Raw genomic sequence first — 72,089 nt, forward strand, 5'->3', positions numbered from 1 at the left:
AGACTGATACATATATGAAAACTTGATACATGACAGAGTTTATACTAAAGATGTAATGAGAAATGTATGAAGTATTTTTTAAAAAGAGAAAATTAATTATTTTTCTTAAAAATAAGATTAGAGTTTGTCCTATCTAATAAAGACAAAATATGCAAATTGACCATAACTTCACAATAAAGATGGTGGCGTCCACAGCCAATAAGGAGAAAATATGCAAATTGATGCAAGAAGGCAAGAAGTAGAAGGTGGCTTTGGCCAGAGTGAAGACAGTGCTAGCAGCCTATTCTTACACAAATCTTCATGCCTTGGGTCTCTAGTTTTGCAATATTTATGTTAGCAGAAAGAATACTTAAATATGTAAAAGCAAAACTTTAAAAATGAAAGGGTAGAAGAATTCTATTTAATAAAGGCTAATATGCAAATTGTCCCCTGGAGTTCTACTGGGAGTTCAACCAGGGGACAGGGCTGGCCGGCCAACCTTCCACATCTCCTTCCCCTGGCTGGCCTGGCTCAATTGGCCCCAATGGAGGAGGGCAGGCTAGACCCCACCCATGCATAAATTCATGCACCGAGCCTCTAGAATCTTTATAATAGGAAAGCATTGTTTAAAACAGACATTCAAAACACAACCATAAAAAAGAAGATTGATAAATTTAAACTACCTGAAAATGAAAATTTCTATATCACCAAATATACCATGCACAAAAATATAATTCAAACTACAAAAAGGTTGAAGATATCTGCATTGTATAGACCATTAAAAAATTAGTACCTAGTACAGAATACATAAGGAGCTATAACAAATATGGAAAATAAAGATAAAATAACCCAGCTAAAAAGTGAATAAGAATGTGGGCCTACAACTTTTTTAAAAAAAAGAAAAATTCCAATTAGCATCAAGCATCTATAATTATTTAACATCTCTTGTAATCATAATTCAAAAACTTAGCCCTAGCTGATTTGGCTCAGTGGATAAGAGAGTTGGTCTGTGGACTGAAGGGCCCCGGGTTTGATTCCAGTAAAGAGCATATGCCTGGGTTATAGGCTCAATACCCAGTAGGAGATGTGCAGGAGGCAACGAATCAATGATTCTCTCTCATCATTGATGCTCTATCTCCCTCTCCCTTCCTCTCTGAAACAATAAAAGCATTTTTTAATTGCATTAAAATTATTTTTTTCAAAACCTTAAATAAGAACTGAGACTATATTTTGCACCAACAAATTGGAAGCATTTTTAAAGTATGGCAGTATATTGTGTTGATAAGAATGTGGAGTTAAGGATACTCTCACATAGTATTGGCAGGAGTGTAATTTGATAAAATAATTTGATTACATCTAGTAAATTTACAGATGCTCATGACTCATGACTTAGAAATTACATCTTAGATACATATATGAAAATAATTCTTGTACTGCAATATATTCAGAATTTCACAAAAAAATTTATTGTTGGATTTTCAAACTATCATGAATTAGAAAAAATGAAATCGCCCATCAATAATAGAATAGTTAAATATATTGTGACACATATGTTGACATAGAATACAGGATGGGACAAAAGTAGGTAAACAGTTGCTCATATGGACAAATACATGTAATTTATGAATATCATAAATAGTTTTATTGACTGTGTTTACCATACTTATAGCTGTAAACCTACTTTTGCCTCACCCTGTATATCATTGAAAATGCTGCTGATTCATCATGAATAAGTCTAATGCATGATTCAGCATGTATGTCTAACAATGTATATGTAGTAAAAAATAAAACAAATTCCAGAGGAATACATAGAGGATGTTAGGTATATTAAGTTTTAAATAAAGAAAATAATATAATTTTGTGTATACAGAAACACTATCAAATGACAAAACTCTACATAAGAATAAGAAACATTAAACTAATAGAAGAATTTAATGCAAGAAATGGGACAAAAAAAGAATCAGGGAAGACTCACTGTTATTTTAGAAATATCTGAGTCTCTGAAATATTTGAAACAAAAATGGTATTATGAAGACAACTGGTAATGATCACTAGGGCTTACACAGTGCTCTTTCTATTATTTATTTTTGACTGTATGTTAGGAATAGTACACAATAAAAAATTAACAAATTAAGATATAAAACTGGTTTTTAGGTGGGGATGCTTGTTGTTAAAAATATAGTAATAAAATAATAAAAAACAAATCCTTTCTAAAGAAAATGTGAGATTTTCATCTTAGACTAAAAATCTAAGATACCCAAAGATCTTCATTGTTATATAATTTGTATAAAAGGAAGAAGAAAACAAAACTCATCTGCCATGGTTAAAGAGTTTCTGGAAAATAGTTTTAAAATTATTAAGCACTATAAAAATCTAATAGTCATTGCCATAGCATCATTTGGTAATTCTGTCTCTTATAACTTTGTACCAATATGAGTATCATGGATGCAAATCATCTGTTCTTTATTGACTTTAACGAGCAATAGCAATGCCTTCTGGTAATGCCTTTGAGTTCCAATGCACTATTTTTTTTTTAATTCACTGACATGATACTGTAAATGCTAATAAATAATTTGACACATTCTTCTAAGTTCCATATTCTAATTGTGAAAGATAAAACATATTCAGTGATAGAAAGTGATTCATTCATTAAAAATGCTCATTAATTGGTCCAATAATAATGATTTATTGCACACCTGTGACCGAAATGTCTACTTTATTTAGCAAACAATTTCTTTTGGATAGCTTTCCTGATTGCTTTTTTAACATCTTTGTTCCTCAGACTATAGATCAAAGGATTTAACATAGGACTGACAAAGATATAAAACACAGCTACAATTTTCCCCTGCTCTACAGATGTCTCGGAAGGGGGCCTCAGGTACATACAAAACAGTGTCCCATAAAAGATAGTGACAGCTGTCAGATGTGACCCACAGGTAGAGAAGGCTTTGTGCCTCCCCTCAGCAGAGCAAATACACAAAATGGCTGCGAAAATGAAAATGTAGGAGCTACAAATCATGGTGAGAGAGCAGGTTAGGTTGGCACCAGCCACCACAAACATGGCAGTTTCTTTGACATAAGTATCTGAGCAGGCAAGGACTAACAGAGGTGGGTCAGCACAGTAAAAGTGGTTGATTTCATTGGGTCCACAGAAGGAGAGACGAAGCATGAGGATGGTCTGGACCAGACCATTTGCAAAGCCATAAGTGTAAGGAATCACAACGAGGGAGATGCAGACACCTCTGGACATTCTGCTACCATATAGCAAGGGTTTGCAGATGGCCATGTAGCGGTCATACGCCATCACGGTGAGCATATAATAATCTGTGATCACCAAGGCAATGAAGAAGTGGAATTGTATGAAGCAACCAGTGACGGAAATGGTTTTGCTCTTGGATAAGAAATTAACTAGCATCTCAGGAGCGACATCGGTGGCATAGCAGAGGTCGACAAAGGAGAGGTGGCTGAGGAAGAAGTACATTGGAGTGTGAAGTCTTGAGTCAGCCCTGATTAGCAAGATCATGCTCACGTTGCCAGTCACCGTGATCAGGTAGATGGCCAGGAACACCACAAAAAGGACAGGCTGCAGCTCTGCTGTCTGTCTGTCAGACCCAGGAGAATAAACTCAGTCACCACCGTGTCGTTCTTCCTGGACATGGTGATTGGTTGGCTGCAAGTGAGATCTACATAAAGGAAATAGAGATTCATGTCTTTTGTCATTCATCATGTCATCTGATACTTCTTCCTCTTCTCTCAAACTCGTAAATACCCGTGGCATAAAAAGTAGCCCCATAAGCATGCAATTGATGTTTTCACTATCCAAATTAATACAGAGCTCTTTTATAATCAGTGTGGATAAAAAAGGGGCCACAGGCTAACCTGATAAGCACAGAGAAGACCTGCGTGGCAGTCTCGCAAACTCAAAAGATAAGGCAACCACAAAAGACTGTCTAAAATTAAAACTTTAACTAAAAGCAGTTTATGGTGGGTAGTCATGTCCTAGGCCAGAATCTTCCCTGACAAATGCTAATAAGTAAGGTCAATCTTTACCTTAACTGAGCCTATTGTCTTTTTGCTTCTAAGATAATATACCTGTGAAATGTCAGGGTAACTTGTAACTTCCCTTTTTCCATTCCTCTCAGGGCACAACGAAGGATTGAGATCATAAGTCCCTTCATTGTCATTGTTATCAAGTTAATTGTTGACTGTTAACTATTCTGTACTCTCTTAAGTAAAGAAGTATGTGCCTATCATTTTACTTTTTATCCAATCCCAGCTTTGCTTTCTCCCATCTTCCTAATGTACCACAAATGTATTTCATGTATCCCGCTTACCTCTCCTCCTTAGATTGCAATGTATAAAACAAAGTGAAAAATTGCCGTTCTCTGGAGCATTATCCTAATACTTTGAAATTCTGCTTCCTGGCAATTGTCGACAGTTTGCCTCAAATAAACTCACAAAAATTCTTTACAGGTTTGAATGATTTTTGCATTAACATAGGGCAGTATATTGTTAAATGCTTTCTGCAATTCTATTCATGTTTGAAAATCCTTTATCTTTGCTGCAAGTCTTTATCACATTTGTTTGCTTACAATCTCCTTCCTTGAACAATATTTTTCAGCATTGCTTTTCTTGGAAATTGTAATCCCATTTTTTTTCTGATATACCTGTATTTTAGTATCTAAAGTAGGGGTGTCGAACTCAATCAGAGAAGGGGCCAAAATCTAAAATCCAGCCTAAATCGCGGGCCAAATGGTTTACTGAACAGTCATAAACTGTCATTGTGATGGAAACGCAGCGGAATGCAGTGATGACAGCGCGGTGGGGCCACATTGCAAGGCCAGGCGGGACGGATTTGGCCCGCGGGCCTTGTGTTGACACATGTGATCTAAAGCATCAATATTAAAACTCATTTGTTTTTTCACAGCTGAATGAACTTAGGGAAGTGGTACTGATGTATAGCACACATTTTTATAAAATTAGAATCTGGCCCTAGCCTGTTTGGCTCAATGGATAGAGTGTCAGCTTGCGGACCAAAACGGATCCCAGGTTCAAATCCAGTCAAGGACACATACCTTGGTTGCAGGCTCCTTCCTGACCTGGGGCCCTGGTTGGGACATATGCAGAGGCAACCATTCAAAGTGTTTCTCTCACGTCCACACACTCTAAAAATCAATGGAAAAATATCCTCTGGTGAAGATTAAAAAATACAAATAAAAAGTAGAATTAGAATCTGTCTACCTGACCCTCTAAATTAAAGTTTGTTTTCAAGTTGTATCCTCACCTTGCAATGCATGTTCATTTTCTTCTAATTCCTAGTGAGGCTTGGGCAGATTATTCATTTCTCAGTGTGTATGTTTCCTCAGATATAAAATTTGGTTACTAGTAGCAACTTCCTCCATGTCAGAGAGATCAACATGGCAAAACTTTAAAAATGTCTGACATGTAGTAAGCACTTAATAATTTGTAGCTACTATAATTTTTGGTGAAAAAAAAAATCCAGATCTAGTCTAAAACAAGACTCAACATAAAAGTGTAAGCTCCTTAAGAGCAAGGAGTTTATAAACTGTAGCTACAGCCTCAGTGGCACCTAAACCAATGCTTTCCCAAATGAAGGCAATTGATTATTATTGATAGAATGAATGTTCTCTTTGGTCTAGTTATCTTCTCATTATAAATACTATTCCATTGTACATTTAAAATGCTTGGACTCTGAGAATAGTCTGATATAGTAAAATTTAATTCAAGATAATTATTAATTCATCAGAATATGTTTCAGCTCATAATTTTATTTTGTTGAATAAAATATTTTTAGATCCTCAAATATATCTTATAAAAGGTAATCTTACTGTGAAAGAAGAGTGATTTGCCAATGACAGGATAGACATAAGAAAATATGAAGAGTTTATAACAGAATTGTTATATTGGGACCAAATCCCTATGGTTCAATTATTTCAAGTAGAAAGTCATTCAGACTATAAACAGCCACTATGGTTTTATTATTTTGCTCATCTTATATCATCAGAGAATCAAAGCCCCCAAGAAAAATGAAGTGATGAGATTCATTATTTGTTTTAATATGTTTTTATTTTTAAATATATTTTTATTGATTTCAGAGAGGAAAGAAGAGGAGAAAGATAGAAACATCAATGATGAGAGAAATTTTATTTTTTGCATGTTTCTGTTCAATTTGCCCAACACCATTTATTGAATAGATTAAGTATACACCGTTGTATGTTCTTGCCTACTTTCTTATATGATTGAACACAGAAGTGTAGGTTTATTTCTGGGCTATCTATTCTGTTACATTGATCTTTGTGTCAGTTTTTATACCAGTCCTTTGCTGTTTTGTTCATTTGTTTGTTTAAACACAAATAAACACAGTATTGTTAAGGGAGAAAATAATACAGTAGCATCTTGGATTAGAAGGGATCTGGATAACTATCCAGTTCAATGCAGATATGGAACAGTGTTGAACCCCTGCTTTTTCCTACATTCATATTTAAATTCTCACATCAGTATATAAAATTCTTTTATTTTAAATGATGGGATCTGGGTGGTCCTGGAAACACGCAGTATTTGTTTACTTGTTTTCTTACTCATAAAATTAATAATTGTTCATCTTAGAAATTTGGTGTATAGATATAAAGAAAAAGTCTTAGTTTTCTTTAATTCTAATATCTTACAAGTTACCATAGTGTATACATTGTTGTACCCTTCTTTTTTACAAAAAGCTATAAAAAATTATTTGCCCTTTCCTTAACTGGAAGCTTCTTCATTTTAATGTCTGGCTACATTTAAATGGGAAAGTCCATCATGTGATTGTCACTCTTCTTTTTGATCCCAGCCAGCACACCCTTATAAAGGACACAGTTGTGTACAACCAGCCTCTGCTCCAGCTGCCATCTGCCAGTGTCCAGCCAAGCATTCAATGCAGGCTGTCCTCACTTTGCACAGCACTGTGGTAACTGAGACCCATACAAAGCAAGGAGACACTTCCAGTCTTCCCAAGCTTCCTTAGCATGGTACCTTGCCAAAGAGGGCTGCCTAAATTTAATGCATCCCTGCCTTGCTTTTTCTCATTTATAACACAAACATTACAATGAAAATCTTCTCCAGGGGCTTTATTATGCCTTCTGCACATGCTTAAAATTGGAATAGCTGAGTGAAAGTGTACAGATACTTTTTAAGACTCCTTACCACACAATGTTAAATTGATTTCCAGAGAAGCTGTAATTGTTTTCCCTGATACCCTTAATGGAAAAAGTGCCAGTCTTCCTGAACTCTCTTGAAAATAAATACACAAAAAGGGTATCTTATTTCATATTTTTATTACTAGTCTCTTGTCTAATTAATTTTAGCATTTTTGTATTTGTATCCATTTTCTAAACATAACCTTTGACATTTACTTATATCACAGTGACATAAATAATTTGATTGGTTTCTTTGATTAGGAGTAATACTTTCCAAAATATATGCCTCTTAATTTTAAGGAGTTTTATGATTAAATTTGAGTGACTCTTTAACTAAAGTTTTCCACTGCAACTAATCTCAAAAATATGTGCTGTTGGTTATTTAAGAATTTAATATTTATCTTAATGCAGATCAACATAAATTTTATTTAGTGTTTCTCAACTCACAGCTAAGCAGTATGTGTGGATATGTCAATTCTTTGGAGGGACAGTTGCTAACAAAGGGCAATCTAGTTAGGTATAAGATTCTGTGTTTAGATATCTTGGTTGAAAAATAATGTTGCATTATGGACACTAGAATGGTGCAAAAATAAATGTTTGTGTAAAAGTGTTAATCAATACACAATATTAAGGTGCCAAGGATACATGTTGTTCTCATTAGTTATGTCACAAGCACTTATCTGCTTTTCTAGCAAAAATAAATTTAAAAAATTACCTGTAAACTTTCATTCTTAGGCAGATCTCATTATGGCCTTCATTCCATACATATATCCATCAAATCTGGGGACCAAGTTATAATAATACTACTAAAATTAAAATATTTTAATATATTTTCCAAATAATTTACAATGGGTATTATTGTGTATGCTAGAGGCCCAGTGCATGAAATTTGTACATGGAAGGGGGATCCCCTCAGCTCAGCCTGCACCCTCTACAATCCAGGATCCCTCAGGGGATGCCCAACTGCTGGTTAAACTGGCAGTATCAGACATCCCTCTCACAATTTTGGACTGCTGGCTCCTAACTGCTCACTTGCCTACCAGCCTGATCACCCCTAACTTGCCCCCCACATCCTATAAGTCTGGTTGCCCCTAACTGCTCCCCTTGCCAGTTTGGTCACTCCTCACTGCCCCTCCTGCCAGCCTGATGGACTCTAACTTCCCCTTGCCCCCGACTGACCTGGTCATCCCTCGCTGACCCCCCTGCCAGGTTGGTTGCCCACTACTGCCCCTTCCTCGCTGGCCTGGTCATGGTCACTGCCTATATAGATATAGATATAGATATAGATATAGATATAGATATAGATAGATAGATAGATAGCCATATTTGATTTTCATGTATATATGTTCATATACTTCCAAGATGAAACCCTCATATACATAACTTCTGGGTTAAAAAATATTAAATACTTAGAAGCATAAAATTTGCATTCTCTAAGATAAATTTAAAAGAAAAAATAATGAAGATGGAATTTCTCTAATAGGAGTTAGCACATCTTAAGTCTACATTATTTGCAATAATTTGGCTTAAAACACATATATAGAAAAATCAAATGAATAGAAGAGGTAGGCCAGAAATAGATTTATTTAGTGTACAATGAAGATAACATATCAGTGGGTAAACAAAGGGTTGCTTAATAAATAATAGAAAGAAATGGGTTAAAACGTAACTAAAAAATTTACGAACATTATAAAATACAAGATTGTATCCAGAGTAATTTAAGATAATCCTGTAAAATATTGTCCTAAAAAATTAGTAACATGATATAGATACTTGTTTAATTAAATTGAGGATTGAGAAAATTACAAATCAAAAAATAATTGATAAAGATTTTCTAAATAAAACTGTAAATATTTTATATGAGGAGTTATCAGAAATAATATGAAAGGCACTCATCAAACTAATTATTTTCTTTATTTGTCAAATATACATTTCAAAAATTCTCCTGTCAAAATAAAATAGAATTTCTTCCTAAGAATTTCAGTTGAGACAACAAAGAAGCAAATAACCTTAAATGATGATACAGTTAAATGATTATTATCTATTACAAGTCATATGTATAAGCTGTTAAAAACTTTATGGAAGAAATTTTACCCATAGAAAAATTTAGCAAGAGCTTTGAAAATGTACAAAACATTTAATTAAGCAATTACACTTCTAGGAATCTATTCTAAAGGAACTATCAAAGAAATATGTACATAGATACTAAATAGTCTTAAAAATAATAGGATATATCAACATGTTGAAATAATACTTTGCAAGATAAATCAAATAGAAAAATACACCATAATATTAAAGAGTTCTCTTTAAGTAGGAAATTGTAAGTAAATTTTTCTTTCATGTCTTATATCTTTTGATATTTTTCACTTTGTTTTTTTTACCATCAATATGTATTATTTTTATAACTAAGATCAATATGAATTAACTATTAAGAATTATACTACATTAAAAATGGTGTCTATCAAAATATTTAGTCTGTATGAAGTACAAACAATATATTATCAAGTGAAAATCAATGTCCATACTTGTATATGGTAAATTATTTCAATTTTATTTTATTAATATTGAGAAGGAATACACAAAAAGCAAACAAATTATCTGCTGATAAATATTGCTTTTTTTCTGTCTGTATTTCCAAGTTATCTATAACAAACCTGTGTGCTTTTACAATTTAGACAATATATTCATAAAATACAGTCTAAATGTGTCTCCCATATAGCAAAATTGCCTTCTTTACATGAAACAGAAACACAATTCTACTTATATTGCACGCAAGTTACCACATTTACCTGAAATAACAGAGGGAATTTACATTAGGGTATAGCAATGACATTGTCAGTTTACTGTCCCCAACATGCCATCCAGCATTTGCAGTGTGTTGAGGAGTTTAACCACTGCACTGTGAGTTGGAAAAAGAAAGAATGGGAAATTAGTGGGTTTATCTGTGGAAGTGACTTTGGGTTGGCCATTTATTCTTTCTGTGCATAAGACTCCAAATGCTATAAAATGAAGATAATTTCCTACTAGCTCATTTGTGAAAATTAAAAGGTAGTGATATAAAAGTTAGCATTAAACTAAAATAGAGTATCACATATTATGCTTGTTAATTTATGCTCTATTTATCTCTAATGAAATTTTGAGGTAGCATTCAATAAAAGATTTAGACAATGGGAAAAGTTCATTGCAGTGTTACAATAGCCAAGATTTAAAAGCAGCCCACGTGTCCATCAATAGGTGAGTGGATAAAAATGCTGTGATACATTTATACAATGCAGTACTACTCAACTCAAATGTAAAAAAAAAAAAAAAGGAAATCTTACCCTTTCTGACAACATGGATGGACCTGGAGAGCATTATGTTAAGTGAAATAAGCCACGCAGAGAAAGACAAGTACCATCTTATTTCACTCATGTGTGGAATCTAATTAACAAAGTAAGATAACAAGCAGAATAGAGACAGACTCATAGATAGAGAGCAGGCTGGCAGTTGTTGAGGTGCAGGGGTGGTGGTGGAGGGATTGAGTGCAAAAGAGAGAAAGAACTCATGGACATAGGACAAAAGTGTGGTGATTGCCAGAGTGAAGTGGAGGTGGAGGTATGTATAGAAAAGGGTATAGAGGGGATAAAATGGTGACTGAAGGAGACTTGACTTTGGATGGTGAATACACAATATAATATTTGTATATACAATTGTATAATACATTTTATTAGTGTATAGCAATAACCTCAAAACCTATATTAATTATATCAACCAATGTTACCCTAATAAATTCAATGGAAAAAAATTTTTAAAAAAAAATTGGAACCAGGAAATCTATTACATTTAGAATCCCTCTCAATCATTTCTAGGCTCTAATAATTATTTATCACAGACGCTGGTAATTTGAAATTAACTGATGCCTAAATTTCATTTTTATGGAAGAGATTTTCTCTAGTCATTTGCTTTATGGCATGGATCACATCTTTATTCCTTAGACTGTAGATCAATGGGTTCAGCATTGGACTCAAAAAAGTATAAAAGACTGCAATTATTTTGGACTCCTCTACAGACCTTTCCGATGGAGTCCTTACGTACATGCAGAAAAGGGTTCCATAAAATATAGTGACTGTTGTCAGGTGGGAAGCACAAGTAGAGAAGGCTTTATGCCTGCCTTCGGCAGAATGGATCTTCAGGATGGCTGTAAGAATGAAGAGGTAGGAAAGAAGAATGATGAAGAGAGAGCTGGAGAGAGTAAACCCAGCAACTATCAGCATTGCCATTGTTTTGACGTAGGTGTCAGAGCAGGCCAACATTATAAGAGGAGGATCTGCACAGTAGAAATGATTGATCTCAAGAGAGCTGCAGAAGGACAAGTGAAAAGTCAGCAGTGTCTGAGAAAGTCCATTAAGAAAACCAAAAGCATAAGGGACCATGACTAGAGAGATACAAATGTCCTTGGACATTCTGGTACTGTAATGTAAAGGGCTGCAAATGGCTACATAGCGATCCAATGCCATGGAAGCCAGGATGTAAAACTCAGTGATCACCAGAGAGATGAAGAGAAAACACTGTGAGAAGCATCCAGCATAGGAGATGGTCTTCTGGTCTGAGAGGAAATTGTACAGCATATTTGGAGTAATGTTGGAGGAATAGCAAATGTCTACAAAGGAGAGGTGGCTAAGGAAGAAATACATGGGAGTTTGAAGGTGGGAATTGGCCCTGATCAGCACGATCATGCTCATATTCCCTGCCAGAGTGATTAGATATATCATCAGAAACACCCCAAACAGGATCTTCTCTAGTACTGGGTCAACTGTGAGTCCTAAGAGAATGAATTCTGTCACTAGAGTGTGGTTTTGGGAAGACATTTTCTTAAGCTTTGAAAAACTGAAATTGACAAAAAAAAAAAAAAAAAAGAAGTGAAAAATTTTGTCTGATCAAGATTCGGCATTTATCTCATCCATTTTATTATTTATCCCAGCCATTTTATCACTTACCCTTTGATCTCTTTGATTGATTTATCTAATAGGATCTTACTCTTTTCTTTTCAATAACACATCAGAATTTCTACACAAATATTTTTCTTGGTGTCTCTGTGTTTTCTGTCTCTTTCTCTCTGTAACTCAAAATGTTTTCTTTTTATTGCAGACGAGCATGCACACATTTATACCTCTGTTCTTGAAAAGGTCCATGTTTAGTATTGTTTTTCTAATTTGGGGGGAGAAAAGGCACAGGAATTAAAAACTGATAGAAAAAAGCAGCAAGTCATAGGCATCATTCAATGGAAAAATGAATGAAGTTAGATTTCTAGGGTTCCTTCAAAGTGATGTCCTGTTTTTCAGATATAATATAGAAAATAAATCTTTAGCACATCATTTTCCATTGTCATCCCTAGTTGTTTGACTTAATTTTCTTCAGGAAACGTTGAATTAGTAAATCTATTTCTTAATATGCAGGTTGTGGCAAAAGTGGGTTACAGATGTGAGTATTAAAAGCATAGAGTTTATTCTTGTATTACTCTTTGTTAATTGTATTACTTTCCAACTGAGCAACTGTAAATCTACTTTTGCCACACCCTGTATAGCTAAAAGGATACAGAATGAAGAATTGTTCTCTCTGCTTTGTGAAATCACCCATTTATTCATGTACATTACAAAGATTAATTTTTTTTCTGGTTAAGGATCTGGGGTTACAGCAGTGACCAAATTCCCCATCCTCATGTAGCATATATTGTAGGAAAAGGTACAACACATAAAGAAAAATATGTAAATAATGTCAGAAGCAAGTACTAGGAAGAAAAATAAAGATGGGATGCTTTTAGATGGCTATTCTGAGAAGATAAAAATGTGAACAGAGTGCAAATATCTGGAGAAGAATGAGGAATATTCCCAGTTTCTGCACAAATAACACACATGTGAAAATATTTGTCTAGGAAAGCTCAGCTAACAGAGTTTCACTTACTCCTGAAACCACTATCAATTCTTTGTAAAAATAAGATATGACTAGAAAAAAAATGTGCTTTAAGAATTGCAGCATACAGTTATTTTATTTAGCTTTTACATACACATCAAAAGACCTTGCATATAATAATGGAATTTTAGACACGTTATGAAATATTATATCAATTAAAAAAAACAAGTATAATTGTTGAAAATAGTTTTCTATTTTAGTGAGGTACTGATTTCCACACTGAAAAGGAAACATATTTTTAGTGAATAAACATGGAAAATGACCTACCTCTAAAAGTTGATTTATCATTTTTATAAAAACAAGATGAGAAGATTTATAATATATTTCTTGGGTATTTATATTCCCTAGAGTATTTATAAAATAATTAGAAAGAACCAATTAAAGTCATCATTTTTTTTCTCAAGGGCACAACCTTAATTTGGGGCTTTGAGATTCTAATTTCTCTTCTGAGGCCAAAGTCTCTAAATCTATGTACATTGCTTGGGACTGAGTGCATGGAAATATTTAGCACAAATAGAATAATTAGCGGTCGGGTAAAACTATGAAAGGAGGAAAATGTGCGTAGATAAGTTTTGTACTTTTTAAAATCCTTATTGTTGAAAGTATTCCATAAATTCCCCTTATCCCCCATTGACCTCTTCAAGCCCACCACCACCATCTTGAGAGGATTCTGATGAAAAGATGCTCATCAGAAGTCTTCAGTATTTCTAAACACTGAGGTGAGGTCATCTCATGAGAGTGAGGAAAAGGAAGTGAAGTTCGTGAGAAATTTGGGGAACAGAAAGAGTGTTGAGAGCAGGAGTCACATAACCAATGGCCAGGGGTGAGGACCCTTTGAAAGTTGAACATTATGGATTTATACGGAAACCAGTTTGTTCCATTGAGCTAATTTCATCAACAAGTTAGGAATTAAAGTGGGTCTGAGAGCCAGGATCATTCATAAAATTGATATTTGAGGAGGAAGGTTGAAAATGGAATAAAGACTATTTGAACATTATTTGGAGCTGCATTTTCTGGAGCATAAAGGCTCTTCAGATGTTTTCTTTGGTCTGTATCTTCCAGAGCACTGATGGTTTCAGGTCAGTAAAGAGTTCAAATATAGTCTGACTAAGATAGGAGAGGTGTCTCTGACTTTGTTAGATCTCCAAATAATGGATTACAGGTTGAGAAATCAGTCAGTGAGATAAAGCTATCACTGATTTGGGTTGTTTTATTGAGCAGGATGCAAGATTGATTTCTTTCCTGGGTTCTGTTCCAGGTGGATTCAAAGAATGAAGCCACGGAAAAAAGGTGGTAGTTAAAAAGTCCAGAAACTTTCCTGCAAGCAAATACTACCTGTAAAACCTTAATTCTAAATTCTAAGCCTAAAACTCTATCCTCTTGGCGCAGAGGGGCCACATAAGAAAGGTGTCCTCTAAGTTCCTAATCCTAAGACTCTGTCCCTTCTGGGGGGACAGAGGGTCCTCTAAAAAGGGTAACCACTCTTTCTTTGTCTTGAGGCATTAAATAGGCTAGAGACCCTCCTTTTCTACGTGGGGCCTTAGCCCTGTAATCAGCTCCCACAACCCCCATCTCTACAATTTTCCTTATTTTGTCATCTCATCTGTTTAGGTGAAAGTCACTTTTGATTTATCTTATGGTTTTCTCCCACTTGTGCCGGCTAGAGATATCCTATTGTATAGCTCTCCCAGCTGCTCAGGTCAGGGCTACTTTTGATCTATTGTCTGCCAAGAGCATCTCCTCCTGCTGAAAAAGTGCCCCCCACAATTTGAGTAATCCTATCCTATATAATCTACCTATACTAATAATATCTATATTATGCTAATTAGACCAGGTTGACCCGGCCATCTTCCAGACATCTGACTTCCTTCCAGACAAAGCCATGGTGGTAGGGGCCAAGGCAGAGGCAGTTAGGGACAATCAGGGGCAATCAGGCTGGCAGGGGAGGGCAGTTAGAGGCAATCAGGCTAGCAGGAGAGGGCAGTTAGGGGCAATCAGGTAGGCAGGCAGAGAGGTTAGGGGTGATCAGGCAGGCAGGGGGCAAAGTAGGGGCAATCAGGCCAAAGGGAGAGCAAAGTAGGGATGATCATGCTGGCAGGGGAGCAAGGTAGGGACAATTAGGCCAGCAGGCAGAGGGGTTAGGGGCGATTAGGCAGGCCGGCAGGTGAATGGTTAGGAGCCAGTTGTGAGAGATTGTGAGACATTGTGAGAGAAATGTCTGACAGCAATCAGACAACCTCCAAGAGACCCAAATTGGAGAGGGTGCAGGCCAGGCTGAAGAACCCCCCTCTATGCATGAATTTCATGCACCAGGCCTCTTTCTACTAGTAAAAATGTAGGTTATCACATTTGAAAAGATTTAAGCATTGCCACATTTTTTTTCTTAATTGAAGTAGAAAATTTTTTCTGTTCTATCCTGATTCCTTACACTAGTAAAATAATAACATTTAAAGAAGAAAATCAAGTGTTTAAATCCTATGAAAAATATGTTTGTAGTAGAATTGTACACCCCAATGTAGGATTGCAGAGTCCTCATTTTTGGGCTCTTTAATGTGAGGTTTCCTTATTTTACACAAAATGACTGAATATTTGACCCCTCTTTAAGCAGAATGCCTTCTTTCACTCTGATGAAAATTTGTCCTAAAGTATGTATGTATGTATTTAATGTATTGACTGGAATGGATCCTGGAACCCTTCAGTCTGAAGGCTGACAGTCTATCCACTGAGCCAAAGCAGTCAGGGCTGAACTTCTTTAGTGAAGTGTTTATCTTCGTCTAAACCAAGCCCTGTCCATTGTTCTTGTGCATCTAATTTAACTCCTCTTTGGAATACCAGTCATCCTCTTTTTCACACCCCTGAGAGGTGTCACTACCCTTCAGGGAGCACATAGTCTTACTGAGTCTGAAACTTCCTTTGTTCCACTTCCTGTAATCTTCCTTATGTTCCCTCCTTAATTCCAAATGTGTGAATGAAGCAAAACTGTCATTCTCTGGAACTTTTGAAATCTTGCTTCCTGGCAATGTTGTTAGTTTGGCTAAAATAAACCCATAAAAATTCTCTACAGGTTTGGATATTCTTAGTTGACAACACAATAAACATTTGATCCATTTCAGGCAACAGCTGTTCTTTCTAAAGAGAAGCAGCCTTGCCTGCAATGTAAATTCTAGGCCAGAATGTGAAAAGTCTGTGAAGGAGAATAAGTGGACCCATAATATGAACAGAAAATGAGAACTACAGAAAGAGAGAGACGAGAGAGAGGGGGGGGGGGGGTAGGGCACTGAGTTTTCCAGGTATGTTTCTATGTTGATTTGAACTATTTGTTCCTTCATGGAAAACCATCCTGAATACTCTGTTATTATATGTTAAAATCACATTTTTTGTAAAATGACAGATATAAGACACTGAAATATCATCTGTTTATTAAAATGTTTAGTTTCAAAGAAGATAATACAGCTTTTTGTTTTTAATTGTCAACAGATGACCTAACCAAGAATAAGAGAACTTTTCTAACACTGCCTTTATGAAATTGTCATTATTGGGCACTTTACATTTCAGATGCCAAAAGCAACAGTTTGTCTTCCATCATCCTGCATCTTTAATTGGAATGATTCTTAGACAGTCTTCATATGTGCTGTCACAGTTCCATGACTCCATAATAAACCACCAATAAAAGTTTTCAAATGATTACTTCATCTCTTTTAAGTGTCTGATTTTGTACTAGGATCTATTTGTCTTTCAATGGCAAAGGGATATGCTGGAATCACACCTAGTATAGTATTATATCCAATCCCAGCCAATTTAAAACATATTCTGTTGGCATGCCGGTGGTCACTTTCTGTAAAGAAAACTTGTCTCAATTATATTGTAGCCAGCAGCAAAATAAACAAAGAACTTGCCTTAGCTCTTTAAGTTTAATGTGCTTACTCAAAGACCAAACAACATGACACTTCATCTTCAGAAATTATAAAGAATACTTCTTTTGTAAGTCTCAGAAACTTCTGCTCCATGAGCCTTGTTCTTGTCCTGTGATTCCTTTTTATCTTTACTTATGCTGTAATTTGTTCCCATCATTCCCTCAGTCATCTAGATTACTTGCCCTGGTTAAAAACACTTGACCTCGGCACCTGATTGGAGGATTAAGTTCAGATTTTTCTTTCTGGTTCACTGGGGACAAGAGGCAGTCTCTTAGCCTGGTTTTAGTCCGCTGGATATATTCTGGCTCAGCCTATTCCTTATCACCAGTCTTCTGGCAGTTAAAACACCACTGTCCAATCTCAGAGTCATCAAACAGATGAGGAGATGGAATCATTCCTCACACCACTCATTCTTTCTCTGTACCACCTACTTTTTTATTTGGCTTTATAACTCTGAATATGGATATTGGATTATTTTCAATCATATCAATTCTATGAAGTAAGTGGGATTTATACAGTGTCATCATGCTACCCGATGCCTGGGGCATTTGGTCTAACTCCACTATCAGAAAAAAAAAATAGCCTCATTATAGAATGAAATGGAGCTAGAATCAATGAAGATGGACTTGCTCATTTCTACATTCCCTCAGTGTGATAAAACTCCATGTTTTGCAACTCTAAGCACAGAAGTAAAAAGAGGTTGTTTTAAAAATTTTACCTAAAGAAGCTTTGACCTCCTTGTTTCTCAGACTATAGATGAGAGGATTTAGCATGGGGATGACCACTGTGTAAAACACAGACACCACTTTGTCCTGGTCCATTGAGTAACTGGAACTGGGGCGCAGGTACATGAACAGGATTGTGCCAAAGAAGATGGTGACCACTATCAAGTGGGACGCACAGGTAGAGAAGGCTTTGTGCCTCCCCGTGGCAGAATTGATCCTCAGGATGGCAGCAAGGATGTAGAGATAGGAAATGAGAATAGTTAGAAGGCAGCTCAGTTCATTAAAACTGGCAAAAGCAAAAATGACGATCTCGTTGACAAGTGTGTCAGAACAAGAGAGCTTCAGGAGGGGTGGAGTGTCACAGAAAAAGTGGTTGATGACATTTGAACGGCAGAAAGACAGTTGGAAGGTGAAGCCAGTGTGAATGGAAGCATTTATAAAGCCTACAAGATACGTGGCCAACACCAACATGATATTAAGATGAGGGGACATAGTGACCGTGTAAAGAAGAGGCTTGCAGATGGCCACGTACCGGTCATAAGCCATCACAGCCAACAGGAAACCTTCGATACCAGCAAAAGAACCAAAAAAGAAGAATTGGGTGGCACATTCACTAAATGAAATGATTGGTTTCTCCACCCAAAAATTCACCAGCATATTAGGGGCAACGACAGAAGAATAACAGAAATCAACAAGGGACAAGTTACTGAGAAAGAAGTACATTGGAGTGTGGAGACGTGAGTCAATCCTGATTAATACGATCATTCCAAGATTCCCAAACACAGTGATAATATAGATGACCAGAAACACCGTAAAAAGAAGAGAGCATAGCTCTGGATGATTGCTGAATCCCAGGAGTACAAATTCAGTCACTGTTGAATCGTTGCTCATACCTTTGTCTCAGAATGGATACTTCATTTGCTGGGATAAAAAAGAAATCAAGAAAATCAGTTGTACAGAAAAACACCAGGAAAATCAAATAGCTCATTCTCTGCTATAAGTAAAATTGCTTCTAAGATGTCTTAAGAAAATATGTTTCAAACCTCTTTTTATTCTTATTGCACTAAGAAAAAGTTTCCTTAGGGAAACTCAGGAACCTATTTTATTTAATATTTAACGTGTGTGTGTGTGTGTGTGTGTGTGTGTGTGTGGTTTTCAATGATTGATCTTTATTAGTCTATGTCCTACCTTACCTTCTAACTTTCTCTCTTCTTCCCTTGATCCTTCTGTCTTCACCAGCTACCATCAATTCCTTTGCACTCTCATTGGCAATTTAAAATATGATACAGTTAACTGTACTTGCTGTATCCTTTCCTATTTTCTGTTAAGCCCACTCAAATCTGGTTTTGACCACATTACCCATGGAAACTGATCTTGCCTAAGTCATCAGGAATCTTTATTTTTACCAAACCCAGTGGTCAATTAGTCCTCACCTTTTTTTATCTATCAATAACATTTGATGGAGTTTATTATTACTCCTTGAAAGAGTTTCTTTTCTAATCTTCCAGAACACCAGACTGGGAGTTTTCCTCCCACTATATGGATTGCTCCTTCTCAGTCTTCTTCCACTTCTTTCCTCTGACTCTTAAGATTGGAATACTTCAGAACTCAGTCCTCATTCTCCTTTCTATCCTAATTATACTTGACCTTAATGGTTTTATTCAATATCATTGCTTTAAATATCATCTATATGTTTAGAACACCTAAATTTATATCTCCAGACTTTACCTCTTTTCCCAACTCCAGACTTAAAAGAAACTTCTTGTATATCTGAGTTAATATAGAATAGCAACTCAACAGCACCCAAAATTGAATTGAATTATTTATGTTCTCTCTTAATTTGCTCTAAACACAGCATTCATATGTCAAATCAATGACAACTCTATAGTTCCATTTGCTCAAATTATTACAAATAGATATTGGAAATATTGATCTCTTCTCTATCTAACACATACCATTTTATCAAATAAATATGTTGTCTCTATTTTCAAAATATATTAATAAGCCAATTACCTTCCACCACCTCCATTCCTACTACCAAGGCCCAAGACAACATCATCTTTCATCTAGATTATTGCAATAGCCTCTTAGCTGATCTTTCTGTTCCTAAAATCAAATAAATTCTTTTTTATAAATAACCACTTTTAAAATTTTGCAGCCATTTCATAGAGTTCTGCTTTATGCATATATATATATTACATATGTAACAAACATATAAATTGACATAGATAAAATTATATTGCCTATAATATGTATGATCCTATATGTGTGCATACACACATACATGTGTACATATACATTTGATGAAGGCTGAAAGTTATAAGCATTTTCTCAATTCGTACATATAAGAGCATGAAATTATTTTATTTAATGCCTTTAGAAGGCAATAAATATGTCAAGCATTTTGGCACTCTTTCTACACAAACTTAATTCAATTTTATTTGCACACACATTCACACACATATATATGCATATACTAAATATCTATAAAATTCTCATCTGTTACTAGTGATCCTAAATTCCTCTCTTCTAAAACAATCACATTAATTTAGTTCATAACAATAAATTCAGTGTGTCAGACATATAACAAAAGAGATGTTTATTTTCAATTACTTGAATGTTTTTTGAGTCCTCTTGGAAACTTTCTATATCTGAACACTTTGAGATAAATGAAATCATCTTACCTTTTGTCCTAAAGAAATATTCACTGGAAGTAGTGGTGCTTGTTAATTTACCTTTTTTTTTTGCTGTTGTTGTTTGTTGGGTGAATACACGTTTTCTGTTTCCTAGTGTGATGTTTATAGCTTTGATAAAATTAAATCATAAATTCAACAAAGATTAGAAAATGCCATTACTGAATTCAAGGCAGAGAGTCAGTCACCTTTATAAAAGCTATGATCAGTCTCATGAGACTTAGTCTCACAAAAGTCTAGCAATGTGCTGATCCAAAATTAAAGCTTGCATTTATTTTTCCCTGAAATAATTGAACTACATCTTCCCCAGTGACTCATGTATACCCTGGAGGGGGGGGGGGTAACTTAGGTATTTAGAGAAATGCAAAAAAAAATGATGTTATGATCCTAAGATTCACTGGAATTAATTAAGTGGTAAACAACTGAGCTTAGCTTGTCTCAAACCCTCAAATTTCACTCAAGATATGATCTCTACTTATTTATACTGGAATATGGTTCTTACTGCATTCATTAATCAATTCATTCAATAAGATATAGTGATTGTGTTTAATGGAGCAGACAATGTCTTTGGTACTTAGAGTAGCTAGCAAAACCAATCTTGTCACTTCCTCATATCTTGCATTTAGAGTTGGGAGAGAACTGCTATATTGGGTGAGATGAAAATAATGAAGTTGAAAGCCTGTCTATGGCCTATAATGTTACCTACTGTTCCTTTACAACACCTTTCTGATGTCAGTTATTTTCCTCCTGTCATTTGCTCACTCTGGTCCACATATATTTGTCTCCTTACTATTCCTTTAGCAAACCAAACATAATCTTTCCCATGGCCTTTGTATTTAATGTAGCATGCCTATAATGTCCTTTTACAGACATTCACATGATATTATCCCTATTTAGGTATCGATCAAATGTAATTTCCACAGGAAGCTCTTCTCTCACTCCACCGTTCTCTATTCTATTGCCTGCTTTATTTGTCTTCAAAATACAACTCATAGCAATATCAAACACACACACACACACACACACACACACACACACACACACACACGTGTGCATAAATACATACATACATACACATTTGGTATAGACAATAAAGTCTCCCTTATTTGAACACAAGTTTCATGAGATCAGGAACTTTGTGTTTGTGTTTTCTTACCTGCTTTATCTCCATTATTCAGTATGTTCCATTCCAGTTTTTCCATTAATAGATTTTTTAAACAATTTTATTGATGTATGCATATGTTCAAACTCATCAAATTGTATACATTAAATATGTGAAGCTTTTTGGTATATCAACAAACAGTTTTTGTTTATATTATGAGTAAATAAAGATATGAAAGGTGTTCATTTTCTTGTTCCAAGCACAAACTAAGGGAATATAACATAAAATACCATTTATAACTTAACATGGAGAAGGATATTTTAAGCCCAAGAACATGTAAATATGATGCTAAGATGCAGTCCCTCCTCATAGTACAAAAGGCATGATTATTTTATAGATGTCTGAGTATGATAGCTAAGTAAAGAACACCAATTTCTTAATCCTTTAATGTGCCCAAAGTCCTTAGATGCCAGGATGTCAATTTAATATGAAAATCTGGAATTCAGGTTAGGAATCAGGGCTGGAGATGTGGATTTAGATTCGTGACAGACTTCTTAAATCACCTAAGAAGTGGAGGCAGATGGAGAACCAATGTACCAATGAAGCAATGGAAAGGAATAAGTCAATAAGATTTTTGGGAGGGATAGAGATTAAAAAGTTAAAATACACTGATTATTACCCTCAAAATATTCCAATTAATTCACTAAATCAGTAAAATATTCCCCCATTGTTGCTGCTGTAGTCATCTATATAGATATAGATATAGATATGTGTATATATATATATATATATATATATATATATATATATATATAGAAGCCTAAGCAACTGTTACAACCAGAATGACTGGAATGACTGGAACGACCGATCATTATGATGTGCACTGACCACCAGGGGACAGATAGTCAATGAAGGAGCTGCCCCCAACCTGCAGGCCCTGATCGCCAATGGGGCCTGCAGGCCAACCTCCTGGTCCCTCCCCCAGCCAGGAGACCACAATCACCCTATATGGGCTGGGCACTGGGCTGGGATGGGGAACCAGGGGTGGGTTACAGTGGACACAGCCTCTTTCCCGGGAGGTGGGGGGGGTCAAAGGCCAGCTTCCTCCTTGGGGCCAGTGGCCAACCTCCCAGGTTCCTCCCCTTGTTCCTCCTTCAGCTGGCAGGCACAGTCATCGATCAAAGCCTGTCAGCCAACCTCATAGTTCTCCCCCCAGCTGGCAGGTCCTGGTCACCTGATCAGGGCTGGGCCCTGAGCTAGGATGGAAGATGGGGGGTGAGTGATGGTGGACATGGGTAGCAAGGGAAGGAGAAGGGAGGGAGGCCAAGGAGAAGTGGGGAAAGAGGAAGGTGGGGAGGTGGGAAACCACTCAGTGGTGGCATGTGGGTAGCAAGGAAAGGAGGCGGCAGGGATGCAGGGAGGCAGGGAACCAGGCATTGGCAGCATGTGGGCAGTGAGGGAAGAAGTAGGTGGGAAGGTGGGGAACTTGATCAGCCCTGACAATGGCCAGGCCTAGGGACCCCACTCATGCATGAATTTTGTGCACCAGGCCTCTGGTATTATTATAGCACCTGTTAAGATACGTTCTTGTGTCTTATTTGGTACTCTTGACATCCTTGTGAGTAGAATAGTGTTAGTATTTTAAGTGATTCCATGGTACATTAACCTGATTTGCCTTGCAGGATTTAAGTATTTAGTTCTCCAGCTTCCAAGTTTATTGGAAACTGACACTTCAGAGGTGAGGTTTGTCCCTGTTAAAAGGAATGCTATGCTCACATTCATCCCCTCCGTCCCAGTGGATAACGCATATCCAAAACAGATCATTGTGGAAGTACAAATACCTGGTCCTTTTTTCACAATTTTTACAATATTTATATATAAGAAAACTGATATTTAGCAAAGCTAAATATGGAAATTGTAGCTTAAATTTAAGCCAGCCACCTCTCAGTATTTGATAGTTTACCTGACAATGCCGTCATCCACTGTGTTGATTCATCATGTAGGCCCTAGGATACCCATGTAAGACACCAGATTAAGAACTATACCTTATTTTTTAAAAACCTGCTTTAGTATACACACAAAAAAAAATGTGGTTAAGCAATCAGACAAAATTAATATGAACACACATTTTCTTCTACATAACAGGATATGGTCACATGGCTTTACCATGTGGGCTTCTCTAAGATTTTCTTCAGGGCCCCTTTTACATCCTCGTTTTTCAAACTGTAGAGGAGGGGATTCAGCATAGGGATCACTACAGTATAAAACACAGAAACAATCTTGTCCTGCTCCATTGAGTAGCTAGATGTTGGGCGCAAGTACATGAAGAGAATTGTTCCAAGGAATATGGTGACAGCCATGAGGTGGGAGGCACAAGTAGAAAAGGCTTTGTGCCTACCCTCCAGGGAGGGCATTCCCAAGACGGCAATGAGGATACACAGGTAGGAGATGAGGACAATCACAACACAGCTGATGACACTGAAACTGGAGAAAGCCATGGTCACATGCAATTGCTGTGGGTGTCAGAGCAGGGGTGGGGTGTCACAGTAGAAATGATTGATCCGATTAGAGCCACAGAAGGACAATCTGAAGGTCATTCCTGTGTGGATGGCTGCATTCCCAAAGCCTGCTAGGAATGAGGTAGCTACTAGCAAGAAGCATATACTCCCAGACATGAGAACTGGGTATAACAGAGGATTCCAAATGGCTGCATAGCGGTCGTAGGCCATCATGGCCAACAGGAAGCAATTCAGTCCCCAGGAAGGAGCCAAAAAAGTAGAACTGGGCAGAACATCCACTAAAAGAAATGGCCTTATTCTCGGCCACCAGGTTCACCGGCATCTTAGGAGTAACAGAAGAAGAATAAGAGGCATCAACAAAAGAGAGGCTGCTGAGAAAGAAGTACATGGGGGTGTGGAGATGAGGGTCAACCTTAATCAACATGATCATCTCCAAATTACCCACCATAGTTGCCATATAGATTAACAGAAACAATCCAAAGAGGACAACTTGTAGAGCTGGATTATCTGAGAGTCCTAAGAGGATAAACTCTGTCACTTCAGTTTGATTCCTGCCTTGAACCTCTTTCATATATCTGATCATTTCAGCTGCAAAAACAAAGAAGACAGAATACGGCATAAACATCTTTTTGCTGACATATACACATATGTCTAACAGAAGAGTGCAAAATGAAAAATACACTAAAAAGTGTGTTGGACTTGATATCTAGTTAAAAGACATTAAAAAAACTAAATCTGAGTTATGAGTGTGCTATCTACTTACTAATGACCTCGAGAAGAGTGACTTCATACCTATTGACTAAAATTACTTCTGGCATTAACCATTTATTGGACAATTACAGGAACTAAATTACAGTAAGAGTTTAAGCAATAGCTCCAGTGGAATTCTTCTCCACTTCCCCTCCAACTTTGTCTTCCTTCCTGGACCTCAGAATGATAGATAAAACTGCACTAGTCGAATTGTCAAAGTATCAATTTCTTTCTCACCCACAGCAAGAATTTATTATCTATTGTCCAAATTTAAAACATGGGTCCAAAGTAACCCAATACCTGTACTACCATTGGATAGAAAAGATCTACTCCAAACTGACATTTTGCATTTTAAGCTTTTAAAACATTGAGCACATGGACTTTGAAACTGTAACAGTTGGAGAAATTAACAGCATTGTAAATTTTCCTTCCAATTCAGTGAGTTACATGAACAAAACATTTTATATATTTTTATTACCTTTTTTAACTGCTGGACTTCTATTTGATCACTTTGCTTGTACCTAGTCAATGTCCAAATTCACACCAAAAAATGCAGGAAAAAGTAAATCTTCTTAGAGATGTCACTCACTATAGATTAAGCAGAAAGTACAGTTGGAATGGACTTTAGATACCATCTGTTACAGAGATAGGAAAATTGAAACCTTTCCTATCATAAGAAAGTTATTCTTCATTCAGCAGAGGTTGAGTCATTCTTTCTCTTTTCCTTAAAGATAAGTATTCCACTTTGTTATATTATGGTAAAATACACTTCAAAATATAGAATATATCTTTGCAGAACAGCTGTACTATTTTTCAACGTTATTTGCAATCACAGAGTCTCCAGACCAGACTGTGGAGTAGGCATCCTGACTTATTTTAAGTAGAGTGTATTTCCCATTCTTTAGTCTCTGGAGATTGTATCTCTCATTTCACCTTATTTTAATCTACTTGTTTGTCCTCTCTGAAACTAAGGAAAACAAATGTTTCTTTTATATTTCTCTCCTTTACCCTCAGGACACCTGGGCCCTGTGGAGAGCAACTTTTCAGTCCCATATTCCTAATAATTATTAAGCATCCTTTTTCCTGTCTCCCTTGATATTTAGTGTTCTGGTCCCTTGGAAGCATTGAAAGAATCCACAAAGACAGCAGGTTGGCTCTACCTCTGTTCTTGCCTACTTGGATCATGGAGAGGAGCTGATTAAAGAAAGTGCAGGGAAATAGTAAGAACTTGGCTTTCAGTTCTGGCTCAGTGTCTCATTGATTGTGTGATTTTTGGATATTTCACTAAACTTCATTTTGCCTTAGTTTTTTCATTTCTAATTGAAAATGCTAATGCCTAGGATAACTCTGACACAATAAATGAATGCCTGTGAGTTGTCACATCAAATGGACATGGATAGATGATAACCCATCTAATAAAAGAGTGATATGCAAATTGACCATCACTCCAACACACAAGATGGACCCCTATGTGGTCAAAGACGGCTGCTCCCAGGTGGACACAAGATGGCCACCACAAGATGGCTGGCAGGGGAGGGCAGTTAGGGGTTACTGGGCCTGCAAGGGAAGGAAGTTAGGGGAGACCAGGCCTGCAGGGGAGGGCAGTTGGGGGCAACCAGGCCTGTAGGGAAGGGTAGTTGGGAGCAACCAGGCCTGAAGGGAAGGGCAATTAGGAACAATCAGACCTGCAGAGGAGGGCACTTAAGCATTGATCAGGCTGGCATGGGAGTGGTTGGAGGTAATCAGGCAGGCAGACAGAAGTGGTTAGGGGAAACCAGGCAGGCAGGCAGGTGAGCAGTTGGGAGTGTCAAACTCTCTTGCTCTGACACCCTTCTCACAGACCTGGTTTGTGAAAAGGATGTCCAATTGCCCTTTAGGCTGATCCTGGTGGGCCTAAAAGGGCAGTTGGACATTCCTCAAGGAGTCCCAGATTGGAGAGGGTACAGGCTGGGCTGAGGGATACACACCCTGTGCACAAATTTTGTGCACTGAGCCTATAATTAATAAATAAAGTTTCTCCTACACTGACACTATTCACTACTGTCCAGAGTAAGAAATAGTTTCAGCCTATATCGAGACTTACCAAGTTTCCCATTTGTTCCACTATAACTTGCATATAAAAGACTGCCCTAACCAGTTTTGTTCAGTGATTAGAATGTCAGCCTGTGAACTGAAGGGTCATGGGTTTGCTTACAGGTCAAGAGCACATATATTTCAGTTGCAGGCTGATCCCTGGCCCCAGTTGATGTGCATGCATGGAAACCAGTCAATTTGTCTCTCTGTCTCTCCCCCTCACTTCCATTCCCTCTAAAAAAAAATCAATGGGAAAAAAATATATATCATTCAATGAGGATTAACAACCAAAAAAAAAGGACACAGAGTCTGAAACAAATTGATCAATATCTGATGATTATTTACATGTCTGCCACTTTGAGAAGACATTCTATTGTAATTAATTTATGTCTAAATACTTTTTAATCAATGCAATTTTTACTAAATGGTGGGGGAACATAAAGATGCAAAAGATGTGTCATGTTACTTTAGCTCTAGCAATTAGGTGAAATTTAAATTTATTGGCATCTTGGAGGGAAAATACAGTAGGCTTCTGTCAATACAGAATCTGAAACATAACTGGCAAACAATGAAGATTTATTTAATAATTAAATAAATAACTCTTCATCAATTGTGAATTCGTTTTACATAAAAACAAACAGTGATAAATTAAATGACATTAACCTTTGTGTAATTAGAAGAAAGGTCACATGGCATTAGGAGGTAAGGAATACAAGATGTAAGACCCAGTGATTACAGTGGTAGAATGAGACCACTGGGTAGCAAAGGAGTCATTAATCATGGACAGGATATATAGTAGGTCCTAGTCAGCTCCAGCCTGCAAAACTAGAAATCTCAAAGAGTTTTGAATCAACCTCCATTTTACATGTAAACACATTTTAAGTATAAATATGAAGTATTGTTGAATGTAATTTTATATATAACAAATTTGCCACAGATTAATTTATTAAGTAACTCAAAGAGAACAAAAACTGGGTTGGGGCTTTATAATACAAAGAGCTGTTCATCATTTCAGAAATTGATGCCATGAGCTAAAAAGTTGCAAAATTGATTGAGGTGCCTATATAACAAACGAGTATCACCCTGTATTTTTAACTGTCACATTTATGGAGATTTCCAATATACAGGCAAGCATTTGTCTTTTTCATTATGTAGTTATGCCTAACCAGTTAGATATTAAAATATATATTATATTATTATGAAGTTATTTAAATTTGTTTCTCCTCTTTCATTATATATGTAGGTAAATTAAATAATCTATGAATATCATTTCAGAAGTAGAGAGGACAATATAAAAAGCAGCGGGAAATTGCTATAAAAAGACATCATTTGGGTCTGAAAGGGTATAAACATATACACTTGCATAGTAGTCACTAGCCATAAAATTTTCTTAAATAGATTTTATAGCTGACAAAATCAAGAAGAGAGAGAGAAAATTCAGTAAATTAACAAAATGTTAACTTAGCTAATAACCTTGTAAACACAAACACCTCCTAGTTAGGAAATTTATGTGGAAGAGAAGCTCTCATTCATGATGGCCAAACATAAAAGCCTTAAGTAAAACCAGATGAAAATATGCACAAAATCTCTGTGAAGAAAAACTTTAGAGAGGTACCAAAGTAGATTTGAAGAAGTATAAAGACATACATGCTCTTTGATAGCAAGACTTAATGGCATAAAGGTGGTAATTCTGCTTAGTTAATTTATAAATTTAATACTGTTCCAATAATACTTGTGGGAGTGTTGGCCAACCTTTATGAAAAGTAAGCACCATTGGGTATCCCATATACTGCTGGCTGTCACATGTACATTTAAATATGAACCACTCCATATAGCATGGAAAGTATCATCTTCTTTGAAAGGATTTTCAGGCATCAGCAAACAAAACTTTCTAAATTACCATCAAAATCACACCATAATAGGCAGTTTAAGGCTGGATTAGGAGTCCATGTAGCCCGTATGGTGGACTCAATATTCACAACTAGAGTGGTGATAAGAATTCCCTTGTATTTCCTTCTTTTATTATTAGGGCTTAAGGAAGACAGTGAAATCTTTAGGGAATGACAGTTCATTAAATCTTTGGGTCTCCTATGAATACAGAAAGCATTTCATCATATTTCTTTTGGGGATTATTTGTGATTCTGGGGATTAAATAACTCCTGCACACAGGAGCAAAGGTGGGATGAGCAAGTAGCTCTGACAAATACCAAAGAGACTGACTGTTTGAAAACGTCTCAGAATATCTGTTCATACCACTCTTCAAGAGAAGATGAGACATTCAACCTCTCACCAACAGGCAGAAAACAGGTCAGGTCACAGGTCAGTATTTGGGACGAAAGAGAAAGTATTGTGACCAGGTAGGTTATACTGCCCAGTGGTTCTTCCAGAATGTGTTTGCTTGGCTCCAGGTCCATGCCATTTTAAAATTTCAAAAAGAGACACAGTCTGAGGGTTTGGCTTTTAGGTATATCATAATAAGTCTGAATTCAAAAAAATTCTAGATTTGGAAAGCTCAATAGAATTTTTATCTCCACCGCATTTATTTCACAGTTAAGGAAGCTGTGTCTAATACAGAAATTCATGAAGTCCAAAATATAATTAATGGAAAAAACAGGACTATGACTAGGATTCTAAACTCTTGCTTCAGTATTATTTACATTTAAATATGCAAAAGCAAGTGATATATCAAAATTTAAAATTCAGATGGTCTATACTTGCAATACTTTGCTGGGCTTGTTTTAAACATTTTAATTATTGTTAACTATAAAATATGCTTATTTACTCACTATTGTACTATTATATTTCTTAAAGTGTCAGACTGGGTTGAACTTTAGCTAATGTTATATGTAGGTAGATATATATATATGCACTAATACATATATGAAAGACAGATAATACTATCTGCTTTCTTGTCTGTCCTATGCAATAAATCAATTAAAGTAGGTATTCTCTGATTTCTGCCTTTAGGTTTAGATAAAGGATGTTATTTATTTCTTAATTACTGCATTTACTTTGTTTTCATTTGGTTTAATTTTACTCACTTCCTTTTTAGAATTCTTCAATGGATCAGCTATTCATCCAATTAAAGACAAAATAACAAATGTATGTTCCTATGTAACCTAAGAGTCAGATAATGTTTTCTCTATTCCCTAAGAGTGAGAGATCCTTGAATTGTAACTTTGAACTGAGCTATGCAACAACCTGTTGGCTAGGCAATAGAATTGTTCAAAGACATAGCTGTGACTTCACCCTCATTCTACCCTATGCCAAACCTCTAGATACTTCTAAAGGTTAGGGAAACTAAAAGACTAAGTCTATGCCCATGCATGATAGGCAAGACAGGGGAAAAGACAGGAACAAAAATAAAGAGATTTCACCTTCATTAAATCACATATAGACAGAGAGCAATAAAGTGAAGTGAAGTGAACTCCAAAGTTGACTCAGATGGAACCAGCTCTGCTACTTATTGGTTGTTCACTTTGTTAAAGTTATTTAATATCCAGTCTTACTCTTTTCAGTTGTGAGGATGATATTAAGTTATATATATATATATATATATATATATATATATATATATATATATATATATATATATATATATATATATATATATATGGCATTCAAATTTCTGACCTAACATTAAAACTCAGTAACTTCTTCTTTTTAAAAATTATTATCCTTTACCTTTTCTAATATTTTTCACCCTCTGCTCCAAATATTTCACTTTCTGTAAATGTGTGTATGAATGTGATGTCATGAGTTATACTTTGAGATCCTTGGATATTTCATTTCTTTAATTTTGGTGCCTATATGCAAAGAGAGTTTATATTTATTCATATCAATCTGCTTTGTTTCAGGAAGAAGAAAGGGACACTCAAAACTGTTCTTCTTTATTGATTAGTAAGGCAGATAAATACATAGATCAGGTTATGCATTGGTACCATATGACAAGCGACCTCAGAGCACTTGTTTTTGGAGAAGCAAAATTTACAATCCCTGAGTCACTAACATCTGCTTCATTTTGACTGGGCAGCTGGAGAGGACACACAGCCATCACCTTCACCCTATAAGTCATAGAATCTAATCACTGAGAAGATTTTTAACGATCACTCCAAACAATAAACCAAATCCAGGCACACAAAAAATGGAAAAGATGGATAAAGAAAACCACTCAGTGGTGACTGAATTTATCTTTATGGGTATCACACAGGACCCTCAGCTGCAGATTATCTTCTTTGTGGTCTTCCTCTTCATCTACCTGGTCAATGTAGTGGGGAATGTTGGTCTGATTATCCTGATCATAACAGACAATCAGCTTCACACACCCATGTACTTTTTCCTCTGCAATCTCTCCTTTGTGGACCTGGGCTACTCCTCAGCCATTGCTCCCAGGATGCTGGCTGACTTCCTAACAAAGCACAAAGTCATCTCCTTCTCCAGCTGTGCCACCCAGTTTGCTTTCTTTGTGGGTTTTGTGGATGCCGAGTGCTATGTCCTGGCTGCCATGGCCTATGATCGTTTTGTGGCCATCTGTCGACCCCTCCACTACAGCACTCTCATGTCTAAGCGAGTCTGCTTGGTTCTCATGCTGGGTTCTTATCTGGCTGGTCTGGTGAGTTTAATAGCTCACACTTCTCTCACCTTCAGTTTGAGTTATTGTGGTTCCAATATCATCAACCACTTCTTCTGTGAAATCCCACCACTCTTAGCCCTCTCTTGTTCAGATACCTACGTCAGTGAGATCTTGCTCTTTAGTCTGTGTGGCTTCATTGAATTCAGCACCATCCTCATCATCTTCATCTCCTATGCCTACATCCTCGTTGCAATCATCAAGATGCGCTCCGCTGAGGGCCGCCTGAAGGCTTTCTCCACTTGTGGATCTCACCTCACTGGCGTTACACTTTTCTACGGCACAGTCATGTTTATGTACCTGAGACCAACATCCAGCTACTCCCTGAACCAAGATAAGTGGGCCTCTGTGTTCTATACTATCATCATCCCCATGTTGAATCCCTTGATCTACAGTTTACGGAACAAGGATGTTAAAGCTGCTTTCAAAAAACTAATTGGGAAAAAAACTCAAAAATAGCAAAAAATGAAAATGTGTATTATCACAGATAAATAATAGTGATAGAGGAGTGGTGGCAGAAAAATTTAAAAATGCAAATATTTTTCCAATAAATACTACCCAAGGTACCATCTATTTGTTGAGTGAATCTTAATTTTGGAAGAATTTTATGTAGCCCTTAACTCTGTTATCTGAAGGAAAAATAAATTAATATTTTTGAAAGATACGCTGAGCAAGATTCATTACTTTTTTATTTAAATTTTATTCAAATATTGGTTAGAAATGAAGACAGGGTTTGATAGGGGAAATAAATAGCCCATGATTTTTTTTTCATGGTCATGAGGAATGACAGGTCTAAATGTTGAATATTCCTCTATTCTGGAAGGAGGTCAGAGAAAATTTAGTTAAATACTTGGGGAATGGGGCTTGTGTGAGAAATGACTAACTCAGCCCCGCATCCATCCACTCATATTTAGCAAAAACTTGGAAGTGCTAGGTACATGCCAGGTTCTGGAAGGTACAAATACAAGGCACACATTTGCCAACAAGGAGTTTGGTGTGCTTCTAGTTACTGTATTATCTCTCTGAAACTGCTACCACCAATTACCAAGACCCTCCCCCCCCTTTTTTTTTTCTATCCTGAGTCTTTCCTTCTGGCAAATGGTTGGTTTTACAAAATAATTTCTGGATCCTTTGATCTCCTCTGCCTAATATTTTGAAGTGGTTAACATGTAAGTTTCACGTATTGACATCCTTTCAGGCCTCAGGGAAGCCATAGGACTCTCGGATCCTGTGGGAGAGATAATTTTGGATCAATTGTTAAGCCTAATGTTAGCAAGGTCATAATGTTTACAGGTTTGTTTTCCTCATTCCCTCTAAAATGTTCCCATGCCTTTTTCTCCTCTTCTGCTTTTAATTAGACTGTTCTGGGCTGCAAACATTGCACAGCTCCTTCGTTGCCTGGAGGCAGGATGCCTTAGGACAGAGGGAGGTGGAGTAGGTCACCAAACAATGGGTCGGTTAGAGTTTGGAGGGAGGTAGTGGGTCAAGCTCAGGCCAAGAGTGCCCAGGCGTTACACTTGTGCCCTGAGTTCCTTGGATATGGCTGAAATAGCTTTTGTAACCTTTGGGTTGTCATTGTAACTGTCCTAACTCCCCCTTGTGGTTTCCGAGTATAATGCTGCAACTGCAGTCACTGGCCAGTTTATTAAAGGCTCATAAATTTTTATCTCTATCTCTGATGGTTGCCCCATAACTCTTTGCAGTTCCCTTGATCCACCTCCTACCCCCCAAAAAAGATGACCTGGCCTAAAAATAATCCTTTCTCATTTTTTTTTATAATTCCCTGACCTCCTTCTCCTTCCTATAAAAACCTTCCATTTTGTAAAGCCCCTCTGTTCACTCTACTACTTACTAGATAGAATACTTCCTGATTTATGAATCACTTAATAAAGCCAATTAGATCTTCAAATTAACTCGGTTGAATTTTGCTCTTTAACACCTGCAAACCAACAATATTTGTATAACAAGTACTTGTTCTAATTCAGAGGAGTGCTTTAGAATCAGGAAGAGCTTTGAATCTCATCCTTACATCTCTAATCAGTGACCTTGTTGAAAACTACAAGATTATTTCTTAATCAATTGTTGGTGGTGCCTCTGGTTAGAATTGTCTTGACAGAGATTAGGGCAAAGAATTGTCTTAATAAAAAAATTAAAAAAAGTAGAAGCAAAAAAGGGAAACCAATTCTGTTTGCTTCATGTGTAGCCTCTATCTTTGCTGTCATGGCTCATTTGCAGTGTTCTCACTGTGTAAGTACAGGGCTTTCCAGAGAAAGAAATTTACCAACATTCTCAGCGTGGATCATTTGTCCACTTGATTACTGAATGTCTTTCCTGCAACCAGCGCCCTCTGGTGGACATTTATAATGGAACATGAATATCTTCTCAATATCCTCTCCAAGCCATCTAGCCTCACACCTCTCCCAGACTTCCCTGTCACTAATTTCAAGTCTTATTCTAAGTCCCTGTTCCATCAGCCAATCTATTAGTTACAGCTCATGAAACAATGTAGAGACACACCTCAGATCACCCCTGTTTTCATACCAAAAGAAGATAACTTATTGTACCCCATGATATTCTGCTTGTACACATTTCAGACATAAATTTGTATCTCTATTGCTACTGCCAACCAGAGGTAATCAGTACTTCCCAAAGCATAGCTCAATCTGTGATTTCTAGTGAGAAAATACAGATTCCTGTTGTGTCTAGAAAACATGGATGATTTTACAAATGATAGAGCAGGGACAAAAAGGACCAACATGAAGTGTCTTCATTTGGGGGTTTGGGTTTGTTAGTTTCCTTTCCTATGCAAAACCTTTTGTTTGATGTGATTCCATTTGTTTCTTTTTCTCTTTTATTTCCTTGCCTGAAGAGATATAATTAGAAAAAATGTTGTTAAAAGAAATGCCAGAGATTTTACTACTTGTATTTTCTTCTAGGACTTTTATGGTTCAAGTCTTGCATTTAAGTCTTTAACCCACTTTGAGTTTATTCTTGTGTACGGTGTAAAAAAGTGGTCTAATTTCATTTTTTTGCACATATCTGTCTAATTTTTCCAGCACTATTTATTGGATAGACTGTCTTTACTCCCTTGAATTCTCTTGCCTCCTTGTATTGATAAAATTGACTTGATTAATCCTTACATTTCATTTTCATTGAGTTAATACTTTTAGAATCCAATCCCAAATATGCTTCCCCAAATCCCACCAATACATATTTGTGAGATCCCATAACTTTTTTAATGTATATTTCCTCTGAGGGCAAGTCTTTTATTTCTTCTCTGAAGACAAACGCATCTCTGTGTAGCCCAGTTCTTCTCTGCTGGACTGGCCTATAGTGAGTGTTATCTATTGGCCACCATGGCTTACGACTGCTATGAAGCCATTTCCAACCCCCTTCTTTATGCACAGGCCATGTCAAGGAGATTGGGCATCTGTTTGGTTATATATTCCTATACTGGAGGTTTTGTCAACGCAGTAATACTCAGCAGCAACACATTCACATTAGGTTTTTGTGGCAATGATATCATTGACTACTTTTTCTGTGATGCCCCACCTCCGGTGAAGTTGGCATATGACGTGAAAGAGAGCTACCAGAATGTGCTGTACTTTCTCCTGGCCTCCGATGTCATTACCCACACTGCGCTCACACTCACCCCCTATCTCTTCATCATCGCCGCCATCTTGGGGATCTGCTCCACCCAGACACCGCAAAGCCTTCTCACATGCTCCTCCCACCTGATCTCTGTCAGCTTATACTATGGCTCCATTCTCTACATCTACCCTCACCCAAGTTCCAGCTTTTCCCTTGAGAGGACAAAATGGTGTCTACATTTTATACTGTGCTGTTCCCCATGTTGAATCCTATGATCTGTAGTCTAAGAAATAAAGATGTGAAAGAAGCTATGAAAAAGCTCTGCAGGTTCATATTATCTGAAGTTTAAATTGACATAAAGTTCTCAAACTAGTGCTCAAGGAAAATGAACTGCTTGGGGATAAGGTTGGAGGACTGTATTAAAGAGTACCTCTTTTTATATTCAAACAAATCAAATGAAAAATGTTTTATTTTATATTAGCTTATTTTGTTTTAGTGATCAGACTGTAGTCTGTACAATAAAATATAAAATCAATTAATATAATTCTTAAAATAGCATGGTGGTTTAATGTAAAATAGAAGTGTGTATTTACATCTGGAATCCCAAAGGATTAATGCAGAGAACCTTCATTGTTATCAATAACAAGAGGCCCATGCATGAAATTCATTTACTGGGTCGGGGGGTATCCCTCAGCCCAGCCTGCACCTTTCTCCAATCTGGGACCCCTCGAGGAATGTCCAACTGCCCATTCAGTAGGATTGGACCTAAATGGGCAGTCAGACATCCCTCTCACAATCCAGGACTACTGGCTCCCAACTGCTCGCCAGCCTGCCTTCCTGATTGCCCCTAACCCAGCAAATGGAATAAGAACCTTTGGACTCAAAAGTTCTGGGTTTATGTTCCTGTTTTACTTTTATTTTATTTTTTACCTATGAACTACAATGATTTGAAGCAAGTCATTTACCCCATCTAATCCTGGCAATGATTCCATAACCAATTTTAGTATTCCCATATATAGATTAAAATATTTATAAACAGGCAACTTAAACTCTGAAGTGAAAATTTTTTAAAAAGGTTTTTTTCTCTTATAACCTTCACAATAATTTCATGAACTCTCTTTTAAGCCAACAGGCATCGCAGTTTTTCCAAATGCACCAGCCTGGTTTATTTAAAAATGTATTCAAAAGACAAAAATGCAGACTGATATTTCCACATTATCCATGATTTTATTTGTTTGATTGATTTTTATATTTTGATTTATTTTTAAGTATATTTGATAACAATGACATGAAGATAATCTGTAAAATAAAATACACCCATTATTTACTAAGTATTTTCATTTTAAAAACACTTTGCTCTGTCTGTTTTCTTTTTCCCCCCTCACCTGAGGATATGTTTATTGATTTCAAAGAGAGAGAGAGAGAGAGAGAGAGAGAGAGAGAGAGAGAGAGAGAGAGAGAGATATTGATGTAAGAGAGAAACATGGATCAGTTGTCTTCCATATGCACCCTGAACAACAGGATCAAACCTGCAACCTAAGTATGTGCCACAGTCTTTTGCCATATGGGATAATGCTCCAACCAACTGATCAACCAGAACTGGGCAGTCTGTCTATTATTTTTCTCAGTGCATTTTTAACATCTTTATTTCTTAAGCTATAGATCAAAGGATTCAACATTGGAATCACCACAGTATAGAAAACTGACACCACTTTATCCCTTTTCAGGGCATAGCTAGTACTTGGTCGGGAGTAAATGAAAAGAATTGAGCCATAGTACAAGGTGACAGCTGTCAGGTGAGAGGCACAAGTGGAGAAAGCCTTGAGGCGGCCTTGGGTGGAGCGGATCCTCAAGATGGCAGCTATGATGAAGAGGTAGGAGGCAAAGATAAGCACAGTGGGAGTAATGATGTTGGAGGCAAGTATGAAATAGAGCATAGCCTGGTAGCTCTCCTTCACATCACAGGCCAACTTTACAAGGGGCGGCAGGTCACAGAAGAAGTCATCAATGATATTGTTGCCACAGAAGTTCAGGGTAAATGTCTCACTGGTGATGATGACTGAGTTAAGAAAGCCACCAAGGTATGAAGCTGCAACAAGACCGGTGCATAACTTTGAGGACATCACCTGGGAATAAAGCAGCGGGGTGGAGATGGCCACGTAGCGGTCATAAGCCATGGCAGCCAACAGGTAACATTCACTATAGGCCAGTCCAGCTGAGAAAAAGAACTGAGCCAAACAGGCAGCAAAGGAGATGCTTTTGTCTGCAGAGATGCAGGTCATAAGGATTTTTGGATTATAGACAGAGGAATACCAGAGATCCAGGAATAAAAGATTTCCAATGAAGAAATACATGGATGTGTGGAGCCGCGAATCAGCACAAATCAGAGAAATCAGGGTGATGTTCCCTGAGAGACTGATGATATAAATGATGAGGAAGATGAAAAAGAGCACGTGCTGTAACCATAAGTCAGCTGTGAACCCTAAAAGTATGAACTCTTTAACTTTGGTGAAATTTTTCTCATCCATTGATTTCTGAGTTTCTGTGGTCCCTTTCTGTGAAAAGATGAATTAAGATATATTTAAGTTCCCCCATCATTGAGCATTTTAGAACATTGAAAAACCCAACAGATGCATATATATTATTCATTGTGAGACATTTTTATGCTGAACTGGGTTAGTTATTCTTGTTGAATAACTAAAAAAAAACACCTGTTCTATGCTAGCTTAAGAGATCAGTTAATATCAAAATAGCATAACATGTATCACCTTATTTTTCTTCTTGTTAGAGAGAGTGATTTGTGTTCCTGTCTTCTATTTGCACTTCGGGTAATTGGGAACCATGTGGAAAATATTAAAAAAAAAAAAAAAAAAAAAAAGGAGTTAAAAAGGATGTGCTGGTTTCTCTTTGGGTCTTTGAATCCTTTTGTCTTTTTCCAGAGTTTCCATGAAGAACAGTTTTATTATTCTAATATAATGTTGAGTATCCTTGGAAGTTCATTTTGCTGTGAATTTTTTAAAGTGATTATATTTTATCCAACTTTCTATTCACAAAACCAAGAACATGGATATTCATGAATAAAAAATGTATAACTTGAATAAAATAATAGATTTCCTTAGATAATAGGGATCTGAGGCTATAGCTACTTGTCTGAATTTCAAATAAACTCTGAAAGGAAGTAAAAATATTAATCAATTGATAATTGTTTGGGTTCACAATGTGCCACTGTGTTATTAAGTTTGGACTTCTGACCTCCAAAACTACGAGAAAGTAAATTTTTGTTGTTTTAAGCCGCAAAGTTTGTGGTAATGTATTTACACAGGAAGTTCTGGAACTTAACCTCTTACAGTCTTCTTGCCTTCAGAGGCAGAAATTAGTAGCTGGACTGTTGCCAGCAACGGGAAAAGCACCATCTCTGCTAGTCTATGATGCAACCACAGTATTACACACCACAGTAAAAAAAAAAAAAAAAAAAAAAAGGCTAAACTGTGATTGTCAGGGCTCTGAAATGTATTTCTGCTGTTCAATCCAAATCTTTAAAAATATCTTCTGCTTTGGGGGGAAGGAGGGGGTAAAAAACTTAATCTTGGTCGTATACTAAGCTATGGACTTAAAATTGAGCTAAAAAACTTATTTTTTAAATCTCTCTTGTCATTGAATCTAATTGATGGCAAGAACTTATAATTTTTAACTGCACAATACTGGTAAATAGTAATGGTATAGTCATAGTCAAAGTAGAAATTCTTCATACTAAGCAGAGGGGGATTGGAATGAGTGACGTTTTGGTTCCCTTGGTGTTTCATGGCTGTCAGCTGCTGAGGTCATTTTTACCAAAGCCTGTTTCCGGAAGCAGCTTAAGAGCAAGAATCAAAAGAATGGGGTTCTGGTCTGGGTTAGCTGCTCCCAATTTTCAATAAACATAATTTACAAATTCTATCTTCTTACCTACCTTTCTCAGATTAGTGGGACTTTTAAAGTCCACATTTATGAGAAAGCACTCTGAAAACTAAGAGTTAAAACTTCGTAGTACATTCTCTATGATGTCTTCATCTCTGTGTTCAGTCCTTCAGATATGCTATTTGCTTCGTCCCACAGGGATGTCACTAGAGTTGGTATGTCCTCATATAGAAACTTCCCTTCTTTATTATGAGGCCTTCCCCTGAGCTGGGAAATTGCAAGGCTTGCTTGCAAAATTACTATTGGGTTTGAACATTTGAAGAGACATTTCTTCCCTAATCTCTCTTGTTTTCTTTTACAGGTATTAAAATATAAAATAAACATACATGTCAATATATTTATCAATACTTTTACAAATATAAAAGGGTTGAAGGTGGCTTAGCATGAGTCATAAGGCATAGATAAATAGCATAAATGAAGAAACTGTAAAAAAGAAAAGCAAGACCTGGACATAAAATGAGGCAGGGATAAACCTGTTGCACACCAACTAGTCCTATCTACTGCTCTGTGCAAATCACAAACTTGACTGGAAACTTTCTAGGCACCCATATATGTAATTTGTAATGTTCAAATGAAAAGTCACCATCCAAAATAATTGGGCAACACATTACCATTCTTGATAGGAACTTTAAAATCATTTCTCCCAAATTTCTTTGTAAAGAGAATGAGGGAAATTTAAGGCATAGTATATTGAATTATAGTATTATATAAGTATACACTAGAGATTCTTTTAAGCATTGGCATTTTAAAATGAAGGAAAGGGGGACATCTGTAATACTCTCAATATTTTAAAAATAATAAAATAAAATAAAATAAAATAAAATAAAATAAAATATAGAAGGTTTTTTTGTGCTACATTTACTTGCCATTAATTTGTAGACTTAAATATGGTTACAAGCCTTATTAAATCAAGAGGTGCTCAGACATCATCTCCCCACCAAAGATCTCTCCTTCCTGTCTTCTATAATCTCCCTTCACCAGGATGTATCTTTAAAAGGCAAACATGCCAAAACCGGTTTGGTTCGGTGGATAGAGCAACAGCCTGCAGACAGAAAGGTCCCAGGTTTGATTCCCATCAAGGGCATGCACCTTGGTTGCAGGCACATCTCCAGTAGGAGGTGTGTAGGAGGCAGCTGATCAATGTACCTCTCTCATCAATGTTTCTAACTATCTCCCTTCCTCTCTGTAAAAAATCAATGAAATATATTTTTTAAATAAAAAATAAATAAATAAAAGGCAAACAGCTCTGAGAGTGATCACCCAAAAGGAATTGATCCCTTAGTGATCTCTCAGTCCTCTCCATACTTAGTGTACCTGCCATCACTATCATTCAATTTATTACATTAATCAGATGCATCTTGACTAATATATTAACTAGAGGCCTGGTGCATGAAAATTCATGCACTGGAGGAGGGTCCCCTTAGCCCATCCTTCCCACTCTCACAATACAGGATCCCTCAAGGGCAGGAGGTGAGCCAGAGATCAGGGGAAGGCAACACCCCCATTACATCTCTGCTGCTGCCACTGCCGGCAGCGCAAGCCTCAGCTGGCCCTGGTAACCTGAGACTTGGATGGCCCTTGGTGGCTGGACAGCCGACATCCAAGGCTTGCATGTGTCTTGGGCCACCCTGAGTGTATGGGTTGGCCCTGAGTGGCTGGGGGCTGAGGGAACTGGGGGACTCTTAAAACAGGCATGTGGAGTGGCCATGTGTCTGCCACTCTGGCAGGGCTGAGGAGACTGGGTGCCACCATCTCATGGCTATGGGCACCACCATCTTTGAGGATGTGGCAGTCAATTAGCATATCCCCTCCTTATTGGCTCTGGGTACCACCATCTTTATGAAGTTGTGATGGTCAATTAGTATATTCCCTCTTTATTAAATAGGGTTATAAATCTATAGTATATCGTTGAAGAAATAACTTTATCATATATATATTCACTCTTCTTAAGGAGCTCCTACCCCATGCACTGCCTAATGTAGAAAAAGAAATATGTTTAATTCATTAAAATATTCACATGTGCTATTAGGTTGACCTACTATAAAGGGCCAGTAAATTTCTTGTGAAATCACACAAAAGACAATGGTAGGTCACACACAGCTTCAGAGGGTTTAAGAGAATAAAAACACCCATCAAGTATACATCTAATTGCTTGTTTCACTGAAAGAGAAAATAAGGCCTAAAGAAAAGATATTTCAGCTTCCTTCATTAAATGTAATTATAGGGAGGGGGAAACTTTATTCTATTTCACAAACTCAAATTATTATATAGTTTCATTATATTAAGAATTGTTTTGTCTTTTGTTCATATTGTGACTTACTGACCTTTTCCCCGGGTTAATTAAACATAATATTTACTACATGAACATAAATTACTACTTCATTTGAATTTCAACTCAAGCCCAGAATTTCTCACATTACCTTAAAAGTGCCTTCTACTTCCCTGCAGAAATCCTCTTTCCAATGACAATAATACCAGGAGAAAATATAAGCCTGAACAACCCTTTGGGATATGCTGCAAACAGCAAAGTGTACCTTTGTGTGTTCTGCTGGAGCCAAGTGACAAATTATAAAGCTCAATTACCTTTCCAGATGAAGTAGAGAGAAATTACTCACCATTAATATAATTGAGCCAATTAACCTCTAAAACTTTGTGCATTTTATTCATACATTTGAGATAAAAGAGAATTCAGCAAGAAGGAATAACCAACAGAATAGATGAATACCATAGAAGATACTCAAGAATTATTTGCAGTCAATGATAATAATAATGATAATGATAAAAACATAGTTCTGAAACATATTCGACTGTCACTTAATAAAATGATCTCATTTACAAACAATGAAGTCAAGAGACAGAGTTTGGAGACTTTGAAATTGAAAAACAAAATAAAATTCATGTGGTCAGAGTAAATTTTTACCTCTACATCAGACCGTGATTATATTTATTCATTTAAAATATATCTTACTGAGCAACTTTTAGGTACCCAACATTGAATGTTGAGGGCAATACAACTGTTGGGCAAGGTAAAGTATTGAGTGAGTTTTGTAATGGTTAAGTGGCAAGCCTCTGTTTTTCTATCTATAAAATGGAAATAACTTGTCTTCACAAAGTTGTTATAAAGATTACATGACATAACACATAATAACATATTAAGAAATATCAGTGAGAGGAAAAAACAAACAGAAATAGAATAGTTCCTTGTGGAACTTATGACCTCAGAGGAAAAGTCATCAAATAATGATATAAATTTATACTTACACATTATGACTAGTGTGTGGAGTCATAACAACAGGTGTCAGGTGATTGTATACTACACTTGACATAGTGTTGGATCTTAGGGAAGATTTCTCTGAGGAGGTTATATTTGACCTGAAAACTGAAGGATAATAATAAACATTCACTAATCAAAGTGGGTGACAAAGGTGGGAGGTTATTGGGGGTGTAAAAAGAATAGTGTTGCAGGTTCTGAGGAAAAGCGTTGTGAATTCCAGGAAGTGAGGAAAGTTTAGAGATGTCAGTATCTTTTCAGTCTCTATCCTCAATACACCCTCTTTGCTTCCAGGTCCAAGAGAGAGAGAGAGTTACATCCAAGCATAACCCAGATGGGGAGTGCAGGCAATGCTCTGTGAGGACACATGGGAACCCCTGAGGAGTGGTGGAACTGTGCTAATTGTCACAAGCAGGGTGCTTAGAAATAATAGTAAGGGAGTTTTATAAAGCAGATAAACTAAGAAATAACGTCAACTAAGGCCTATAATTAGTACAACCAAAGTATAGATCATCATTTATGGAGGGAATCAAAAAGTTAGAGGGATAGAAATGCTGGTGTAGATTAGTTATGATTGTCTAAACTACTCAACCATCAGCTAAATGTGAGGTTCTCAAATCTCTTGGTCTCAGCAACCCTTTATACTCTTAAAAAGCATTGGGGAACCCCAAACAGATTTTCTGAAGATGGGTTATATCTATCAATATTTACCATTCCAGAAATAAAAACTGAGAAATTTGAAATGTTTTATTAATTCATTTAAAAGAGTAATAAGCCCATTACATGTTAACAAATAATAGATTAATAAATAGGATAAGTTTATTTCAATACCAAAAAATATATAATGAGAAGTGATAGGTTTATATTTTTGCAATTTTTAAAAATGTCTGGCTGAAACTGGTTTGGCTCAGTGGATAGAGCGTTGGCCTGCGGACTGAAAGGTCCCAGATTCAATTTTGGTCAAGGGTATGTACCTTGGTTGCGGGCACATCCCCAGTAGGGGGTGTGCAGGAGGCAGCTGATCAATGTTTCTCTCTCATTGATGTTTCTAATTCTCTATTGCTCTCCCTTCCTCTCTGTAAAAAATCAATAAAATATATATTTTTTAAAATGTCTGGCTATACAAGATCATTAAATTCTTACAAGTATTTATAAATTCAACATACTGAGCATTTTGTTTTGATTGAAGTATATTAAGAAAATTTATTCTTAAACAGATATGCAATTAGAAAAGGGAAGATTACTTAGTCTTCAGATAATTGTCATACTCTTCTTTGATAATATAACAAAACATTCATGTTTTTAAATTAATTTCAATGTGATATGTGAAGCCAGTATCTGTAATATCTTAGATTGTTATGAAAACACTGAGTATGGACTGCCTCAAGAACCAGCAAAGTTTCTTAGACTATACTCTGAGAACTACTGTTCTAAACATATCCCTTGAAAGTACCAAAGAACATTTTAATCAGGCATAAGAAAATGCATTAGTGAGATAATTGAAAATCTTTGACACTGTCCTCAGTAGTCTGGAAATGACATTAAGAGATGCTGCTACAAAATCAGGTTTCTTAATTTCAAGGAGAATAATAAAATCTTGGGGTTTCATCTAAGAGAGAGTATAAAATCATCACAAATAAATTGGGTATAGCTACTACGGTATAATAAGCCCCAGGAATGCTTGCAGTTGAGGTAGCTGAAGAATAGTAATCGTGCTGAATAGATTGTGCTAGGTCATACAGCTAGTGATGTGCAGATACAGACAAATTTCCAATGCAGGTCTTCACAACTCCAAAACATATAATGTACTAAATTACCAGAGATACTTCATGAACAAAGTAGAAAGAATCCTTGTTCTTGTGGGGTGTATAGTTCAGATTGTCACAAATACAGAGCAAAACAATTGCCTAGTGTGATTGTGAGAAGTTACATGACTTGCCCCAGACCAGGAAGAGAATTAATGACAGGTTCAATGTCATCATAAGTCTTCAAAATGCACTTTGTATTTCTCAGACACTCTAGCACTTTTTTTCTAGCTCTCTACCCCACTTTTCCGCCAGAATGGTTTGGTCTACGTCCACGAGAGCATTTCTAAATTAAGGTCCATTGTTCATTAGGAAGAATATACTAGTATATGGGTTTCAAGAGATCAAATATCTCTGCTGAAGATGTGCACAGGATATCTTTATTTTCTTTTTTGAGACTTATTCGTATTTATTTTTTAATTTATCTTTATTGTGTGAAAGTCTTATTTTTATCTTATTTCTTGGTACTTTAATATGTAACTATTAAACTTACTTCATCATTTTGAAACCTTTCCCTGAGCTAGTATAAAGTTTTCTCTGTCATTTATTTGCTCTATTATGTGTGTGCATGTGTGTGTATACACAAAGTTTACAAAACAAAACAGATCTCAAGAATACAGGTTAGCAACCAATGAGCCAATAATGCTGGAATATGGCCTTCCTACCTTAAAAACAAAACAAAACAAAACAAAACAAAACTCATTTTTAAAAAGGTTTATCCTTCTCTGCTGCCTGACCTATGACAGGCCCCAGGAACTTACTTTCAGAGCTGAACAGCAATTATAACCCAGGAAATGTTCTTATTTAAAGTTGCCTTGATTAATTAGTTCCTCTGAAACTTGTTTAGGAATGAGGCAAATAATTTCTTTCAAGTTTACTAATTGCTGGTATCTGAGTGCCTTACTCAATCTTTTTTTTAAATATATTTTATTGATTTTTGTACAGAGAGGAAGGGAGAGAGAGATAGAGAGTTAGAAACATCAATGAGAGAGAGTTATAGATTAGCTGCCTCTTGCACATCCCCTACTGGGGTTATGCCTGCAACCAAGGTACATGCCCTTGACCGGAATCGAACCCGGGGCCCTTCAGTCCCCAAGTCGACGCTCTATCCATTGAGCCAAACCGGTCCCAGCCTTACTCAATCTTAATGATGCTTAAGGCATCTTATTAGAAAGGGGATCAGTAACAATGTTGGCCTTTCAACCCAGTCTCACACTGGCAAACGTAGTTTGTTGGCGTTTTGTTGTAACAATTTCTCTGAAGAGTTAAAGGCTGATTCCTCAGGCTTCAAACACCTACAGCATTTATTTCTTTATTTTTATTTATTTATTTTTTTTTGCATTACAGAAATGTTAGAAGCAAAAACTACCTTAGAGATGATCTGGGCTGAACCCTTTCTTTGTCAAGTGAGGGAACAAAGAAGTGGAATGGAGAATTTATCTACTCAAGGTCACAGAGTTAGAGGCACCACAACCCTGGCAAGAACCTGGTTCTTCTGATACTTAGTACAATTACCCTTCATAATGTGGGTGGGCCTCAAATCAGTTGAAGGTTTGAAGAGAATAAAGGCTAATCTCCCCCAAGCAAGAGAGAATTCTGCAGCAACTACAGCATTGGCTTTGCTGCAGCTACTACAGCAGTGGCTTTTGCTGGGTCTTCAGCTCGATGACATTTGGATTTGAACTGTAACATCAACTCTCCCCTGAGTCTCCAGCCTGCCAGCTCCCCGTGCAGGTTTTCATAATCTTATGAGTCAATTCCTTAACATAAATTTCATTGTATATATATACACACATATTCTATTGATTTTGTTTCTCTGAGGACCCTGACTAATACAAACACCAATAATAATAGCAAACAAATGTGTAACTGCTATTGTTGTCATTCCCACTCTATATTGGTCACAAAAGCTCAGAGAGATTGTGTAACTTGCTCAGGTTCACACATCTACTAAATAATATAGTCGCAATATGAACCCACTGAGCCAAACCGGTTTTGGCTCATTCTAGTGCATTTAGGTTCTAAGGCTGATTTTTCTTCCTCCTCCATCTTAGACTCTAGAGTGGTGATGAAAGGGGCAGATCTGAATCTCTGTTATTGCTGCCCCTACTTTCTCACTCTGCAGCTGCTGGGATGGAAAGAAAAGGTGGAAGAGGGCAGAAAAACCCTGACTGGGATAATTGGAATCTAATGTCAACATCTTTTAATGACAGAGGCATGATTACTGGCTCTTTCTCTTGGGGATTGTCCTAAAGAAATAACCCAAAATGCAAGGTTGAATGGTGGTGGCACCTTTATCCAAGGATGTGTTTTTCATTGTGTATATGCAAAACCAAGTAACTCCTGGTTTCATTAGCTGGTAGATAACACTGGCATTCTCTTTCCTTTAATGCTAAATTATGATGAACTCGTTGTCGATGCAAGATGCAGAGTGTTATGTCTCTTCTCCAATGTAGTTCAGAGCAATCCAGGGGACAGAAACAATTTATACTGTTTCTCTCTTGCCTTCTCAGCTGCCTTTGACTGCTTCTACTTCACCCACAGGTTCTTATTCCCATTGCTCCAAGTCTTCTCTTATACTTCTCCGTAGTGTCTATTCTTCAAAGATTCCATCATTTTCTCCCAAACCTGCCAACAGTCCCACTTTATTTTAAGTCACCCATAGCATATTTGAGGCCAGGCTGCAACTTCTATTTGGGACTTTATTAGAGATTGGAGAAAATGTCAATCCCTGAAATTTAGTAATAAACAGATGTTGCAGGTAGTGAAATTAAGTATATTTTGTGGAACTTTTCTTTCCAGTTATTATGCAGCAGTATGTCTCTACTGATTATTTCTTTGTAAAAAAAAAAAAAAAAAAAAAAAAAAAAAAAAAAAAAAAAAAAATTTTTACTATAGGATGTGTTTGAAACATACAATTCTTTTCTAAATATGAATTGGCTTATGAAATCCCTCTGAATTGTGGTTGACACTATGTTCTCCTTATTTAGATTCTCTTAAGGAATTGTAGGTTGAGACTCTACAGGAAGCACCATTAGATGAAGACTAGACTGTACAAAGAACAGAACTCATTTTGGCTGAATTGAATCAAGACCTAGCCATGAGGAATTTCATGTGGTGTTGCCCCATGATAAGTCTAAGCCTTAAGCACATGTTCTACAAATGCACATTTTGTCCTGATGGGACTGTCCTGCTGTAGTCCACAAAGCAAGCCAATCATAGATTCAGGGGAATCTATGTTGTACCTCCAAGGTATCCTCAGAATTGCTCATCTAGGAAACACACTCTAAAATAAGGTTCCTAGAGTTTAAATGAATCTTCTATAAATACATTTGATGATGTCATACTTTTGGCTTTTTAATGCATAAGATAAAACATTCCCGAACCACCCCCCCTACACACACACACACACACACACACACACACACACACACACACACGCTTCAATGATGAGCCAGTCATCTGGTCAGAATTAACTGGTCTTTAATAGACTGTGACTTTTAGAGAAAGCTTCTTAATCAGGTTTGCTAAACTCATTTTGGGGGGAAAGGCAGAACTAAGAGTTTCTTAAGAGGACATTTCTAAAACAATTTAGCTATTATATTATAATGTCCTCTAGGAAAGCTGACCTGTTTCCTCAGTGAAACTATCTCCTTTTCATGTCTTTATGTCAACATCAAGAGATAAGGATAGATCAGGAAAGACAATATAGAATTAGGAAGCATTCTTGGGTCTCTCAGAGGAGCTCAGGTCAGAGCTGCCCAGCACTTACTTTGCCCAGGAGGCCTAACCATCGAGTTGAGTTATGTGTATATACTGCCCTGTGATGCTACAAATCTACGGTCCTTGCTAGGAACAGGGAGATCTGGATGAAGAGTCTAAATACAACCACAACATTTCTCTCTGTACTGAGTGGATAATGAACTTAATTTATTAACAGGGTTTAGAAGGCACTATCACATGCACAACCAACCCCCACATAGAGAAGTTTAGGTAATCCTCTGAGCATCTACCAGAAAAATTGAATTCTAAGAAAAGATAAGCTTTCCCCCTTCTATAAGAAGCTTTTTCAGGTATAAAATGCACTAGAATGAGCCAAAACCAGTTTGGCTCAGTGGATAGAGCGTCGGTCTGCAGACTGAAAGGTCCCAGGTTCAATTCCGGTCAAGGGCATGTATTAATACATTGATTGCGGGCACATCCCCAGTGAGGGGTGTGCAGGAGGCAGCTGGTCGATGTTTCTCTGTCATCGATGTTTCTAGCTCTCTATCCCTCTCCCTTCCTCTCTGTAAAAAATCAATAAAATATATTTTTAAAAAATTTTTTAAATGCACTAGAATGAGCACAAGTCTCTTCATTACTTCAACAGGCTGTGTAGACTACTCCATCTGTCAGAATGGAACACAGATCCGTCTTCAGTTCCTGAGAGATATATAGTTTTTTGTGCTAAGGTCACCCCCAAAACTGGTGTTTACAGCCAAGGATTTCATTCCACTGATAAGGTTAAGGTCTCATTTCTTTTTTTTTTTCAGATTCCTATTGATGGGAGCTAGGTGTGAGTGTAAAAACCTAAAGTACTGCATTTTAAAATTTCAGTACCAAAGAGTCACCAGGAAGAGAAAACATTAGCATAATGATAAATTAAATGGACTGTGAGTTCGAACTATAATATTAGAATATTGCATAGAAAAGATCACATACAGTGCTTAATTAATCTATACTAATTGACTAAATGAATGAATGATAGGATAGATGAACAAAGAAAGGAATGTCAACCAGCCCCCAAACACTTGCAAGTGGCCTAGAATCTTGGAAATCTACACAATTAGTCTGTCCATTTAGAATCCTCCCCTAATTTCCTTTCTAGTTAAGAATTTAGTCCCAACAAGTCTTCGTCTTAGCGACAGTCCTGTGGATGGCATCTTTGACCTCCTTGTTCCTCAAGCTGTAGATAAGTGGGTTTAACATGGGGATCACTGCTGTGTAAAATACGGACACCACTTTATTGATATCCAGGGAGAAACTTGCACTGGGTCGTACATAGATAAAGAAAAGAGTACCATACAGGATGGAGACTGCTGTCAGGTGAGAAGAGCAGGTGGAAAAGGCTTTGCGCCTCCCATCGGCAGAGTGGATCCTCAGGATGGCAGTGAGGATGTAAATGTAGGAGACCACAATAGTCAGACCACTGAAGACTCCCACAGCTCCAGCCACGACAAAAACTACCAGCTTAGTGAGCTCAGGATCCGCACATGCAAGGGAAAGCAGGGGGGACACGTCACAGAAAAAATGATTGATGACATTGGGGCCACAAAAAGGGAGACGAAATGTGTTTGTTGTATGAGTCATGGTGTTCATAAACCCGATGACATAGGGACAAACCACCAGCTGGATACAGAGTCGCTGGGACATGGCAACTGAGTACAATAGTGGGTTGCAGATAGCTACATAGCGGTCATAGGCCATGGACGCCAAGAGAAAACACTCTGCTGCCACGAAGAACCCAAAGAACCACTGCTGCAAGGCACATCCCAAGAAAGAGATGACTTTCCTCTTCACAAAGAAGTCAGTGAGCATCTTAGGGCTCACGACTGAGGAGAAGCAGATGTCCACAAAGGACAAGTGGCTGAGGAAAAAGTACATAGGTGTGTGAAGGCGGTTATCAATCCATATCAGAATAATCATACCCAAGTTTCCTGTGAGGTTGATGATGTAGAAACTCAGAAAGAGCAGGAAGAGAAAGACCTGCAATTGGGGTTTGTAATTCAAACCTGTGAAAATGAATTCGGCGATCCTCGTGTAGTTTTCATTGGCCATTGAATGGCTGTGGTTTCCACTAGAAGAAGAGAGAAGTCACAGCAGATTTGGTAAACATATCTTCAAAAATAAGACCCAGAAACTGAAAGATTGTTAGGAGTGACGTGAGTTAGTTACATGCTGCTGTTGGGAATGCAAAATGAAATATAGATCAGCCCTGCAGCTATAATATTTAAGATTCTGTAGAAGCCATCAATACAAAGGAGAAAAAAATAAAAGCCTTTAAATAAGAGCAGCTTGCTCAAGGTCCTCTCAGTTGACTGCGCATAGGTGGTTTCAGAATAGGTATCTATTAACTCCCACTTTAGTGAACATCCAATGAGTTTACCATATGGCCACACACCTGGTGAAATGACACAGGAGAGTGGAAGAGAGACAAACTGGAGAAGGAATGAGCAGCCACTCATATTTAGGCCATTTTCTTTGCATTTTGTAATTATAACCTAAGATTAAATACATTTTATCCAACTGCTCTGGCATCCAATTCCTCTCATCTCAGGAGAGTTGTTTTTGTTTTTGTTTTTCTTCTGTGAAGCAAGAATAATAATAGTAAACCAATCTTGTAAATGGTTTTGAGGATTAAATGAGACAACACATCCAAAGCATTTAACAGTTTTATTGAGCATAAAGAAGTACACAATAATTATTAGTATTTTTATCTTACATATTCTTCTTAATAAATCTGCAAGCTAAATGTCATTATCTCATATAAGAGGAAAGTGGAAGCTCAATCCACATGTATAATGCTAGTGACTGGCAGAGGTGGGCTTTGAAACACCTGTCAAAATGGTCTGTGCTCTTCCCTTTCTCGCACTAATTTTTTTTATGTCTTCACAATTCCTTTCATTTAAAAAAGATCCAAAAATCATTCCAATAAGAATACAGGGTAATGCATTCTGGTTTCCTATTTCTGTGTTGAGTTTATAGCCATTGGCCATTACTGGGAAGCCCATAAGATCATAGAGAGTGTTGAGTTTAGGTATCACCTTTATGGGAACCGTACAGGGAAGAAATTTGAAACAGAGCCTACATTCTCTCACTTCTGCATCTCCTAAGATTCTTATGTCACCTACTATAAGGGTGACTTTGATTAAGTAAGCTAATCTCTATGAACCTTGAATGCTTCATTCATTTAATGTAATTAAAACTATTATTGTTTTTGATCACTGAGAATTCTCACCCACATAAAATAAGAGAATAAATGCACAGGTGCTCAAAAAGCTATTTATACTTTACTTTTTTAAAAAAAAAATTATGAGCCCAGGAATATTAGAATCCAACATTAGACTTATGCTAGACACTTTTCCTTCAGTTTTCCAATTTGAAATTTATTATCTGACTAGGAAGACCTCCTCTGATGCCAAAAATACAATTTACATTATATCCTTGGCTTTGGGAGAATTAAAGAGAAAGATGAAATGGCCAGTCAAACTGTTTACTCGTTAAGCTTTTTCAAGAGTTTATTAACTCCGCCAGGATCAGTCATATTCCATATCTCAGTCTTCCACTTGACAGTTGCCTAAAGCTCCTCAACTCTTTTCTATCAATCTTGGTTTTTACACCTGCCCAAGCCTTCTACCCCTCTATGCAAATTTTAATTTCTCTTTTTTTTTATTTGGTGCTTAGAATAGAATACAGTTCTCTATACAGGTCAACCCACAGAGTTGGAGATACAATTGGCTCTAATGTTCAGAGCCCTTGGATAATACCAACACATCCTATGTTAGTTTTCCTTTAGCAAAGAAATTATCCAGTTGTTTTAGACAGTAATGGAGTAAATTCAGGACTATCTTTTTACCTTACCCTGTCACTAAAATATCTGTCTACGTTCATACTTAGTTTAATCTAGTTTCAGAACTTAAATTTATCTCTACATAAATGCTCTCGTCTTAGGTTTTACTCAACATCCAACAAAGATGAGGATCATGCTGATCCTGGCCATGAACCAAAAATATACTTTACTTTTAAGTTTACTTAAAATAATTTATTCTCTTCTGAACTTGTTAAAAATCAAGTATTGGGTCGGCAGCTAAGTAATTGCGGGTTTCACACACATATGGCTTCAGTTGAATTTTTAGGTTTGCAGACGTAGTACAAATGTAAAACACATTTTGTTATTTGGTAGTTGGCTATTCAGCTGTTAATCAGTGAAGAAAGTTTTTTGATCTGTTTTGTAGTTTTCGTTTGGCGTTCGTTGAAAAATGGAAAATCAAAAGGAACATTTTCGTCATATTTTGCTTTTTTATTTCCACAAGGGAAAAACGCATTGCAAGCTCATAAAAAGTTATGTGCTGTTTATGGTGACGAAGCCTTAAAAGAACGGCAGTGTCAAAATTGGTTTGCCAAATTTCGTTCTGGTGATTTTTCACTCAAAGATGAAAAACGCTCTGGTCGTCCAGTTGAAGTTGATGACGCCCTAATCAAAGCAATAATCAATTCGGACTGTCACAGTACAACACGTGAGATTGCAGAGAAGCTTCATGTATCACATACATGCATTGAAAATCACTTAAAACAACTTGGCTATGTTCAAAAACTCGATACATGGGTTCCTCACGAACTGAAAGAATCACAGTTAACGCAACGCATTAGCAGCTGCGATTTGCTAAAGAAACGTAATGAAAATGATCCATTTTTAAAACGACTGATAACTGGCGAAGAAAAATGGGTTGTTTACAACAATATCAAGCGGAAAAGATCGTGGAGCAGGCCAGGTGAACCAACTCAAACAACATCAAAAGCTGATATTCATCAAAAGAAGGTTTTGTTATCAGTTTGGTGGGATTACAAAGGAATTGTCTACTTTGAACTCTTACCACCCAACCGAACGATCAATTCTGATGTCTACATTGAACAACTAACGAAATTAAACAATGCAGTTGAAGAAAAGCGGCCCGAATTGACAAATCGAAAAGGTGTTGTATTCCATCATGACAATGCAAGGCCACACACATCTTTGGTCACTCGGCAAAAATTAATGGAGCTTGGTTGGGATGTTTTGCCACATCTACCATATAGTCCTGACCTTGCACCATCTGATTACTTTTTGTTTCGATCTTTACAAAACTCCTTGAATGGTAAAAATTTCAATAATGATGATGATGTCAAATCGTACCTGATTCAGTTTTTTGCTAATAAAAACCAGAAGTTTTTTGAACGTGGGATTATGATGCTGCCTGAAAGATGGTAAAAGGTCATTGATCAAAATGGGCAATACATTACAGAATAAAGTTATTTAGTTCCATGAAAAAAATTGTCTTTGATTTTCTTTAAAAAATCCGCAAGTACTTAGTTGCCGACCCAATAGAATGAAGAACAGCAGATGATTTAGAAGATCTCAACTTACATTCTAATAGGCTCCCTCCCTCTTCTTTCAAGATGACAAGCAGAATTAAAGTAAAAATGAGCCAACTTTCTCGGGTTCCATCCCTTCCCTTAACATGGGAATAGGGCAGAATTATCAATGGTCGTTTGATTTTATTCTTTCTCTTCTTCCAAAAAGAAAATATGGATGGCTTCAGTTTAAAATATAATCAGTCTTCATTGGTTAGATAAAAGTTCTTTGAGAAGTTGCATCATTTCTTTCTGTGTTATTGTTCATGAAAATGCTCTGTCCCCAAAGCATGCCATATCTTGGGAATGAGGCCACTAAGGGAAAGTGCAATTAAAGTTTTGCTTCATATCCTAAGTGAGTCCAATGAGATCTGTTTTCTGATCATTTAAAGTTTGTTTCTAACTGGATGTAGACTTCCTACTACCTCAAGTTATGGGTGAGCTAAGCAAGGAAACTCTATGGAACCTGTTGCAAACTAAAGTACAGAGAGGATAGTACCCCTCTCTCTTCTGCATTAATGTCTTGAAAACAAGTGCTAAGAATAAAGAAAATGGACTTTCCTCAGATGTACCACCTACTGCATGTTGCCAAAGAAATAATTTTTCAGGATTTTGTCCACAATATGTAAAGAGTTTAACTATAATAAGCTAGAACTAAAAAAGAAAAACTTGTGATAATGTATTAATTTGTCCTTAGAATTTAGCAATTACATCTGAAATGTTAGCCTATGGCAAAAGAAAATACATTGTTTATTTCCAAGAAATATGCTTCACCTCCAAATCAAACCAGAGTCAATATGAAAATTTTAATTTTGGTTCTAGCTTGGGTAAAAAAGAAAAAAAGAAAAACACACACAAGTCTTTCAGCATGAAATACAATTCCTTACTCTAGAGTAGGGGTGTCGAACTCAATCAGAGAAGGGGCCAAAATCTAAAATCCAGCCTAAATCTCGGGCCGAATGGTTTACTGAACAGTCATAAACTGTCATTGTGATGGAAACGCAGCGGAGTGCAGTGATGACAGCTCGGTGCGGGCCACATTGCAAGGCCTGGCGGGACGGATTTGGCCCGCGGGCCTTGTGTTTGACACATGTGCTCTAGAGGTTTTGTTGGTTTGGTTTGTTTACTTTTTAATTTTTTAACAAGCTGCTGTAATATTTTTTATTAAATTAATTGCAGTGGCATTGGTTAATAAGATTATATAGATTTTAAGTGTAGAATTCTATGATATGTACATCCTCTGTATATTGGTGTGCCCACCACCCAAAGTCAAATTGCCTTTGGTCACCATACATTTGACCCCCTTTACCTTTTATTACTATAACCACTGATAACCACCAGACTATTGTCTACATCTGTATTTTTTGTTTTTCTTATTTGTTCATTTATTGCTTTCAGTTTTATATCCCACATATGAATGAAATCATATGGTTCTTAATTTTTTTTCTGTCTGACTTATTTTGCTTAGCATGAGAGTCTCAAGACCTATCCGTGTTGTCACAAATGACAATATTTCATCTTTTCTTATGGCTGAGTAGTATTCCATTGTATATATGAACCATATCTTCTCTATCCAATCATCTATCAAAGGACACTTTGGTTGTTTCCATGTTTTAGCCACAAAAAATAAGCCCACATGTATGTATATGGGCTTATTTAACAAATAATTTTTAACAAAGGAGACAAAAACAATGGAGAAAAGAAAGCCTTTCGAATAAATGGTGCTGAGAAAATTGGAAAGCCACATGCAAAAGAGTGAGGCTAGACTACTATTAGTTTCCAAATACAATAGTTAACTCAAAATAGATCAAAGAATTAAATATAATCCTGAAACAATAAATTACATAGAAGAAAACATAGGTACTAAATTTATGGACCTTGGTCTTAGAGAGGATTTTATGAATTTGACCCCAAAGGTAAGGAAAATAAAGGCAAAAATAAATGAATGGTGCTATATCAAATTAAAAAGTTTCTGCACAGCTGAAACCGGTTTGGCTCAGTGGATAGAGCGTCAGCCTGCGGACTGAAAGGTCCCGGGTTCGATTCTGGTTAAGGGCATGTATCCAGTAGGGGGGTGTACAAGAGGCAGCTGATCGATGATTCTCTCTCATCGATGTTTCTAACTCTCCTTCCCTCTCTCTTCCTCTCTGTAAAAAAATCAATAAAATATATATTTTTTTAAAAAAAGTTTCTGCACCACAAAAGAAGCCATCAACAATACAAAGAGGCAATAAACTGAATTGAGAAGATTATTTGCAAACAATAGCTCTGACAGATGTATATATAAAGCACTCATACAACTTAACACCAAAGAAACAAACAGTCCAATGAAAAATGGGCAGGGCGTCAGGGACTGTGTTTCCCAGTAGTTAACCCTACCAGACCTGAGACCCTGAACCTAAAAGCATCAGCCCATTAAATTTCCCATCAATGCCAAAACCGGTTTGGCTCAGTGGATAGAGTGTTGGCCTGCAGATTAAAAGGTCCCAGGTTTGATCCTGGTCAAGGGCATGTATCTTGGTTGTGGACACATCCCCAGTAGGGGGTGTGCAGGAGGCAGCTGATCAATGATTCTAGCTCCTTCCTCTCTGTAAAAAATCAATAAAATATATTTTTTTAAATAAATAACTAAATGAATTCCCCATCAATGACATATACCTGAATTGCAGGTTCCATCCCTGGCTCTAGTCAGGGTGTGTGCAAGAGGCAACCAATCAGTGAGTCTCTCTCACAATCACCTTTCTCTCACTGTCACTCTCCACCTCCTTCCCTCCCTTTCACTCTCACTAAAAATCAGTGGAAAAAAATATCCTTGGATGAAGATTAACAAAAAACAAAAAACAAAAGAAAAAAAGGAGGGGGCAGATGTGAATAGACATTTCTTTGAAGAAGACATTCAAATGGCCAACAGATATATAAGATGCTCAACTTCACTAGCTATTGAAGAATGCTCATCAAAACTTTGATGAGACACCACCTGTCAGAATGGCTATTATCAACTAGACAAGTAATAACAAGTATAAGAAAGGTTGTGGAGAAACCTCTCATTCACTCCTGGCCTGAATGTAAATTGGTACAACCAGTATAGAGGCTTATTTAAAAAATCCTATTTGGGGTTTCTACCTGACAGTTTGGAAATATTTATTCACAAAGATATGTGCTGTAATAATTTAAAGCAAATTTTTATATAAAAGCTTGAGTTTCTATAACTTTCTCTTGATTCAATATGAAAGAACTTTTTACTGAGGTGTAATGGACATATAACATTATATTAGTTTCAGGTGTACAACAAAATAATTCCATATTTGTATATATTGCAAAATGGTTACCACAATAAGTCTAATTAACATCTATCCTTATGCATAATTACAAAATATTTTTCTTATGATAAGGACTTTTAAGATTTACTCAGCTACTTTAAGATATGCAATACAATATTATTAACTGTAGTCATTTATTTCACCCCTTAAAACTCTTTAGATGCTGTACTTTAGTTATTTATTCTTTATTATTAATATTGTTAAGAGGACTGGAAGTTGTTTGATTTTTCCCATTTTTTTTGAGTAGTGTGTTATGATTACCTTCATACTTAAAGATTATTTTATTCGGTAAAAAAGAAGGACTTTCTACCATTTGCAACAACATGAATGGAACTGGAGAGCATTATGCTAAATGAAATCAGTCAGTCAGAGAAAGATAAATATCACATGATCTCACTCATCTATGGGAAATAATGAACAACATAAACTGATGAACAAAAACATACCCAGAGACAGGAAAGCATTGATCAGACTGTCACACCTCAGAAGGAAGGTAGGGGAGGGTGGGGATAAGAGGGAGAGATCAACCAAAGGACTTGTATGCATGCATATAAAAGCCTAAGCAATGGACACAGACAACAGGGGGGTTAGGGCATAAGTGGGGGAGGGAGGGAGATAATGGGGGAGATGAGGACAAATATGTAATACCTTAATCAATAAAGAAATTAAAATGCAAAAAAGAGATTATTTTATTAACCTTACAAATGAAAATTTTCCTCTAGGGTCTGGGGACTTCTTTTTATCTATTTTTGTCTAAAACATAGTGAAAGTTTTAAATCTAAACATTTGAGGTTTTGTTACTGTTAAAAAATATTTTATAGCTTTGATAATCCCTCTGTTTTGATTGCTTTGACTTATCCCAGAAGGAAGTAAGGAAAGAAATGAAAGTGTGGTTTAGTGAATATAGCTGTTTAAAATGTGCATTCAATTTAATTATGTAATCCCTCTTGGATGCGGAGGGGTAGGCACTCAGCTCTCTCTGGATTCTGCAGTAGTCCATATTAGTTACCTTTATACATAGTGTCAGGTGCTGATACAGGGGAGAAACCCAGGCATCAGAGAAAGACAGTATCACATGATCTCACTTATATCTGGAATCTAATGAACAAAATAAACTGATGAACAAAATAGATATAAAGAAGCATGAAACAGACTGACAAATCTCAGAGGGAATGTGAGAGGGGAGAGATTAACCAAAGAATTTATATGCATATATGCATAACCCATGGACACAGACAATAGTGCCCTGAAGGCCTGGGAGGGGAGCACAGGAGTGGGGTGGAAGGGGTCAATGTGGGAAACAGGGGAACACCTATAATACTTTCAATAATAAAGATACATTTTAAATGAAAAATGTAGAAATAACAATAATTTTAATTACATAATTTTATTTATTTTTAAAGTAGCAAACAACAAAATAAATAAAATTATGTAATTAAATACAGCTAATGTTACATCTTTTTATTATCATTATGAAAGTCTTTTTATTTATTATTATGATAATAGGAGGACTTAAAAGTATTGGATGGAGTAAAGATCTCTGAATTATGTGTTTCTAGAACAGGTGTGCAATAATAAATTTTTTTACATATCATGGGAAAATCATTCCTCACCCTTTATACATTAGTTTTACAATTTGAAAGGTAAGAATTTTAGATTATATCAGAAACTTTAAATTTTTATGTGCCATGCACTTTAAAAATCCTGATGAAAGATCTAGTTCTTTCCTGTGGAACAAATATTTGTAAATGTGTGGCCCAAACACACAAAATTTGTGTATGATTTCACAGCCCTCAAAATTAATAATTAGACTTTGAAAGCTATTTTTTCAAGCCTACTGTCTTTATAATGCTTTCAGTTATTAAGGTAAATGTTCATTGTGATTGAGAAGCTGATGCTGCTATCTAGTGGCAAAGCTTAAAATCATTTTTAGGAACTATTACAGTGTTTTTTCACTAGGGTTGCTGCCTAGCCTTTATTTGAACACATTCTATATTTTCTGAAACCATATTAACAGGTGATGACTAAAGAGTAAAATGAGGAGAAAATACGTTTCATGAAGAATGTGAAGGTGTGTATGTCACAGATACTGAAAGCACATATTATAAAATGTACTTTGGCCCTCATGTTCTAAAATAATGTTAACTGACACAAGGCATGGTGAAATAAACAAAACAGACCAAAAAAAGTTTAGAGCATTAGAGATTATTTACAAACTTCAAAGTCAGTGAACTAATATGAAATGTCTTTTAAGGAAGAACTTCAAAGAGAAGATAGAGTGTAGATCTTAGAGAGTTTTATAATTGTAAAAGAATATGGCCCATATCTTCATTTCCTAGATTTGTTGGAATGTTCAAGGGGGAAAAAACCACAGAGCTATGGTTGAAAGAATATTCTGCCTGAAAAAGTTAAACTGTGAGACAAATTATGAGGTCCTGGACAACTGTTGACTCTTTGTGGCTGTCCAGGTCATCTTCCATGAAAAGGAATTTGTGCCCTATGTATGACACAAAAATTAATATTTAAAGTAATTATGTATTTTTATTAAATATTTATAACCCATTCTTCACTTAACATGCACTATGTATGTAATTCTAGTAGCAAAATACCAATTAGTTATAACTATGAGCAGAGATTATCTATCTATTCTAATAAAAGGGTAATATGCTAATTAGACTGAGATATCTTCTTGATATCCTTTCGGACAAAGCCATGATGGTGGGGCCAAGGGAAATGTGGTTAGGGGTGATCAGACCAGCAGAGGATGGAAGTTGGGGACAAGTAGGCTGGCAGGGGTGCAGTTGGAGGCAATCAGGCTGGCAGAGTGGGGCCATTGGGGGTGAGCAGGCCTGCAGAGGGGAAGCTGGGGGTGAGAAGGTCAGTAGAGGAGCAATTGAGGGTGAGGCAAGCCAGCAGGTAGAGTGGTTAGGGGCGATCAGACAGGCAGGCAGGTGAGCATTCACAAGCCAGTGGTCCCAGATTGTGAGAAGGATGTCCGACTGCCAGTTTAGGCCTGATCCCTGTGGGCAGTCGGACATCCCCAGATGAGTCCCAGATTGGAGAGGGTGCAGGCCGGGCTGAAGGACACTCCTCATGCACGAATTTTGTGCATTAGGCCACAGGTATATATAAAAGCCTAGACTAGTCAGCCAAACGACTGGTCACTATGACACACATTGACCACCAGGGGGAAGACACTCAACATAGGTGCTGCCCCCTGGTGGTTAGTGTGCTCCCACAGTGGGAGTGCTACTCAGCTGACCAAGATGAATGGGCCAGGATGAGCTGAGTGGCTCCTCAGATCCCTGCAGACCACGCCTAGGGACCCGAGGGGTACACGAACCTAGTAGGGGATATAAAAGGTCTTTGTAAAATGTCTACTCCAAACACAGAGGCAGTATTAGAGAATTCAATCATCACACACTTCCTGAATAATTCACTTTTTCATTATTATTATTATTATTATTAATATATAATTGACATGTAGCATTGTATTAATCCACAGCATACAACATAATGATTTTATATATGTATATATTGTGAAATGGTTGCCAAAACACATGTAGTTAACATCTGTTACCTCACATAGTTACAATTTTTTTCTTGTGATGAGAAATGTTAAGATCTAATCTCTTAGCAACTTATGAATATGCAATACAGTACTGTTAAATATAGTCACCAAGTTGTACATTATTACATCCCCAGAGCTTATGTATCATGTAGTGGAAGTCTTTACCTTTTGGCATAATACACTTTTTAAGTTTATGTTTAAAAGTCAAGGTCAAGTTTACAGACAATTGATGGATCTCAACAACTTGTAAAGCAAAACGGAAGTATTATTAAGTCACTGGTTATGATTATAGCATTAAGAATTTAACAAAGAACTTCTTTTCTACTCACAAAACTTGAGAATAGTTTTAAATTTTTGGAGTTCAATAATCCTCAATTTAAAGCTCTCCTATTCATTCCTGCTGAATGAGAAATCAAATTGAAAAAATATATATAACCTAAAGACATTAGATGACTAGTTAATTACACAGAATAATACAGAGTGAGTCTCAACACAAAAGTAGGACTCCCAACACCAAGACCATGTTTTTCCTTATTTCATGTAGATTAGTTGTCAATCTGTAGGACAAATGGTTTTGTAGTTTATCTGCTCATCAGAAATTTCTTCCTTTCAAACGTCCTTCTGAATGAATCCTTGACTTCCTTGTTTCTCAGGCTGTAGATGAGTGGATTTAACATGGGAATCATAGCTGTATAAAACACAGACACCACTTTATTGATGTCCAGGGAGAGGCCAGAACTCGGACATACATAGATAAAGAAGAGTGTCCCATACAGGATGGAGACAGCTGTCAGGTGAGAAGAGCAAGTGGAGAAAGCTTTGAACCTCCCATCAGCAGAGCGGATCTTCAGGATAGTGATGATGATGTATATGTAGGAGACCAAGATGATCATGCCACTGAGTACTCCTAGGGCTCCAGCCAAGATGAAAAGCAAGAATTTATTGACCTGCGTGTCTGCACATGCCAAAGAAAGAATCGGGAGGAGATCACAGAAGAAGTGATTGATGGTTTTTGGACCACAATAAGGTAGGCGAAAGGCCAATGTGGTATGGGTCATGGCACTTATAAGACCCATGGTATATGGCCCTATCACCAGCTGCACACAGACCTGCTGGGACATAATGAGTGTATACAACAAGGGTTTACAAATAGCCACGTATCGATCATATGCCATGGAAGCCAGGAGGAAACACTCAGTCACTAAAAACTGACAAAAAAACCATAACTGGGCAGCACAACCAAAGAAAGAGATTACTTTTGTCTCCGCAAAGATGTCAGTCAACATCTTGGGACTAATGATAGAAGAGGAGCACACGTCCACAAAGGATAAGTGGCTGAGAAAAAAGTACATAGGGGTGTGGAGTCGGGAGTCTATCCAAATGAGTGTGATCATCCCCAAGTTTCCCAGAAAAGTGACAAGATAAACCAAGAGAAATATCACAAAGAGTACAACCTGGTGCTGGAAATGATTGGTTAAGCCCATGAAAAAAAACTCGATCACCAAAGTCTGATTTTCATCATCCATTTCTCTGACTTAATCTGGAATAAAGAAATAGAAATTTTTTTCTTTACAATCATTTGGTAATTGAGGACTTCTCATTTTTTAATCTGAATTTAACTTCTATTTTTCTACATTTCATAAATTACATTGACAAATAATACTCATGTTCTACCCTAGTGTTTGTCATACCTTCCAACTATTTGTGTGATACTAAGTCACTGAATTTCACAGGACTCCTCAGTTTTCTTCTTGATCAAAACAGGATTTTGGAAGAGAATTATAAAATTTTAGACCTAGAAGTGATCTTTGGAGATTATCTAAGATAAACTTAGATAACCTCTAAATGTATGAGGTTATATTTCTAAAAATCCCTGACTTTGAACCAAGGTTATCTTAAAAATATTTCATAGGAAAAAAGTATTGTGTGACTTTGATTAATTAAGACTAATACTCTCACAGGTGTTAGGAATATAGCTTCCTCATCAATTTGTTTAGATTCTAGAAAAATTATCAGTTGTGTTGTCAAAAACATAATTTCTAGTGTCTAAAAATGGAACACAAAAAAAAGTTGGCTTTGGAAAATGATAAAAGTTATCAACCATATCTCCCTGTGATGCTTTTCATTATATATATAAATTGTAGAAATGGAAAACAGATTATTTGTTGCCTTGGGATTAGGAATGGTGGGAAAGAGGGTAGTGGTGTGACTATAACAGAGTAGCACAAGGGAGATCTCTGTGGAGATGAAATTATATCTTGAATGTGGTGGTGATATTACAACTCTACACACATAATAAAATTATATAGAGCTATAAACATATATCATATTGATGTCAATTTCTTATTTTCATGTTGTACAATTGTTGGGGAAAACTGAGTGAAGAGTACAAGGGACCCAGAAATTTGTATTTATTAAAAATAAAAATAAAATTGTGAGAAAAAATAGATGTGATGTGAAAAAAGAGAAACTGACAATAGTACAAAAAAGGAAAATTGAGGAATGGAGGCATACATTTTGGACCTTGAAATAACTAACTATTCCAACAGCATAATCACACAAAATATGAGCAGGGTGTTCAGCAGCAGAACTATTGACAGAAATCTAACAATATTATCTTCCAAGAAAGCTTGAAATGACTTTGGTTAACAAAAAAAAAATTAATTAAATAAAAATTTGCTGACCTGCTGTGGTCTCAGGCAATGGAGCTTAGAAAGAAACAGCTTCGATGGGGTAAAGTGTATTGTCAGAAACTATACTTTAATAGTGAAATGTTTCAAGAATTCAAAATTTTCTAAACATCAAAACTTTATATTTTATTCATGACTCATGGAAGATAGAAGCAAAACATTTTGAGTGTCACAATAAATTTAGGTTATTAAAAACATAATGAGGATGAAACTAGAGTATACTCATCCATGGTCTCAATCAACTCAAACTATTGTGTGAAACCAATCATTTCTGGCTGTCAAAATGTATACTGCTTTATTTTTCCTAATCTTACCCAATCCAAAGAGTCTAATATTTTTTTTAAAAATCATGATTATAGGTATGCATGTGACTCTGGAAATGAGCAGCAGAGAATTCAAGTCAGCTGATTGATAGGTTTATTTCCTACTTATAATAACCAATCTTGGTGAAAAAAATTAAGACCCAGATAAGTCAAATATTTTTAATAATAACATTCAATGAGCCCATAAATCTTGCAACACATTTTAGTATGTTTATGTCAAAGGCAAAATTCAACCAAAATATACATTCAAGTAAAGTCATTTAAATCAAATGACACAGACTAACTATTCTATTTATACTAACATTTCCTTCTTGGTAGGCTCAGAGATTATGTTTTCTTGGGCTTCTAAATTTATTTTTCATATTTAGCCTCCTAAAGACAATATAGGAAATCACTTCACTCACCTGTCTGAAGAAACATGCCCTGGACTTTGCCTGCTTTTGTCAAAGTGAATGACAAAATTAATATTTTATGATATTAAAATGAATTACCCTGCAAATGTAGACTTGTCATTCTTCTCAGTTTCTTCAGGTGTCTAGGAAGATAAACAATACAATAATACCATCTTGAAACCTGGGCCTTCCAACAGCACTTTAAAAAAGTGTTCATTGACTCCATTCTGAACATACAACAGGGTTTTTCTAAAGGACTGTATGTGAATTGGAGCTAAGTCCCTCAAGGAGCTGGAAGCTCAAGGGATCAATCTTAGAGAGAAAATCTTAAAGTATTTAATGAGAAAATAATTTGGGGACTTTGAGTCAAGTGTAATTGCACAAAACAAAACTGTATCCTCCTTTGAGACCACCCCCACACATACACACATACATACACATACTTTGAAATTCCAGTGTTGAGCCTTTAGTTGCTGCATAATGAGCAATGTGTAGATTTGAGAATCTAAAACAGAGCTCTGCAGCCCAGCCAGGTGTGGTTCAGCAGTTGAGCATCAACCCAGAAACCAAGATCACTGGTTCAATTACCAGTCGGGGCACATTCCCTGGTTGTGGGCTTTTTCCCTAGTGAGGGACATGGAGGAGGCAGCTAACCAATGATTCCCTCTCATCATTGATGTTTCCATCTCTCTCTCCCTCTCCCTTCCTCTCTGCAATCATTACAAATATATTTTTTAAAATAAAATAAAGTCCTGCTCCAAAGAGGAAGGATCAAAGAATTAAATATAATAATTTATATTTATTATATAAATTATTATATTTAATAATATAATTATAGGTAACTGGGTACACAAAAGTACTGAATACCCTCTGACTGGCTCATAAGCTACTGGAAAGGTTGAATCATTATAACCAGGGGGGTTGTAAATAGGGTCTGGGACAAGATGAATCTCAAATGGAAATTAAGATAAATTTAAATAAAAATAAGGTCGACTAGAAAAATAAGGGTGTCTATGAAGCAATGGAGAGCTCTAAATTCAGACAAATTCTTTGAGAGACAAAATAATCCACATTGGCTGCCTCCAAATTTCAAATAGAAAAGGGGAAAAATAACTTGGGCTCAAATTTCATAAGTATTTTAATATTATACAAAGAAGTTTTTATTTATTTCTGTAAACAAGAATGACTCAAAGTATTTTAGAAAGCAGATGACATCTATTCATATAAATGTTGCCACAGGACATTAATCTTACCACTGGAGATGCTTATTTTTCAAGGTGCTATGAGAGCACTAACTCATTTGAAATCTCATATGAGCCCAATAAGTGGATTAATAAAAAAGAACCAGATTCTCCAACCTCTGAGCACAGTCACCTTTCTAATCTTGGAAAAAGTAAAGCAGAATTCTATGATTATCTCCAGAGAGTTCCCTCCAAAACAAAGCATAAACATCTAACATTCTTTTTATAATTAGCTGCACAACATTGCATGAAAGAATGTGTGTTTCTCCTAATAATGTAGGTTCAGGTTGTTTCCTTCTATTTACTCTACAAAATATGCTGATATTAATATTTTCATGGTATAGATTGTCAAATTTAAGGCAGATAAGTCAAAGATAATGTGCATTTTAATATAAATCATCAAATTACAAATTGTGTTATAGAAATGTAGCTAGTTACACCTAGTTACACTAGATATGAATAAAATTGTAGTTTATATCCAAATGGTAACCTTACTAAGTCTTGAATGTAATCATATTCATGTTTGCCAATCTAACAGATGGGGAGAGGGAGAGAACAGCATTGCCTTATCATTTTTATTTCATTTACTCAAGCAATTGTGAAGTTGAGTTATATAACATTTTAATATATAATATAATTACATATTATATATTAATATATAATACATTTAATATATAATATAACTATATATTATATATTAAACTTAAAACCATTTGTATTTCCAATTGTATCAAATAACCATTCATTTCTTGGTTTATTTCTCAACTGTATTTCATTTTACTATTGTGTTTCATATATATACTGGAGTCCCAGTGCACAAAATTTGTGCACTTATGGCGAAGGGCCTCAGCCCAGCTTGTGCCCTCTCACAGTCTGGGAGCCTTCAGGGGAAGTCTGACTGCTGTAATGGTGGGAGAGGCTCCCACCACGGCTGCTGTGTTTGCCTGCCATGAGCCCAGCTTCTGGTTGAGCGGCACTCCATCTGTGGGAACACACTGACCACCAGGTGGCAGCTCCTGCATTGAGTGTATGCCTCCTGGTAGTCAGTGCATATCATAGCCACTGGTTGTTCCTCCATTAGGTCAATGTACATATTAGTCTTTTATTATATAGGATTCCAAACTTTCCTATTGAGACATTAACTCATTGTGAGTCACTTGTGTTACAACTGCTCTCTAACTTTCTATTGTTCAACATTTAGTAAGGTCTATGAAACATTTCTTAATGAACTTTGTTGATCTTTCCCTTATAACATTTACTTTTCTGGTCTGGAATAAAATATCTTCCCACATGTAAGAATATATAAAAGTTCTGGATTTTCTTCTGGCATAAATTACATTTTCTTTTTTATTCTGCATCATTTCACAAAGGAGAAGACTGATGTGAAAGCAATATAAATAGTACTTTAGTATACAAGTAACCTGGTAATGGGCAAAAATTTTCTAATCCTCTAAATTACCATCCATTACTGAATCGCATTATTCTATTTTTCTTTCAAACTTGCTCCAGAATACACTTTTCACCTCCTTGGTCCTCACACTATCGATGAGGGGGTTCAGCATGGGGATGACCACAGTATAAAATAGAGAAATCACTTTATTGATATCTAGGGAGGAGCCTGACTCAGGAAGAACATAGACAGAGAAAAGAGTCCCACACAAGATGCAGATGGCTATCAGGTGAGAAGAACAAGTGGAGAAAGCTTTCTGTCTCCCATTAGCAGTCCGGATTTTCAGGATGGCCGTCAGGATGAACACATAAGAGATGGTGATGATCATGCCACTGAACAACACAATAGTTCCAGCCATGATGAAAAGAACCAACCTATTGTTCTGGGTGTCGGCACATGCCAGGGAGAGAACAGGGAGAATGTCACAGAAGAAGTGGTTGACCACATTTGGACCACAGAAAGGTAAGCAAAAAGTGAAGGTCTCTTGAATAATGGCATTTAAAATCCCCATGGCATAAGGAGCTGCCACCAACTGCACACAGACCTGCTGGGACATGATGACTGGGTACAACAGAGGGTTGCAGATGGCTACAATATATACCGATCACAGACCATGGTAGCCAGGAGGAAACACTCAGTAATGGCAAATTGACCAATAAACCACATCTGTACAGCACAGCCCATGAAGGAGATGACTTTTATCGCCGGAAAGATGTCAGACAACATCTTTGGAGCATCAGAAGAAGAGCAGCTGGCATCCACAAGGGACAAGTGGCTGAGGAAAAAGTACATGGGTGTGTCGAGTCGGGAATCTGTCCAGATAAGGGCAACCATCCCCAAGTTCGCTCCCGATGTCACAAGATACACAAGCAGGAAGATCAAGAAGAGAATCATCTTCTGTGGAAAATTATCTGTTAAGCCCACAAAATGAAGTTCAGTCACTGCTGTTTGATTCTTATCATCCATTGTTGGGTAGTAATCGGGAATGAGAGGGGGGAAAAAACACCCTTTTTTATAGATCAATAATTAACAAAGGCTTTGAATTCATTAGCTGCCATTAATATCTATGTTCTTTAGATAGTATATTTAATTTTACAGCTCAATTATACTTTTTTTTTATACCAAATAGTTCAAATATGTAGAGTTATGGAGATGTGTATATAATACCCTTGCATTTGCTACTCACTTTCATCAAGTCATACTATGATATAAATAACCTGCAAAGTACAACAAGCATTCATGGAATTAGTCAAATGCCTAGGTTCCATGTATGGCTATTTTGTTAGTTATTTGTGCAACCTGGACACTCTATACTTAATGTCTATGGATTTTACTTATTTATTTAATTTATATGGATGATCTGCTATTGCCTTCCATCTCTTTAATGTCATGGTTTTAAACATTGGCATTAGTTTCCATTTCCTCTCAGTTGAGTGGAAGGGTACTGATCAGTTCTGAATTCACATGTCAGAAAAACTCTAAAAATGAATAAAATGCACAAAGCTTGCATGCATTCAACTTGACCTAGTAACTCTCCTAACTGAAATGGAAAAGTCCTACTTCACTCCTATTATCAATTACTTTTTGCTAATAAAAACTATTTGTCATTGTATGCAACACACATAGAGGGAAAGAGACCTTAATAGAGAAGAAAAGAATGTGTTAAAAATCTGACATTTCTTGCAGACTCGGAAGCAGCTACAAAGTATCAAAAGTCATGCTGGTGTTCCTGGTTTTGTTCTTTCTATTTTAATTCTGAGTGTCTCAATCCATATTCCTATACACATGAAGCCTGAAAGTCACCACGGGCATTGAAATCCCAGCACCTGCACCTCCTACTGCAGAGTTTGTGGACATCTATGGGAGGAGAGCACGTAAGACAGGAAAGATAAAAACTAATATGGTACCCTGGATTTTGGGTCTCTAGGGAGGTGCAAAGTCAGCCACTGCCTAAGGCTATCCAGCAGGAGCTACAGAAAAATCTGCAAATTCCTCTTAATTGCTCGGGTTTGGAAGTGCCCAGATGAGGCCCAGCTGTGAAGCAAGGCAGGCTGGTGCTAGTGCCTGGCCCTGGGCCTTTTATTGATAGGTTTGGGGCTCCCTGGCCCAGCTGCAGCTTGTTTGACAGAGTTTTAGCCTGAGACAGGACAGACCATTCATATGGAAAAGCCACTTGTGGGGTTGTAAATTGGGTTTGGTGGGATCTCAGGGAATCACCATGATGGAGCAAATAGAAATGGCTGCCAGTCAGCCCTGCATCAGGTAGGTCCCAGCATAGGAACAATGACCACTGTGAGCACCTCTATCTGGAAGAAAACGGCCATGAGTTCCTGCCCTGATACCAGACAGTCCAGTTTCTCTCCATATGTGTCTGGGTTCCCCAGAGCCTCTCCCAGCACTAGAGCTCAGAGGAAGTGGGAGCTTGTAAATTCAGTTTGTGGTGCCTGACTTTTAAGAGGAACAGCTGGGTCTCCAGCAGTCTGTGTCACTCAGCCCCAATCAGCACTGGTTTTTACAATCCATAGTTCTTACTGCCCATAGGGACTTCTTTCCCCAGCTCTGGAACCCTGGCCTGGGGTTCTGGTGTGGGCCTCAAACTCCTTGCTTCTCTAAGTGTCCTCTGCAGAGGCAATCTCCCTCCAGATAAAAAAAAAACAAAAAAACAAAAAACACAGCACACCTGGGTGCTGGACCAGCCCATTCTGCACCTCTGCACCTTCTACCAGTCTCAGTGTGCTCTTTTCTTTACTTCTCTTGTTATAGTACTTCCACTCAGCCAGCATTTCATTGGTTCTGGATGATGGTTGTTCTGTATTTTAGTTGTAATTTTGATGTGGTTGTGGGAGGCAGAAAGTACAGGCATTTATCTATGCCTCCATCTTGGTTCTCTTTGATTTCTAGTTCCCAGGCCATGAATTTTTATCAATTATAATTAAAATCCTTAAGATCAAAATTATAAATAGAAATGAAAAATGCCTTCAATTGGCTTATTAGTAGACTGGACATGACTGAGGAATACAATCAGTGTGCTTAAGGATATATCAATAGAAACTTCAATAAATGAAAAATATAGAGAACAAAGAGTGGAAACAAAAAGATCAGAATATCCTGTATAATAAAAGCCCAGTGAACAGTGGAATGACCAGAACGACCGGTCGACCAGATGCTGTGATGTGCACTGACCACCAGGGGACAGACACTCAACACAGGAGCTGACCCCTGGTGGTCAGTGTGCTCCTACAGTCAGAGTGCTGCCTGACTGACCAGGATGAGTGGCGCTCCCACACCCAGCCAATCCCTTCAGGCCACGCCCCCCACCAATGCATGAATCCCATGCACCAGGCCTCTAGTCTAAGCATAAAAGACAAAAGTAGACCCTGGTACTTGAGTTGTGTCTTAAAAAAAAAAATTCTGAGCCAAGACTCAAACTTGTAAGAAAAAGTTTATTCAGCAACAAAGCAAAACTATACTTGAAAGAAAGTTTCGAGTGGTGGCTCAAAATATTTCCCCATTGTGTGGGCCAGGGCTCCTTTGAAACCCTTGGATGAGGTTCACTGCTTTCTTCTTAGAGTTGACCTATTGAGGCCTGTCTGGTCTTCTCCTGACCTTGAATGAAATTCAGATAAGGCTTTTATCCAGACCTCTTGTTCTTCTCTAATGGAGGATGGAATACAGGTTTTACTACATAGCTAGCTACATGCCACCAGATAAAGGTCAGATGGAGGATCAAACCCTAGTGACTTGAAATGAAACGGTACCTTAGGAGTGAAGTCCTTATTAGCAATACTTATTTCTAGTACATGCTCTCGCATTTCTTCCCATTGCTGGGTACCCACTGCAGGACTTTGCCCTGGTGACATTCCATATTTGGCCTATTGTCCGCTCTGCTCATGCCTATCTGACTACCTACTACATAAGTACTGTGGGACAGCTGCCAATGGTGTAACAAGTGCAAAATGGAACTGTAAGAAGAAAGGGGAAAGAAAGGAAGCAAAGGAATATTTGAAACAATAATTACTGAGGAATGTTCTAACTCGCTAATTACCACCCATTACTAAATCCTATTACTGCATTTTTCTTTCAAACTTGCTCCAGAATGCACTTTTTACCTCCTTGTTCCTCACACTGTAGATTAGGGGGTTCAGCATGGGGATGACCACAGTATAAAATAGAGAAATCACTTTATTGATATCTAGGGAGGAACCTGACTCAGGAAGAACATAGACATAGAAAAGAGTCCCATACATGATGCAGATGGTTGTCAGATGAGAAGAACAAGTGGAGAAAGCTTTCTGTCTCCCATTAGCAGTCCGGATTTTCAGGATGGCCGTCAGGATGAACACATAAGAGATGGTGATGATCATGCCACTGAACAACACAATAGCTCCAGCCATGATGAAAAGAACCAATCTATTGCTCTGGGTGTCGGTACATGCCAGGGAGAGAACAGGGAGAATGTCACAGAAGAAGTGGTTGACCACATTTGGACCACAGAAAGGTAAGCAAAAAGTGAAGGTCTCTTGAATAATGGCATTTAAAATCCCCATGGCATAAGGAGCTGCCACCAACTGCACACAGACCTGCTGGGACATGATGACTGGGTACAACAGAGGGTTGCAGATGGCTATATAGCGATCACAGGCCATGGCGGCCAGGAGGAAACACTCAGTAACTTCAAATTGACCAATAAACCACATCTGTACAGCACAGCCCATAAAGGAGATGACTTTTCTCTCCAGAAAGATGTCAGACAACATCTTTGGAGCATCAGAAGAAGAGCAGCTGGCATCCACAAGGGACAAGTGGCTGAGGAAAAAGTACATGGGTGTGTGGAGTCGGGAATCTGTCCAGATAAGGGCAACCATCCCCAAGTTTCCCCCCAATGTCACAAGATACACAAAGAGAAATATTAAGAAGAGTATCATCTTGTCTGGAAAATGGTCTGTCAAGCCCACAAAATAAAATTCAATCACTGCTGTTTGATTCTTTTCCATTGTTGGGTGGCAATCTGTAATGAGAACAAAACAAAATCTTTTTTAAAAATCAATAATTTAAAAAGCCATATAGCTTTTGAATCCATTAGCTGTCAATATCTATGTTCTTCAGATAGTGTAAATATGTAATTTTACAGTTCAATTATACTTTTCTTCTTATATCAAACAGTTCGAACATGTTAAATGTTATGGCGGTGTATATATATATCACTTTTTCATTTGCTACTCACTTTTATCAAATCATAATATGCTATAAATAATGTTTTCTAAACCTAGGAGAAGTACAACAAGCATTCATATGACTATTGTGCTAGTTATCTGTGCAGTCTAGGCAATTTATATTAATGTGTATGAATTTTACCTATTTAACGTAAATGGATGAACTAGTGTTGCCTTCTAACTCTTTAATGTCATGATTTTAAACATGGACATTAGTTTTCATTTCCATTCAGTAGAGTGAAAGAATGTTGATGAGCTCAGAATCCACATTTCAGAAAAACTGTGAAAATAAATAAAACCCATAAATTCTTCATGCATTCAGCTTGATCTGGTAACTCACATAACTGAAGTAGGGAAATCCTTCTACTTCAATCCTATTATCAGTTACTTCTCCATCCTAACAACATGCTAATAAAATTCTTGATCTGTTATTTGATCTGGAATGAATTTTCTATTCCTGGCTTTTGCAATAAGATTTGGTTGTTCTTAGAGGACATAGCTGGGTGGATGGATATAGTCTTTTTTCTCTTCATATCCCAGGGCTGTATCACATACACAGAGGGATACAGACATTAATAGAGAAGAAAA

At 36.9% G+C, this 72,089-nt stretch overlaps 11 protein-coding genes across 11 annotated transcripts; 2 read left to right on the top strand and 9 right to left on the bottom strand.

Moving 5' to 3' along the window:
* Window positions 1–2,695: 2,695 nt before the first annotated feature.
* Window positions 2,696–3,636, bottom strand: LOC123651879 (olfactory receptor 1030-like). The gene is given in 2 exon segments (XM_045577739.1): window positions 2,696–3,574; window positions 3,577–3,636. Coding segments are annotated over 2 exon segments (939 nt in total).
* Window positions 3,637–11,071: 7,435 nt separating this feature from the next.
* Window positions 11,072–12,019, bottom strand: LOC118712615 (olfactory receptor 5M10-like). The gene has a single exon (XM_036426541.1). It carries the CDS (start codon window positions 12,017–12,019, stop codon window positions 11,072–11,074), a length of 948 nt encoding a protein of 315 aa, XP_036282434.1.
* Window positions 12,020–17,712: 5,693 nt separating this feature from the next.
* Window positions 17,713–18,651, bottom strand: LOC118713116 (olfactory receptor 1020-like). Its single transcript, XM_036427503.1, has one exon. It carries the CDS (start codon window positions 18,649–18,651, stop codon window positions 17,713–17,715), a length of 939 nt encoding a protein of 312 aa, XP_036283396.1.
* A 5,066-nt stretch (window positions 18,652–23,717) lies between these two features.
* On the bottom strand, window positions 23,718–24,657 carry LOC118713117 (olfactory receptor 5AP2-like). The gene is given in 2 exon segments (XM_036427504.1): window positions 23,718–24,302; window positions 24,304–24,657. Coding segments are annotated over 2 exon segments (939 nt in total).
* Window positions 24,658–31,032: 6,375 nt separating this feature from the next.
* LOC118712617 (olfactory receptor 1019) lies at window positions 31,033–32,058 on the top strand. Its single transcript, XM_036426543.1, has one exon. It carries the CDS (start codon window positions 31,042–31,044, stop codon window positions 31,984–31,986), a length of 945 nt encoding a protein of 314 aa, XP_036282436.1. The 5' UTR covers window positions 31,033–31,041; the 3' UTR covers window positions 31,987–32,058.
* A 918-nt stretch (window positions 32,059–32,976) lies between these two features.
* On the top strand, window positions 32,977–35,467 carry LOC118713118 (olfactory receptor 1013-like). The gene is given in 3 exon segments (XM_036427505.1): window positions 32,977–33,002; window positions 34,811–35,334; window positions 35,337–35,467. Coding segments are annotated over 3 exon segments (681 nt in total).
* A 1,240-nt stretch (window positions 35,468–36,707) lies between these two features.
* On the bottom strand, window positions 36,708–37,646 carry LOC118713119 (olfactory receptor 1013-like). The gene has a single exon (XM_036427506.1). It carries the CDS (start codon window positions 37,644–37,646, stop codon window positions 36,708–36,710), a length of 939 nt encoding a protein of 312 aa, XP_036283399.1.
* Window positions 37,647–49,026: 11,380 nt separating this feature from the next.
* On the bottom strand, window positions 49,027–49,968 carry LOC118713120 (olfactory receptor 1009-like). The gene has a single exon (XM_036427507.1). The coding sequence runs from the start codon at window positions 49,966–49,968 to the stop codon at window positions 49,027–49,029; it is 942 nt and encodes a 313-aa protein (XP_036283400.1).
* Window positions 49,969–60,773: 10,805 nt separating this feature from the next.
* On the bottom strand, window positions 60,774–61,718 carry LOC118712619 (olfactory receptor 1002-like). Its single transcript, XM_036426546.1, has one exon. It carries the CDS (start codon window positions 61,716–61,718, stop codon window positions 60,774–60,776), a length of 945 nt encoding a protein of 314 aa, XP_036282439.1.
* Window positions 61,719–66,292: 4,574 nt separating this feature from the next.
* LOC118713121 (olfactory receptor 5G3-like) lies at window positions 66,293–67,254 on the bottom strand. The gene is given in 2 exon segments (XM_036427508.2): window positions 66,293–66,880; window positions 66,883–67,254. Coding segments are annotated over 2 exon segments (936 nt in total). The 3' UTR covers window positions 66,293–66,316.
* Window positions 67,255–70,352: 3,098 nt separating this feature from the next.
* Window positions 70,353–71,282, bottom strand: LOC118713124 (olfactory receptor 5G3-like). The gene has a single exon (XM_036427510.1). The coding sequence runs from the start codon at window positions 71,280–71,282 to the stop codon at window positions 70,353–70,355; it is 930 nt and encodes a 309-aa protein (XP_036283403.1).
* Between the last annotated feature and the right edge of the window lie 807 nt (window positions 71,283–72,089).

Source organism: Pipistrellus kuhlii, unplaced genomic scaffold (genome assembly GCF_014108245.1).
Source record: "Pipistrellus kuhlii isolate mPipKuh1 unplaced genomic scaffold, mPipKuh1.p scaffold_m20_p_9, whole genome shotgun sequence".
In the NCBI taxonomy this organism is placed as follows: Eukaryota; Metazoa; Chordata; class Mammalia; order Chiroptera; family Vespertilionidae; genus Pipistrellus; species Pipistrellus kuhlii.

Coding starts and splice junctions, on each gene's coding strand:
- LOC118712615 (XM_036426541.1), bottom strand. CDS start 12,019: ATGTCTTCCCAAAACCACACTCTAGTGACAGAATTCATTCTCTTAGGA.
- LOC118712619 (XM_036426546.1), bottom strand. CDS start 61,718: ATGGATGATGAAAATCAGACTTTGGTGATCGAGTTTTTTTTCATGGGC.
- LOC118713120 (XM_036427507.1), bottom strand. CDS start 49,968: ATGGCCAATGAAAACTACACGAGGATCGCCGAATTCATTTTCACAGGT.
- LOC118712617 (XM_036426543.1), top strand. CDS start 31,042: ATGGAAAAGATGGATAAAGAAAACCACTCAGTGGTGACTGAATTTATC.
- LOC118713116 (XM_036427503.1), bottom strand. CDS start 18,651: ATGAGCAACGATTCAACAGTGACTGAATTTGTACTCCTGGGATTCAGC.
- LOC118713119 (XM_036427506.1), bottom strand. CDS start 37,646: ATGGATGAGAAAAATTTCACCAAAGTTAAAGAGTTCATACTTTTAGGG.
- LOC118713124 (XM_036427510.1), bottom strand. CDS start 71,282: ATGGAAAAGAATCAAACAGCAGTGATTGAATTTTATTTTGTGGGCTTG.